General features: G+C 38.6%; 1 protein-coding gene across 4 annotated transcripts; it reads right to left on the bottom strand.

Moving 5' to 3' along the window:
- Positions 1–9,155: 9,155 nt before the first annotated feature.
- On the bottom strand, positions 9,156–41,804 carry LOC101413778 (zinc finger protein 596-like). 4 transcript variants are annotated; one of them, XM_071212893.1, is made up of 8 exons: positions 41,670–41,764; positions 38,958–39,035; positions 36,519–36,690; positions 18,332–18,417; positions 16,169–16,295; positions 15,340–15,417; positions 14,731–14,822; positions 9,156–14,280 (listed from the first exon to the last, which is right to left on the bottom strand). In XM_071212893.1, exons 4-8 carry the CDS (start codon positions 18,362–18,364, stop codon positions 12,919–12,921), a joined length of 1,692 nt encoding a protein of 563 aa, XP_071068994.1. In that variant the 5' UTR covers positions 18,365–18,417; positions 36,519–36,690; positions 38,958–39,035; positions 41,670–41,764; the 3' UTR covers positions 9,156–12,918. The 4 variants fall into 4 exon arrangements, with proteins under 4 accessions (XP_071068994.1, XP_058146736.1, XP_058146737.1 ...); XM_058290753.2 differs by lacking the exon at positions 38,958–39,035 and having other exon boundaries at positions 41,670–41,804; XM_058290754.1 differs by lacking the exon at positions 18,332–18,417.
- Between the last annotated feature and the right edge of the window lie 30,285 nt (positions 41,805–72,089).

A 72,089-nucleotide genomic window follows, 5' to 3' on the forward strand; every position in this document is an offset into this window, starting at 1 on the left:
CCAAGTCTAAGTTCCCTTAAGTTTTGGCATTACCACCATCAGAGTTTCCCTGGACTGACTGGTATTTATGGGGTTTGCATTGCTAAATTGCCTCCTGGGATTGGAGTCATTGCCATGGTCACCAAGAGCAGGACTGCAGCCTCTTACCATTCCACGCCCACAAGTCAGGACAGACATTTTGGGTAAGATTATCTCTGAAGAGACAAAGAGCCTCCCACCCATAGCCCACATCAACCCCATGTGAGCAAAAAGAGTCATGGGGCAAAGGGAGACCATGCCTATACTCAGGGCAGCTGGGTGCTCTGCTGAACACACCAGTTATGGAATCCCCTGTCCTAAAATCAGGAATCACTCCAGTCATAGAGAATAGTACTAGGTGTCTATGAACAAATTTTGGTTTTTACTACTCGGCTGTGCTATTACATAACAGGGAGTCAGTTCAGGAACCACTTAATTATAAAACTTCCTGCAAGTCGGGCATGAAGTTGTACTTAAGCTGGCAAAGTTTATACATCATGGTGGAATTACATGCTAGCTTCTGGTGTAGGAGTCTGTGGGTCCTTCATTCATGGACACCTGATCAATGAGCCCTGTGTCAAGGTGACCCTGATCCTTAGTTCTTGGTGCATTTAAAAGACCTGGGAGAAACAGATTTAGTTAAACCAACAGAGCATCTGCCTACCACATAGGAGGTCCAGGGTTTGAACAGAGGGCCTCCTTTCCCATGTGCTGTGCTGATGCATGGAGGAAGAGCTGTGCCACACAGGGCTGTCCCCTGTGGAGGGGAGCTCCATGCATGGGGGGTGCACCACACAAGGAGAGCTGTCCTGCATGAGAAGGGTGCAGCTGGCCAGGAGTTCTGCCACACATATGGAGAGCTGACACAGCGTGATGACAGAACAAAAAGAGACACAGATTCCCGGTGCCACTGACAAGAATGCAAGTGGAAACAGAAGAACACATAAGAGAACGGGTACAGAGAGCAGACAGTGGGGGGGGGGGCAGAAGGGGAGAATAATAATACATAAAAATAAATAAATAAACCTTTAAAAAAAGAGAGACACCTGGAAGTCCAGAATTCAACATATGGCTATTGACAACCTACTTAATATAAGGTCTACACAAATCTTTGCCCTCTGAAATGTACCCATTTACTTTCTGGAGAATGAATTTCTGAACTGACACATCAGTGTTTCCATCTGTTCCAGATGCCTTCCTGCTCCTTCTGCCTCCACTTCTCAGAGGGTCCTCTGCCTGGCTCTATTTTTTTTTGGAATTTTTAAAATTTTATTATTTCTTAAAGATATATTGATGATGCAAAATGTTACATTAAAAATATAAGAGGTTCCCATATACCCACTCCCCACCCCACCCCACCCCAATTTCTCCCACATCAACAACCTCTTTCATCAGTGTGGCACATTCATTGCATTCAGTGAATACGTTTTGGAGTACTGCTACACTGCATAGATTATAGTTTAAATTTTAGATTACACTGTCCCACATTCCACTCAATGGCTTATGGCAGGATATATAATGTTCTGCATCTGTCCCTGCGATATCATTCAGGACAACTCCAAGTCCCAAAAATGCCCCCATATCACACCTGTTCTTCCCTCTTCCTGATCTCAGCAACTCCTGTGTGTCTATGAACACACTTTGTGCATCGGAAGGATAAAGCACATGGCACACATCACACAGAGGAAGGTACAGCTTGCTCAGAGGCTGAGTCCACAGACTGCTGGGGGCCCCTCTGCTGACACCCTTCCCTGTACATGGCTGGCATCATTGTTTCCCTCCCACCTTGACACTGCCTGGTTATTTGAGACTGCCAACTCTTAGAGTCCAGTCTTGCCTTCCTGATTTTGACCCAGTTCTGCCCTTTTTCACTCCAAGGACAACCTGACCAAGAGCCAGAGGGAAGCTGTGAGTAGGAAGGGTGGAGTCACATTACAGGACCAGATGCTACCGAAACAGGGAAGAGACAGTGGGAGACATGGGAAAGGCATTGGTGGCCCAGCACCCCTGAAAAAGCAGAGATATCCTTGAAACTTCTTCCAGAGTCTTGGGAAGAGAAGCAGGGTTGGAGAGCCTGGTTTGGAGTTAAGGTTCTGTGAGGATGAGGGGCTGCTGTTCAAATAGAAGCCTTAGCAGCCACTTCCCCAGAGTGGATCCTAGACCCAACCCTCTCAACCCCTTGGAGCCTGCCTTGCAGCTATACTTCTCCTGTGTTTTCTGATTTTTTTTTAAGATTTATTTTTTATTTATTTCTCTCCCCTCCCCCCGTGTCTGCTTTCTGTGTCCATTTGCTGGGTGTGTTCTTCTTTGTCTGCTTGCATTCTTGTCAGCAGCACCAGGAATCTGTCTCTTTTTGTTGCATCATCTTGCTGTGTCAGCTCTCTGTGTATATGGCACCACTCCTGGGCAGGCTGTGCTTTTTTCACATGGGTTGGCTCTCCTTGAGGGGTGCATTCCTTGTGCATGGGGCTCCCCTATGTGGGGGACACCCCTGAATGGCATGGCACTCCTTGTGTACATCAGCACTGCATGAGGGCCAGCTCACCACCACACAGGTCAGGAGGCCCTAGGTTTGAACCCTGGACCTCTTATGTGGTAGGTGGATGCTCTATCAGTTGAGTTAAATCCACTTCCTTTCTGATATTCTTATTTCTTGGCACTTGTCCTTCTTGTGAATGTCCTTGGGGTCCTTGGAAAAACCATCAAAGTTCTTATTCTGGTGCTTAAGAACCATGGGAGCCAAGAAAGGTATGGCCATGGTTCCAGGGAGTGGGTGCAGACTGGAATCTAAAGGTGTTAGCTAACCACACATGTGGTGGGTGCACTATGTGCCTCTGTGATATCTTTTGAAGGGTGCACTGCTGATTCATGGCTCACCTTGCCCCTGAAGGTTCACACTTTGACCACATCAGAGCTTCCTTTTTGAGTTTCCAACCCTGCTCCTGAGAGTAGGAAGCCGTGCTTCCTGAAAATTTCTTTTTCTTTAGAATGCAGCATTTCCAAACTTTATTTGACCAAAGAACTCTATTTCATAAACCATCTATTAACAATTCTCATGACACTAGTGACCCCATCCTACATTTCCACTTCTACTTCCCATTAACTCCTTACATAAATCCTCTGCTTAGGCCAAACAACTCTGTCTACCTGAGAACTGCTCAGTCTTAAGTACAATCCAAGTCTTTATTGTGGCATGTCCTTTCCTTTCTCTTTTTTATTTTATTTTTTTAATTTTTGTCTATTTTTTCAATACTACATTCAAATAATATGAGGTCCCCATATATCCCCCACTACCCTCAATCTCCACCTCCCTCAATAACAACCTACTCCATCATCATGACACATTCATTGCATTTGGTGAATACATCTCTGAGCACCGCTAAACCTCATGGTCAACAGTCAACATCATAGACAACACTCTCCCACAGTCCACCCAGTGGGCCATGGGAAGATATACAATGTCTGGTAACTGTCCCTGCAGCACCAGCCAGGACAACTCCAAGTCCCAAAAATGCCCCCACATCTCATCTCTTCCTCCCACTCCCTACCCTCAGCAGCCACTATGGCCACTTTCTCCACGCCGATGCGACATTTTCTTCGATTACTAATCAAAATAGTTCATAAATAGAATATCAGTAAGTCCACTCTAATCCATATTCTACTCCTCCACCCTGTGGAATTTAGGATGGTTGTGTCCACTCCACATCTATATCAAGAGGGAGCTTAGATTCCACATGGATGCTGGATGCAATTCTCTTGCTTTCAGTTGTAGGCACTCTTGGCTCCCTGGTGTGGTGGCTGACCTTCTTCACCTCCATGTTAGCTGCGTGGGGTAAGTCCAATAAGCCAGAATGTAGGAGCTGAAGTCTGTTGAGGCTCAGGGCCTGGCTATCACATGGTCAGTCCAGGGATACAGATCCCCTTGGTATACATTAAACCCCAGCATCAACTACAGTTCTGGTAAAAGTAACAGGAGAGGCTTGTGAACAAAGATCATATCTGAGCCCAACTTCATCACACAAAAACACAAACTCCAAAGTAGGGTGAGCTGACAAGGCACTAAACTCCATCTGCCATGACCATAGAACCTGTGGGTCTCTGTATCCCTCAGAAGAACCAGTACGTGGGGTTGTATCTACTTTACCTGTCTCTGGGACTCTGCTCAGGTGTGCATAAGGGTAACACCTCTGATAACCTCCTGGCTCTTTTTGGAGACTCATAGCCATATAAGCTCATTTATCCTTTCCATTTCCCCCTTTTATTTAGGTCAAAAAGCATTTTTAACTCCTGGTATTATATGCCGACTGAGATATTCTGCTGGTCTGAGTTGACCCTTTTATTCAAGGTCATTTTCTAGTTACATCATCAGCTAGTACTTGGTAGTAATCCCTCGGTGCCAGGTAGGCTCATCCCTGGGAGTCATGTCCCATGCTGGGGGGAAGAGAACACATTTACCTGCTGAGTTTTGCTTTGAGACTGGCCATATTTGAGCAACACGGAGGCTCTCAGGAGGTAACTCTTAGGCACCCTGCAGCTCAAGGCCTTGTTCTTATTTCAGGTGCACAGGCTCACAAGCGTAGTCCTTAGTATCAAGGGCTGATTGTTGGACCTTCCTTCTTTTTTGGTCTTTGCCATTGCAATTGGGGGATTGTTGCTGTTCCTTTAGGGACTGTGATTGAGCTCTCCTGACTAGGAACTCAGCACTACCTCAGTTGTTCTTTTTAATTGTATCCACTATGAAAATATCCAAACATTTTTATGTACCCTGGATATATGCCCTGTAGAACTCCCTGCCAAACAGGAAATAACATCCCACACCAGTATTCCTCCCTACCATTGTTGAAACTCTTTGTGATCCAAAACTTCTTCAAAAGTGAAGCCCAATATATTGCCAGGTTCCATTTATACTAAAATGCAATATAGTGATGAGTTTAAAGGTTAGATATAGAATACATATTAATTTAGAAAAATTAGGGTAAAAATAAAATGGGGTATCAAAAAATTTTAAATGGAAAAGCTTTTTAATGTTCTGCCTTACATCACTGCAATAAGTGTTGCCCTGTATGTAAATTGGCAAGGCAACAGCTTCCATCATCCCCTCAGTGTCTATGCCCTTTCCTGTTCTTTTTTTCTAATTATTAAGCTTATCTTCACAAAATATTTAGATCACAGTAATTCATATATACAATATACAGTACTCCCACATATCCAGCATAAAATCCTTTTCCCTTCCAAAGCAATAATCTTTTTACATATTTATACTATAGTTACTGAAACTGATGTACAGATATTGAGACAATAGCTTTCAAACAAGGTAACATTTGTGTTTACATTGTGGTTTATATTTTAGACTATATAATTTTCTAAATTTTTAGTTATCTTATGTTTTAAATTATGATTTACATTTCAGCCTATCAGCCCCTATATATTTTTGGTGTAATTTTACATGTCATATCCATCCTTGCATAATCTTGTCCAACACTTCTATTGCCCACACAGTTACATTGGTTTCACCTATTCAATACCTCTTTCCCCCTCCTCTTAGGGCCCACAGTGACAGTCAATCTTCATTACTTAAGGGCCATGTTCAGAGATACTTCTAACAGTGTTGAGGGCTTGATATGCTCAACTGCCCTAATGCACTGGGAGCCAAAATTTCTCTCGAGAGATACAATTCCCTCTATTTGAGAGCATCGGTCCTCCCCAGGGTGTGGGTATACCTTCACTCTCACTATATGGGTCTATATCCAATGATATAATCCACTATGGCAAAACGAGCATTCACATATTCCCTAGGAGCCTGTCCTGCATCGGATTATGCCCTTTAAGCATCTTAAACAGGCAACTTTCCTTATTATATTTTTGAAATGGTTTTCTCAGCATTATACTCACAAACAAATACCTGACAATTTCCTATGTTCTTATGTTGCCCCACCCTCCCCCCAATATCTTGTATATTACCCCTCCTATTCCTAGCCCCCCTCAAACCTGCAAAGCCCCACACAAAGTAACCCTCTTCCCCCATTTTATCCCTTCCTTGTACAAATACTTACCTCCAGCTTATCATAGATTTCACCCACGTAGGTGTCAGCTTACATCCTTCCTCTGCCCCCCAATTTCCTTTAAGTCTATCATCCAGTCTCTAGCTCTCTGAGGCAGCTTGGTTTACGTATTTCATATCATTGAGATCATGTAGTATTTGCCCTTCAAAGCCTGGGTTGCTTCACTCAACATAAGGTTCTCAAGATTCATCCATGTTATCACGTGTGCTTTTACTGTATTCGTTCTTAAAGCTGAGTAGTATTCCACTGTATGTATATACCACATTTTATTTATCCATTCATCTGTTGATGGGCATTTGGGTTGATTCCAACTTTTGGCAATAGTGAACAATGCTGCTATGAACATTGGTGTGCATATGTTGGTGTGTGTCTTTGTTTTCAGTTCTCCTGGGTATATACCCACAGTGGAATTGCTGGGTCATATGGCAAATGTATGGCTAGTTTTCTGAGAAACCACAAAACTGTCCTCCAGAATGGCTGGATCCTTCTGCCTTCCCACCCACAGTGGATGAGTGTTCCCATTCCTCCACATCCTCTCCAGCATTTGTAGACTTCTGTTTTTTTCATAGCTGCCAATCTTATGGGAGTGAGATGGTATCTTATTGTAGTTTTCATTTGCATTTCCCTAATAGCTAGAGATTTGGAGCATTTTTTTTCATGTGCTTTTTAGCCATTTATATTTCTTCTTTGGAGAAGTGTCTATTTAAATCTTTTTCCCATTTTTTAAATGGGTTGTTTGCCTTTTTATTTTCAAGATATGAATTCTTTATATATGCAGGTATCAGGTATATGGTTACCAAATATTTTCTTCCATTGTGTAGGCTCTCTTTTCACTTTCTTGACAAACTCCTTTGAGGTGCAAAAGGATTTAATTTTGAGGAAGTCCCATTTATCTACTTGTTCTTTTGCTGCTTGTGCTTTTGGTGTGAAGTTCATGAAGACATTTCCTATTACAAGGTCTTGTATATGCTTCCCTACACTGCTTTCCAAAGTCTTTATGGTCTTCACTCTTATCCTTAGGACTTTGATCAATCTTGAGTTGATTTTTGTATGAGGTGTGAGCTGGTAATCCTCTTTCATTCTTTTACAGGCACCATTTGTTGTTCTCCAGGCACCATTTCTTGAATAGGCCATTCTCTCCCAGTTGAGAAGGTTTTGTGGCTTTATCGAATATTATATGACTATATATATGAGGATCTACATGAGCACTCTCAATTCGGTTGAGACACACACTGATCTGTGTGTCTCTCCTTGTGCCAATAGCATGCTGTTTTCATTACTGTAGCTTTGTAGTATGTTTTGAAGTCAGGTAGTGTGATTCCTCCAATTTCGTTTTCCTGTTTCAATATGTCTTTGGTTATTTGGGGCCTCTTTCCTTTCCAAATAAATTTCATAGGTAGATTTTCTAGTATCTTAAAGAATCCTGTGTTGATTTTTTATTGGGATTGCACTGAATGTGTAGATTAGTTTTGGTAGGATAGACATCTTAATAATATTTAGTCTTCCTACCCATGAAAAGGGAATAACCTTCCATTTATTTAGGTCTTCTTTGATTCCCTTGAACAGTGTTGTGTAGTTCTCTAAGTTTTTTACATCTTTAGTTAAATTTATTCCTAGGTATTTGATTTTTTATTGACTATTGTAAATGGTATTTGTTTCTTGATTTCCTCCTGAGCTTGCTCATTATTGGTGTACAGAAATGCTACTGATTTTTGTGCATTGACCTTATAACCTGTGACTTTACTAAACTCATTGATGAGTTCTAGAAACTTTGTTGTAGACCTCTCAGGGTTTTCTATGTATGGGATCATGTCATCTGCAAATAATGAAATTATGGCTTCTTCCTTTCCATTTTGAATGCCTTTTATATCTGGTTCTTGCCTCAGTGCTCAAGCAAGTACTTCTAAGACAATGTTAAATAGAAGGGGTGATAGTGGGCATCCTTGTCTTGTTTCTGATCTTAGAGGGAAAGATTTTAGGATTTCATCTTTCTAAATGATGTTGGCTGTGGGTTTTTCATATATACTCTTTGTCATGTTCAGAAAATTTCCTTGTATTCCAATCATTTGTGGTGTTCTTGTCAAGAAAGGGTGCTGTATTTTGTCAAATGCTATTTCTGCATATATAATCAGGTGATTTTTTTTTCCTCCAATCTGTTTATATGGTGTATTACATTCAGTTTTTTTAGTATATTCATTTTTTTGTCTTTATTCATTTTTTAATATTACATTAAAAAAAATGAAGTCCCCCTATACCCCCACCCCCCTCACCCCACTACTCACCCATAGCAACATTCCCCTCCATCATCATGAGACATTCATTGCATTTGTTGAATATATCTCTGAGCATGGCTGCACCTCATGGTCAATGGTCCACATCATAGCCCACACTCTCCCATGTTCCATCCAGTGGGCCATGGGAGGACATACAATGTCCAGTAATTGTCCCTGCAGCACCACCCAGGACAACTCCAAGTCCCAAAAAGGCCTCCACATCCCATCATTTTTTTAAAAATTGATTTTCTTATGTTGAACTATCCTTCCATAGCCGTAATGAATCCCACTTGGTCATGGTGTACAATTCATTTAAAGTGTTGTTGAATATGGTTAGCAAGTATTTTGTTGAGGATTTTTGCATCTAGGTTCATTAGAGAAACACATCTGTAATTTTCTTTTTGTAGTATCTTTGTTTGGCTTTGGTACTACGGTGATGTTGGCATCATAGAATGAATGAGTTAGGTAATGTTCCTTCTGTTTTGATTTTTTGCAAGTTTCAGCAAGATTGGTGTTAGTTCTTCCTGGAATGTTTTGTAAAATTCATCTGTGAAGCCATCTGGCCCAGGGCTCTTCTTAGTTGGGAATTTTTTAATGACCGATTCTATTTCTTGACTTGTGATTCGTTTGTTGAGATCATCAATCTCTTCTTTCATCAATATAGGCTATTTCTGTGTTTATAGGAATTTATCCATTCCCTCTGAATTGTCATTTTTGTTGGAATATAGTTTTTCAAAGGATGTTCTTAAGATAGTCTTTATTTCTGTGGGTTCAGTGGTGATATCTCCTTTCTCATTTCTCATTTTGTGTTTTTGCATCTTCTCTCTTCTTTTCTTTATGAGTCTCGCTAAGGGTTTATCCATTTTATTGACCTTCTCAAAGAATCAGCTCTTGGTTTTGTTTATCTTTTCAAGTGCTTTCTTATATTCTGTTTCATTTAGTTCTGCTCTTGTCTTTGTTCTTTCTTTCTTCTTCCTGTGGGGTTACTTTGTTGTTTTTTTAACTAATTCCTCCAAATGTGCAGTTATTTCTTCAATTTTTGCTGTTTCTTCTTTTTTGATGTATGAATTTATGGCTGTAAATTTCCCTCTCAGTACTTCTTTTGGTGCAGCCCATAAGTTTTGGTATATTGTGTTATCATTTTCATTAGTTTCAAGGTAGTTATTAGTTTCTTTTGAGATTTCCTTTTTGACCCACTCTTTCTCTAAGAGTGTGCTGTTTAATTTCCATATCTTGGTGTGAACTCTGGGCCTCTGGCCTTTGCAGATTTCCAGTTTCACTCCACTGTGGTCAGAGATATTATTTTGTACAATTTTGATCTTTCTGAATGCATTGAACAATTCTTTGTGGACTAGCATATGGTCTATCTTGGAGAATGATCCATGTGCACTTGAGAAAAATGTATATCCTGCAGTATTCCAGTGTAATGATCTGTACATCTCTATTAGGTCCACCTCCTCTAATATAGTGTTCAAAGTTTTTGTTTCTTTATTGATTCTCTTTTGAGATGTTCTGTCCAAAGTTGATAGTGGAGAATTAAAGTCTCCCAGTATAATTGTAGAGGCTTCTATTCTTTCACTTAGCTTTTCCAGTGTTTGTCTCACGTATTTGGAGGCACCTTTGTCAGGAGCATAAATATTTAATGATTGCTCATTCTTCTTGAAAGATTATCACTTTCACTAATATGTAGTATCCATCTTTGTCTCTCACAATTTTTTTTTGCATTTAAAGTCTATTTCTCTGATATTAATATAGCTACTCAGCCTTATTTTGGTTATTGTGTGCTTGTAAGATTGTTTTGCAGCCATTCACTTTCAACCTCCTTGAATCCCTGGGTCTAAGATGTGTTTCCTGTAGACAGAATATAGATGGGTCATATTTCCTTATCCAATCTTCTAGTCGGAAGGTGAGTTTAATCCATTGACATTCAGTGTTATTCCTTTCAAGAAGTTATTGATATTAGCCATATTTTGATTGGACTTGTGTTTGTTATATTTTGTTTTGTTTTTTTCCTTCTCTTTTTGTCTTTTTTTGTTGTTCTTACACTCTCCTCCAATTCTGTCTCTCCTTTTTTTTCTCTCTTCCTGTGAACTACCTTTAGTATTTCTTGAATGGCAGGGTTCTTGTTGGCATATTCTTTTAATTTCTGTTTATCTGTGAATAATTTAAACTCTCCATTATTTTTGAATGCCAGCCCAGCTGGGTATTCTTGGTTGGACATGTTTTTCCTTTAATACCTTGACTATATCATACCACTGTTTTCTTGCCTCCATGGTTTCAGGAGAGAAATCAGCACTTAATCTTATGGGGCCTCCCTTGTATGTGATGGTTCTCTTTTCTCTTGCTCCTTTTAGAATTTTCTATTTTTCTTTAGCATTGGATAATTTGACAAGTATATTTTGGGGTTGGCCTGTTGGATTTTATGGTGTTTGGGCTGTATTGTGCTTCCTGGACATGTACATCCAACTCTCTCAGTAGATTTAGGAAGTTTTCAGTCATTATTTCCTACAACACCCTTTCTGTCCCCTTTTCCTTCTCTTCTTCTTCTGGGATGCCTATAATATGTATGTTTGTGTATTTTCAATTGTCATCCAGGCCCCTAAGTCCCAGCTGGATTTTCTCTATCTTTTTATCGATCAATTCTACTATCTGTTTGATTTCAAATGTACTGTCTTTCACGTTGCTATTTCTCTTCTCTGCCTCTTCTAATCTGCTGCTATTTGCTTAGAGTGTATTTTTGATTCCTTGAACAGTGATGTTCATCACCATCATATCTGTTATCTTTCTGCGTATGTCTGCAATTTCCTTTCCAAGTGTTTTCTTCATATTATCTCTTCCTTTACTTCAGTAAGTTGGTGTCTAATATATCTTTTGAGATCCTTAATTACTTGTCCAATGTTCTGCTCCCCTTCCTGGTTTTTCATTTGTTCATTGGATTTGGCCATGTTTTCCTGATTATTGGTTGGGTTTGTAGTTTTTTGTTCCTGTCTGGTCATCATTTTATCTTGACGGGTTTAATCAGTTCCTTAGCTTCTTTGTCTAGTCTTAGGAATTAATTACTTATTGTTTGTGTGTGTTATGTCTTTTCTTTGTCACTTTATTCTTCTTACTCTATTTTCTTGTTGCTGGCTAAGTTCACTTTGAAGTAAAATATTAGGGCCTGGGAAAGCAAAATGAGTAAGAAAAGAAAATGTATAAAGTAGTATTGGTAATAAATGTTAACAGAGCAACAATGTGAGATCTAGGAGAATGGATATTAGACTCATGTAAGTTGTGTAGAGTTATAGCAGTAAGTAGAGTACCTATAATGAGATAGTCGACTGAATATGGGAAAGAATACAGTATGAATTAAAAGGCCAGTGTTTTCATGAGAGAGGGAAAGAGAAAAGAAAGACAATAATATCACGAGTGGATAAAAGACAGAAAACAGAACAAAGTTATTAGAAATAAAAAGTCAGACAATTTGGGGGCCAAAGAAAGGGAGATGGAATGTAAGAGAAACAGTAGATGATGGAGGATAGCAAGATGTGGGGGAGAGGGGATAGTGTAGGTCACCAACGTCAATACACACAGAAAAGAGGAAACGGAGTATGAGGAAACACAGTCAATGTAAAGTGCTCCCTGCATCACCTATTATATAAAGAAAAGAAAATAAGAAAGAAGAAAGAGAAAAGAAAAAAAAACAAAGAGAAAAGGGGGGGTCAAAAAGGGGTGGAAACAAGCAAGAAAAAGAGAAAGAGAAAAAAACCTAAATAAATGAAAAAGGACTTTGGGGTATAAAATGGGAGAAAAGACCAGGAGACAATGCAATATTACCAACCAAGTAAAAAAAAAAAGTTTCAAGCTAGGAATCCTCTTTGCAGTTAAATAATACACTTAGGGATCTGACCTTCCCCTTTCTCCTTTCCTCACTTCTCTCTCTCCCAGGGCAGCAGGAAAGCTGCCTGAGAAGTCCGGTAGTACATTCAAGTAGGCCCTTGTTGAACCAACTCAAAACAGAAGACTATGACTCTTTATTTTGAGCATGAGATAACCTATACCTCACCAGAAACCCCAAATATGCTACTGAAAGCTTGGATAGCACCTTCTACAGTCCCTCCCCCTTAGGTGTGCTAGGAGAGGTCTAATTGATTTTCTGACTCCACTTACTCAAAGACCAAGTTTCCTATGCCTGGACGTTTAGGTACATTGGGCTTTCTCAGCAGATTCACCTCTTCTTTCTTCCTAGACTATCCCCAAGTCAGCTGGTACAGTCCTCCAAGTTGAAGGAGAGAGAGAAACAAACAAAAAAACAACACTAACGCCGAGGGATAGGGTAATCAAGGACCTCAGATGGATCTCAAATTATGGAGGATTCAGGAATGGGAAGTCTGATATTGCAGACTCAAGTTGTGTGAGTCTCTGGAGTTCTTTCATGTCATTTTAGGGTAGATTTTAGAAGGACAGCTTTCCCACAAAGATGACATTCATGGGGTTTTTCTCCTGTGTGTGTTCTCATATATTTTTGAAGATTACTATACACCCTGAAGGCTTTCCCACAAAGATGACACTCACGGGGTTTCTCCCTAGTGTTGAGTTCTCTCATGTTGTTGAAGAGACCTATGATGTCTGAAAGCTTTCCCACATACAAGACATTCATGGGGTTTCTCTCCAGTGTGAGTTATTTCATGTTGTTTTAGGTTAGATAGTTGAATGAAGGCTTTCCCACAAAACTGACATTCATGGGGTTTCTCTCCAGTGTGAATTCTTTCATGTTGTTTCAGGCTAGATGGTTGAATGAAAGCTTTCCCACAAAACTGACATTCATGGGGTTTCTCTCCAGTGTGAATTCTTTCATGTTGTTTCAGGCTAGATAGTTGAACGAAGGCTTTCCCACAAAAATTACATTCATGGGGTTTCTCTCCAGTGTGAGTTCTTTCATGTTGTTTTAGGGAAAATTTTCGAGGGAAGGCTTTCCCACAAAGATGACACTCATGGGGTTTCTCTCCAGTGTGAGTTCTTTCATGTCGTGTTAGGGTAGATTTTCGCTGGAAGGCTTTCCCACAATGATGACACTCATGGGGTTTCTCCCCAGTGTGAGTTCTTTCATGTTGTTGAAGAGACCTATGATGACTGAAAGCTTTCCCACACACAAGACATTCATGGGGCTTCTCTCCAGTGTGAGTTATTTCATGTCGTTTTAGGTTAGATAGTTGAATGAAGCCTTTCCCACAAAAATGACATTTATAGGGTTTCTCTCCAGTGTGAGTTCTTTCATGTAGTTTCAGGTTAGTTTGTTGCATGAAGGCTTTCCCACAAAGATGACATTCATGGGGTTTCTCTCCAGTGTGATTTCTTCCATGTCGTTTTAGGGCAGATTTTCGAAGGAAGGCTTTCCCACAAAGAGGACATTCATGGGGTTTCTCTCCAGTGTGAATTCTTTCATGTCGTTTTAGGTCAGATTTTTGAAGGAAGGCTTTCCCACAAAGATGACATTCATGGGGTTTTTCTCTAGTGTGAGTTCTCTCATGATATTTAAGGGAAATATAATGACTATAGGTTTTCCCACACAGATGACATTTTTGCAGTTTTTCTCCAGTGTGACATCTCTCATGATGTTTAAGGGAAGAGGATGTAGTGAAGGCTTTCCCACCTAGGTGACATTCATGGGTTTTCTCTCCAATGGGAGTTACATTGTATTGCATGACTTCAGAGCATTGGATACAATTTTCATCATTTTGGTAGTATTCATATGATTGACTTGTATGGTGAAGATACTTATGTTGTTTAAAATATGAGTAGTCACTGAGGACTGCTGGAGGTGGTTTCCTGAAATAGGATTTCTTTGTTAAGTGAATCAATGCATATTGGTTGACTATGGATGTGAGAGGGGAATCTTCTTGCAAAGAAATACATTTAAAGGAATTCTTCTGGGTGTGAGATCTGTGCTGTGGGGAATCAGATGAGAGACTGTAAAACTTCTGAACATTTCAATGAATTCCTGCATTCCCCTATATAGGAAACCTAGACTAATCCACAAGTGGTAGTCTCCAATTAAAATATCTGCCATGTTGGTTTCATATAAAAAGTATTCTAATCCATACACACAGATTTTCTCTATTATAAAAATTTAATTGCAGAGTTATCTGATCAATTTTGAACTTCATGATGTTTTAAAGATTACATTCATAAAACCTGCTTATGCAATTTGATTTTTAGGTGAACTCAAGTTAGAGTTTCTGTTTAGGTTTTTACTGAAAATTGAAACTATCACAAATTTTTGCTGGATTAGCACTTAATTCTAACATTAATTATAATTTCATGATTTACTGAATTCCTAATTTATTCCATTCTTTGGTATCTATTTAGAACACTGGGGTTTACAAAATTGAACTTACCAATGACATGATTTTAGAAGTGTCTTTCCTATAGGTAGGTTTATTGAATACCATTTCTATCATTTTCCATGTTTTAAAGGCACATTTCCTCCCTGTAGTGATTGCAAAAAGCAGAATAAAATTTTAGAATAGTATCAGGGGAAGAAAAATTTTAAAAGTTCCAATTATCCTTTTCAGTATGTTTCCCACATTCACAATTAACTGGGAAAGAATATCAAAGTCATAAATAATTCTAGGACATCACAGTCAGAAAGGATTTTGAGACATGGAATGTGAGAAAAAACCTGGGATGTCAGTGAGGTAAAAAAGAGGAAAATATCTTCCAAGGATAGGAACAGGAAAAGGATTATTATGTGAGAGTTTAATTACAATAACAAATGAATATCCCTTTCCCAATGCCAATGACACTCAATAAAGCTTGAGAAAGGTATGGAACAAACACATGTCACTAAAATTTCCCCATACCTTGAGGTACATTTTAGAAATCATAACTCATACAAAGAAAACTGAAGAAATCATTACACACTTAAGGAATCCTGAAGTTAAAATATTCAAGCACATACTTTATCATGAGACCCCTCTTCTAATGCAGAGGTCTTCACAGCTCACCTGGACAAACTACTCCTTCTCTTGACACTTCTTCCTGTTCCACCTGGGAAAGCACATCCCTTTTGCAGACTTGATATCCTGTTTGTATGGAAAATAAGTTACTGGATTTTGAATTATGACAGTAACAGGGCATGATCGTGATGTACATCACAAGTTACCAAAGAATAGGGTAAGCACTGATGGTCAGCAATGTAGCAATAACTTGAACTTAATATCAGTGACAATATTTCAAAAGAAATTGTAACTCCTGACCTTTTGCCCATTTCAATGAGGACCACTGTTTGTTGTTACCCATGTACTAGTAAAAAGAGAGACTGCAGAATTGTCTATATTCTAAATGGTGAGAAGTCTATGTTTTCAAAGTGATTGAATATTATGTTAAAAAACAATCCAATTAACATAAATTCCCCAGAAATGATCTAATTCTATAAGGAAAAATTATATGCAATGTTTCTACTACTGTGTTCTGAAGCCTCAGCATAGCACTTGGAGGAGAATACTTATTTCAGCACAGCCCTGATTGTTGGAAATTGAAATTCAAGAAAGACATTAAATTGTGGTCAAGATGATTAAATTCTATTGGGGTGAACTCGCTGTAAATAAAAAATGAAGAAAGAAATTCATTTAGGGATTGTTAGCACAACATAAATGTATTAAAATTATAAAATATAAAAACATAATGTAAGAAAGATTATACAATTTGGAGAAGCTGATTTAGATATCTGAATTAAAAAATGAAAGATGATTTATGATGAATATATAGGTAGATTAGATAGATGTTAAATAGAAAAAAGATAGATATAGGTGGTAGATAAATTTTCAGTCTCACCTACTGAGACCAGGTTATTGATATTCTCCAGCATCACTTCTCTGAACAGCTTTCTTTGGGTTGTGTCTAACAGGTCCCACTCTTCCTGGGTGAAGTCTACTGTCACATCCTTGAAGGTCACTAATGTCTAAAAAATCGCAGAAATTTGTGTTCACACAGGGCTATCCTTACCAATGTCTTGAGTGAGATGTAAAAAATAACAGCACTAAAGAAGCAGAAACTGTGTATATAAAACTCAAAAGAGGTTGGGGTTCCAGAAACATCATTATCAATGCTGAACTTCCACTTGCCTTTCAGATGCACTCACAGGCACATATATACTTTGAACCCACAATACCCCATTGTAAAAGAAAATCACATGATATAGGGTATGACATACATCTGGAAATTTTTCAATAAATTTGTCATTATGCCTCTTTCTGCTAATTGTTCAGTTTTCCTTTGAGTATTAATAACTAAATCAATATTTGTCAACAATTTTAAGTAAATTTACAGATATTATAAGGCAAGCAATATTGATTATATGTATCATTTTAAAAAATGGATATGGTTAGGTTACTCCCCTGTATAGATGAGCTCACTTTCCTCTCATTTATAAAATCATTTAAGAATACGTTATGCATTTTGGCAAATGCAAGTTAATGTATCAATTGCTTTCTATCTAAATTCACTTCACAGGTCTATTATTCATTAAAATGGCAGGGATCCTTGAAAACATAACCAGAATTCTGCAAAACTAAATAAGTTTCAAATCAGTAAGTCCTGATTTCCTCAGTGCTACATAGCTCAGGTATACATGGTAATGTATAAATACAGATGGTTCAGTGTCACAAGACAGGGACACCTGAGAGAGTGTACTGATACATGGCCTTAGACTGATTAGTCCTGTAGTTGGAGACCTCTGAATCTCAACTTTCTGGGGTGTACAAAGACCAGCTTCATTGTCTCACTTTTATCTTCATGTCATCTAAGATTAAAACATTTCCTGTTCATTGCTTTAAAAATTTTCACTGAAACATAAATTGTATTCTATTATACAGCTTCTGAAACCACAGCCACAATGAAGAAAAAAATAATTCTATAATGACACCCATTTATAAAATTTGAATAAATTTAATTTAGAAAATTGAAGTTGGGAAATTTGAGCAAGAGTGGTAAGGAAAATTGTAGTTTTTAAAAAATTATTTCAAGAAAAGTGTATGTGTCTCAAATCGTTGGGTTCCTGCCTACAATATGGGAGGCCCTGTGTTTGGTTCCTGGTGTCCCCCTAAAGAAGATGAGCAAGACAACAAGCTGTCATTATGGGCTGGCAGAGTGTGCTGACACAAGATGATGCAATGAAGAGACAATATGATGGCCTGGCATGGCAATCTGATGCAACAAGATGATGCAAAGAAGAGACACAAATAGGAAACACAGTGAGAGACACAACCAGCAGAAGAGTTGGCTCAAGTCATCGGTTGCCTCCCTCCCACATGGGAGGTCCTGGGTTCAGTTCCTGGTCCCTTTTAAATAACAGATGAGCATGCAATGAAGAGACACAGAGAACAGACAGTGTGTGCGAACAATGAGGGGGATTTAATAAATCTTTTTTGAAAATATTTCAAAATGTACAAATATATTCCATTGAAAGTTTAAGAAAATTAAAATTGAAGGAAACAAATACATTATTTCTAATTTCATTTAATTTACAAAACTTCTCATGTGCTTCTGACTAATATATCTACCCCTACACCCTAGTACCTGTAATGTTTAGCTGACTGCATGCACAGCTGAAAATTCAGCATCCCTTCTGACTGTAAACACCTCTTCTTACTCACCTCTGTCACCATTATTCATCATATGGCCAGGCCAATCTCAAGCACTAACATGATCCATGACTTCATTATTTATTCATTGAGGCCATGCATGAGTGAGAAAAAGAAAACCGTAATCTTCTCAGAGAATACACAGCCTTAATGGTAGCTTTAACCAACTCTTCTAATTACCTTGGAAGATTACTCATAGATCCATACCTAACTTACCATAATTAATAAAGAGTCATATATAAACTTAAGATAAGATCCTTGAATAACTTCTGAATACACTTGGAATATTCACACCAATAGGAGAAATCTTCCCATCTGCTGGCAACAGAGGTGCAAAAAAGAATTACCTACTCACATGTGATTGCATTGCCAAAACCTTGGCTGGCATCTATCTTCCTCTGGATTTTCACTTGCAACCAGATAAGCAGAAGGAAAACAAAGCTGAGAATGCAGAAAGAAGTCTTAAGATTCAAGTCTTGACCACAATTTACTAGGGCCCCCCCCCCCCATTATGAATGCCAAAACTCTCATCTAGGAGTATCTCCTGCCCAAATGAAATGGAACATACGGTATGCTCAAAAGAAATAAGGAAGGACGCTCCTTTCCCAAGGTCAAGATGTTGGAGATCTTGTCTTCTCTGGCTACTAAAGATATGATTATCTTCATATTATAGATAAAAAGATAAAAATCCATGAATTGCATGTATTAATTAGCCCTTGATGTTCAGAGACTTTTTTTGAAAATATAATACCAGTTGTACTCCTTTTTTGTTTGTAACAGCTTTTTATAAAGATATTTAGATCACATAAAAGGTTACAGTAAAAATATGAGGTTCCTAAATACTCCCACTCCCCACTACTCACATTCCACCAATATCAACAACCTTTTTCATCAGTGTGACACATTCATTGCATTTGATGAATCTACTTTGAAACACCGCTAAACAGCATGGGTTATTTAATTGTAGTTTACACTCTCTCAGTCCATTCAGTGGGTTATGGCAGGATACATAATGTCCTGCATCTGTCCTTGTAATATCATTCAGCACAACTCCAAGTCCTGAAAATGTTCCCTTATCACACCTCTTCTTCCCTCTCCCTGCCCTTACCAACTCCCATAGCCAATGTCACCATATCAATGATAGTTTCTTTCATTGCTAGAGTCACAATTCTATAGTACAATATAGTAAGTACACTCTAACCCATATTTTATTCTTCCATCCTGATGTCCACTCCATCTCTAAATCAAGAGGGTGCTTAGATCCCACATGGTTGTTGGAAGGGATTCTCCTGCTTGTAGTTGTAGACACTCTCAGTTCCCTGGTGTGCTGGTTGACCATTCTCATCTCCCTGTTAGCTGACCTGGGTAAGTCCAATGAACCAGAGAGCAGGTGTTACAACTTTGCTGAGGTCAAAATCAGCATGTAAATGCATTACCTTCCCCCAGCATGGGACATGACTCCCAGGATGGGCCTCCCTAATGCCAAGTGATTACTACCAAACACCAGCTGGTGATGCAACTAGAAAAAGACTTGATTAAAAGAGGGAAATGGTGAAGACAAATGAGTTTATATGGTTAAGGGACTTTGAAATGAGTCAGAGGGTCATCAGAGGATCACATTTATGCACATCTCAGCAGGATCTCAGAGAAAGCCAAAGTAGATACAACTCCAAATAGTGGTGCTCCTGAGAGCTACAGAGACACCCAGGTTCTACAGTCATGACAGATCATGTTCAGTGCCTTGTCAGTGGGTCCTACTTTGGAACTTATGCTCCTGTGATGGAGTTGGGCTCAGATGTGGCCTCTTTCCACATGCCTCTTCTGTCACTTACTGAACCTGTGGTAGGTGCTGGGGTTAGTGTATGCTCAGGAGACTTGACTCTCTGGACTGTCCATGTGACAGTTGGGCCCTGAGCCTCAACAAAATTGCAACACATGCTGTCTGGTTCACTGGAGACTTTCAATTCATTTTTTATTCTAAAACATAGGTATCCCTTACCAAAATCACATCTGGAATTGGGTCCTCACCATAAGAGGGAGCAGACTGGAATCTCTCATTATAAATATTACTGGGTTTTTTTGTGATAGCATTGGTTCTCTCAAATGCATTTCTGATTTTTGGATTTTCCCTCTCTGCTCTACCATGAACCTGACCTTCTGGATACATTTGTCCTAAAACATCTTTATTCTTCCATATGTATAATGCAGCCCACTCAACACTGAGTTCTACATCCCAGACAAATATATTTGGAAATCAAGTAAGAAACTTAATATGTGTTATTAAAAGAAAAAAAGAAAATTTTATATATATATATATATATATATATATAATTATTATGAGGTTGATCAGAACCAAGATTAACTTAATCATTTGTATCTCCATTCCAGGAAGAAAGTGCTTATATTCAACATGTTTGGAGAATTACATATCTTAAAAATTTAATCTTCTCAGTACCCAAACTGATAAAGGCTAATTTGCTCCTTTAACAAATGTCCTATATTAAGGTTCAGAGAGGTGAAGTAAAATGACAAATTTATATAACCACTGAAAGACACAGCTAGAGTTTGAATTTTTTCTTCCTGTATCCCAATTTTGAGTATCTTAAGGGTTACATAACAACACACCTAGGTATTACATGGAATGTCACCTCTCATTTCAGTATTCAGATCTTCACTGTTGTCAAAACTTCTTCTTCATAGAGTTTGTTAGTTACGTACATGAACAGCAAACCTGTTCAAGGAAATCTCCTTTTCACTGAACCCGTCAGATTTTCTCTATGTTCTTGGCTAAGCTATAAGAAATTAATTTCAAGAGAAAACTGGGTTAGTTAGGCTAGTAACTTATTGGGGAATGGTCAGAAGAGAAATGGGAGAAAATAACAGATCATGGAGCCCAATAAAGAGGAAGGGGCTGGAGAGTGATAAAGAGGGTTGACAGACTACAATTCCCCATTACAGATTATAAATTCCCAGGTTTACTTGTGTATTGATCTAGGTGAGGGGTGAAGAAGACCAGAACAGTGGGCAGAAGGCAAGAACAGGGGTCAAAAGGTAAGAGAGGGTCAGTTGGCCTTTGCACTTCCATTTAGAAACATTATCACACCCTTTTGCTAATGACAGGGTTAGTCCCAGCTGTTTGCTGTTTTGACTGACTCCCCCACCAATCAATCCCCCAGGAGGGACCTATGATAAGGTCCCTGGAGAATATCCAGGGATTCTCCTGGATATTCAGATTTCAAAGGAAATCTCGTTCAGAATGGGATTCTTGCACGTTTTTCCAGCAGCCATCTTGGGAGTACCAATTTCCTCATGTTAAATGGTGGTGGTTTTTCTGCCAGGTTCCAGATCTGTCTATTGATTCCTTAACTTGTCTGCTTCAAACATACTTCCCAAACATTATCTCCCAACTTATGTAATATTTACTGCCAGATGTATTCCAAACATGCATATTTCAGCATATGTTTCATGAGAATATTTTTTTTAATTTTTAATTTTGTAAAAGATACTTAGATCATATAAATGTTACATAAAAAATGTAGGAGAGGGAAGCAGATTTGGCTCAACTGATAGAGTGTCTACCTACCACATGGGAGGTCCAGGGTTCAAACCCAGGGCCTCCTGACCCATGTGGTGGGCTGGCCCGCACACAGTGCTGATGTGCGCAAGGGGTGCCGTGCCATGCAGGGATGTCCCCAGTGAAAGGGAGCCCCATGCACAATGAGTGCACCCTGTAAGGAGAGCCATGCCATGTGAAAAAAAGTGCAGCCTACCCAGGAGTGGCACCACACACACAGAGAGCTGACACAGCAAGACGATACAGCAAAAAGAGACAAAGATTCCTGGTGCCACTGACAAGAATACAAACAGACACAGAAGAACACAAAGAAATGGATACAGAGAGCAGACAACTGGGGTGGGGGAAGGGGAGAGAAATAAAATTAAAAATAAATCTTAAAAAAAAGTAGGAGATTCCCATATGCTCCACTCCCTCCTCTCCCGCAATTTCCGACAATAACAGCATCCTTCATTAGTGTGGTACATTTGTTGCAATTGATGAACACATATTGGAATATTGTCACTAAGTGTGGATTATAGTTTACATTATAGTTTAAACTTTTTCCCATGCATTTTTGTAAGTTATCACAGTTATATAATGGCCTGTATCCATCACTGAAACATCATTTAGAACAATTCCAGTGTCCCCAAAATGCCAACATATTGCACCTAATTTTTTTTTCAGATATTTTGATTACATAAACATTACATAAAAAAATGGGTGATTCCCATATGCCCTAATCCCCACACATCCCACATCTTCCCACATTAGCAAGTCCTTCATTAATGTGGTACATTCACTGCAATTGAGGAACACATTTTGTAGCACTGCCAATACGCATGAATTAAAGTTTACATTCTAGTTTATTTACACTCTCACCCACACAATTCTGTAGGTTATGGCAAGATATACACTAGCTTGCTCTGTCATTACAAAGTCATTCAGGACAATTCCCAAGTTTCAAAAATGCCCCTTTATTACTCCTGTTTTCCCTCTCCCATCCCTCAGAACCTCCAGTGGCCACTGCCTCCACATCAATGGTATAATTCCTTCCACTGCTAGGATCACAATAGGTCTAAGCAGAAACCAGTAAGTCTACTTTAGTCCATAGTTCATTCCCCAATCCTGAGGATTCTGGGATGGTGATGTTCATTCCACTTCAAGTTAACAGAGGGCTGTGGGTGGGGCAAGATGGCATCTGAGTGAGTGCACCTCATAATCTCTCCTGCAAAGAAGTGGCTGAATAGTGTCGGAGTCCTGCTGGACAAGGCTGTTTCGGGTGCTTGCAGGGCAGGAGGTGTCTGGATGTTGATTTGGTGAGACAGTGACAGAAGAGTTTCTTGCAAGAGGTAGAATTTTGGGTCTCTTACATGGAGGTCAGAAGTTGTGGGTGGGACCCTTCCCCCTAGGGCTGGCAGCCTGGCTGTGGCAATTCCTAAAGTCTTTGCTGTGCTGAGGTGTTCCCCAAACCATGAGAAGGCTGTTTCAGGGGCTTGCAAGGCAGGAGGTGTCTGGATGTTCATTTGGTGAGACAGTGACAGAAGAGATTCTTGTGGGAGGTGGAATTTTGGGTTTCTGACATGAAGGTCAGAAGTTGTGGGTGGGACCCCTCCCCTTAGGGTTGGCACCTGGCTGCGACAATCCCTGAAAACTCTGTTGTGCTGCAGTGTTGCCAATCCCTGTGGTAACCAGATGAGTGGTTCCCAGGTCTGTATTCTCTAAACCCTGGTTGACCACACTCCAGAGACTCACACACCTTGAGTCTGCAATATCATGGACTTCCCATTCCTGAATCCACCATGCCCTGAAATCCACCTGAGGCCCTTGATTACCCTAACCCTCTGCATTTTTTTGTTGTTGTTCTTTTTTCTGTCCTTGAGATTGGAGGAGTGTACCAGCTGACCTGGGGAGAGTCTGGGAAGAAAGGAGAGGTGAATCTGCTGAGGACCCCAATTTACCTAAACGTCCTGGGATAGGAAACTTGGTCTGTGACAAGGTGGAGTCAGAAAATCAATTAGACCTTCCCTAGCACACTGAAGGGGGAGGGACTATAGGAGGTGTTATCCAAGCTTCCAATTGCATGTTGGGAGTTTCTGGTGAGGTGCAGGTGCTCTCACACTGGAAATAAAGAGTCATAGTCTTCTGTGTTGAGTTGGTTCAACAATGGCCCACTTGTGTCTCTACCAGACCTCTCAGGCAGCTTTCCTGCAGCCCTGGGAGACAGAGAAGTGAGGAAGGGATAAAGGGGAAGATTAGATCCCTAAGTGTTTTATTTAACTGCAAAGAGGATTCCTAGCTTGAAACGTTGGTTCTTTTTTTTTTTTTTTTTGTCATGGTTGCTAATATTGCATTCTCTCCTGGTGTTTCTCCCATTTAAGCCCCCAAGGTTCTTTTTCATTTATTTAGTTTTTTTTCTCTTTTTCATTTTCTTGCGTATTTCCTTCCCTTTTCTTTGCTCCCCCTTTTACTCTTCTCTTTTTTTCTTTTCTCTCTTTTTCTCCTTTCTTCTTTTATTTTTTTATATAATAGGTGCTGTAGAGAGCACTTCACATTTGCTCTGTTTCCTCATCCTCCATTTCCTCTTTTCAGTGTGTATTGATTTTGGCCACCTACACTATCCCCTCGCTCCCACATCTTGCTATCCTCCATCATCTACTGTTTCTCTTATATTCCACCTCCCTTTCATTGGCCCCCAAATGGTCTGACCTTTTATTTCTAATACCTTTGTTCTGTTTTCTGTCTTTTATCCACTCTTGATATTATTGTCTTTCTTTTCTATTTCCCTCTCTCATGAAAACACTGGCCTTTTAATTCATAATATATTCCTTCCCATATTTGGCTGACTGTCTCATTATAGGTATTCTACTTACTGTTATAACTCTACACAACTTACATGAGTCTACTGTACATTCTCCAAGATCTCACATTGTTGCTCTTTATTACCAATACTACTTTATACATTTTCTTTTCTTATTCATTTTGTTTTCCTAGCTGTAATATTTTCCTTCAAAGTGAACTTAGGCAGCAATAAGAAAATATAGTAAGAAGAGCAAAACGACAAAGAGAAGTCATAACACCTATGCATGAACAACAACTAATTGATCCCCAAGACTAGACAAAGAAGCTAAGGAACTGATTAAACCTGTCAAGATAAAATGATGACCAGACAGCAACAAAAACTACAAACCATACCAATAATCAGGAAAACATGGCCGAATCCAATGAACAAAAAAAAACCAGGAAGGGGAGCAGAACATTGGACAAGTAAATAAAGATCTGAAAAGATATATCAGAGACCAACTAAATGAAGAAGAGGAAGAGATTAACAATATGAAGAAAACACTTGGAAAGGAAATAGCAGAAATACGAAAAAAGATAAGATATGATGGTGATGAACATCACAGTTGAAAGAATCAAAAATACACTCTAAGCAAATAGCAGCAGATTAGAAGAGGCAGAGGAGAGAAATAGCAGCGTGAAAGACAGTACATTTGAAATCAAACAGTTAGTAGAATTGAGCGATAAAAAGAGAAAAAATCCAGCTGGGATTTAGGGACCTGGATGACAATGTGAAAAACAAAAACATACGTATTATAGGCATCACAGAAGAAGAGAAGGGAAAGGGGTCAGAAGGGGTGTTGGCAGAAATAATGGGTGAAACTTCCCAAATCTACTGAGGGAGATTGGTGTACATGTCCAGGAAGCATAACACAGCCCAAACACCACAATTCCCAACAGGCCTAACCTAAGACATATACTTGTCAAATTATCCTATGTTCAAGACAAAGAGAAAATTCTAAAAGCAGCAAGAGAAAAAAGAACCATCACAAACAAGGGAGGCTCCATACAATTAAGTACTGATTTCTCACCTGAAACCATGGAGGCAAAAAGGCAGTCATATGATATAGTCAAGGTACTAAAAGAAAATAGCTTCAAACCAAGGATACTCTACCCAGCTAAGCTAGCATTCAAAAATGATGGAGAGTTCAAAATATTCACAGATAAACAGAAACTGAAAGAGTATGCCAACAAGAACCCGGCCCTTCGAGAAATACTAAAGGGAGTTCTATAGGAAGAAAGGAAAAAACAGGAGAGGCAGAGTTGGAGGAGAGTGTAAGAGCAACAAAAAAGACAAAAAGAGCAGGAAAAACAAAACAAAAAAATATGACAAACACAAGTTCAAAGAAAATATGGCTAACATCAAAAATTCCTTGAAAATAATAACACTGAATGTCAATGGATTAAACTCACCTGTCAAAAGATTCAGACTGGAAGATTGGATAAGGAAATATGACCCATGTATATGCTGTCTACAAGAAACACATCTTAGACCCAGGCATTCAAGGAGGTTGAAAGTGAATGGCTGGAAAACAATCTTACAAGCAAACAATAACCAAAAAAAGGCAGGAGCAGCTATATTAATATCAGACAAAATAGACTTTAAATATGAAACGATTATGAGAGACAAAGATGGAAACTACATATTAGTGAAAGGGATAATCTTTCAAGAGAATGAAAAATCATAAATATTTAAAATGGGGGAATAGGGTTACCTCTGGGTGGGGCTTTGTGGGCTTGAGGGAGGCTTGGAATGGGAGGATGCATAATATTGCCCAAGAAATTGGGGGAAGGGTGGGGCAACATATGAACATAGGAGATTGTCAGGTGTTCATTGAAAGTATAAGGCTGAGAAAACCTTTTCAAAAATATAATAAGGAAGGTTACCAGTTTAAGATGCTTAAAGGAGATAATCTGATGCAGGACAGGCTCCTAGGGAGTGTGTGAGTGCTCATTTTGCCATAGTGGGTTATATCATTGGATAGAGACCTATATAATGAGAGTGAAGGTATACCCACATCCTGGGAAGGACTGATGTTCTCAAATAGAGAGAATTGTATCTCTCAAGAGAAATGCTGGCTCCCAATGCATTAGGGCAGTTGAACATGTCAAGCCCTCAATGCTGTTGTAAGTATCTCTGAACATGGCTCTTCAAGCAATGAAGATTGACTGTCACTGTGGGCCCTAAGGGGAGGGGAAAAGAGGTATTTTTTTTTAATTGACTTTGTAATAATATTACATTAAAAAATATATATATATGAGGTCCCATTCAACCCCACACCCCCACCCCACCTCTCCCCCCCCCCCCCCCCCCCCAGCAACACTCATTCCCATCATCATGACACATCCATTGCATTTGGTAAGTACATCTTTGGGCACCTCTGCACCTCATGGTCAATGGTCCACATCATGGCCCATACTCTCCCCCATTCCATCCAGTGGGCCCTGTGAGGATTTACAATGTCCAGTGATTGCCCCTGAAGCACCATCCAGGGCAGCTCCATGTCCCAAAGACGCCTCCACCTCTCATCTCTTCCTGCCTTTCCCCATACCCATCAGCCACCATGTCAACTTTTCCCAATCCAATGCCACCTCTTCTATGTGGACATTGGATTGGTTGTGTCCATTGCACCTCCATGTCAAGAGGAGGCTCAGATTCCACGTGGATGCTGAATGCAATCCTCCCACTTTCAGTTGTAATCACTCTAGGCTCCATGGTGTGGTGGTTGTCCTTCTTCAACTCCATCTTAGCTGAGTGAGGTGAGTCCAATAAATCAGATTGTAGGTGCTGGAGTCTGTTGAGGCTCAGGACCTGGCTATCGCATTATCAGTCCAGAGATTCAAATCCCCTAAATATATCTTAGACCCCAACACTAACTGCAACTCCAGCACATTAGCATGAAAGTCTTATGAAGAGAGATCCCATCTGAGTCCAGATTCATCACACATAAACACCAGTTCCAAAGAGGGGCCATCTGACCTGGTAGTTAACCCCATCTGCCATGACCATAACTCCCATGGGTCTCTCTAGCCCTGAAAGGAACCAATACCTGGGGGTTGTATCTGCTTTATCTGTCTCTCAGACTCTGCTCAGTTGTGCATAAGGGAAATCCTTCTGACAGCCTCCAGACTCTTTTTTAGAGACTCATAGCCATACAAACTCATTTCTCCTTTCCTTTTCCCCCTTACATTAGGTCAAACAGCCTTTTAAAGTCATGTTATTTTATGTAGACAGGGATATTCTGCTGATCTGCATTGAACCTTCTGTATAAGGTCATTTTCCCGTTGCATCATCAGTTGGTAGTTGATAGTGGTCCCTCGGTGCCAGGGAGGCTCATCCCCGGGTGTCATGTCCCACGCTGGGGGGAAGGCATTGCATTTACATGCTGAGTTTGGCTTCAAGACTGGCCACATTTGAGTAACATGAAGGCTGACAGGAGGAAATTCCCAGGTACAATGCTGCTCTAGGCCTTGTTCTTATTTTAGGCTTATCAGCTCACAAGCATAGTCATTAGCGTCAGGAGCTCACTGTTGAACCCTCCCTCCCTCCCAGTCCCCGCCGCTGCACCTGGGAGACTGTCGCTGCTCCCCTAGGGACCATGACAGAGCACCACTGGCCAGGAACCCAGTAACCCCCTGCTGTGGTTTTTAATTGTTGCCACTATGAGTATATCCAAACATTACCATGCACCCTGGACATATGTTCTGTACAGCTCCCTGTCAGCCATATATCACCTGTCAATGGTATCCTATACCAGTATTCCTCCGTTGCCATTATTGAACCACTCTGAGATCCAGAACTCCCTGAAATTTGAAGCCCAATATAATGTCAGGGTCCCTTACTAGGAAATGGCATATAGCGATGGGTTTAAAGGTTAAAGAATATGTGTTGACTTGGAAAAAATTCTACATCCTATCTTTTTCTTTTTTCTTTTTTTTCCTCTAATTATTGAACTTCTCTTCACAGGAGCCCTAGACCACAGCAGTGCATATATATAATATACAGCACTCCCACACATCCACCACAAAACCTTTTCCCTTCCACAGCGATACTCTTACACCCTATTCACATCATATTTACTTAACATGATATACAGAGTCTGAGACAATAGCTTTCAAACAAGGTGACATCTGTGCTTACATTGTGGTGCATACTTTAGGATACACAGTTTTTTAAATTCTTAGTTATCCTATGTTTTACATTATGGTTTACATTATCAGTCTGTCATCTCCTATATGTTATGATGTAATATTACATGTTTTATATCCATCCTTGTGTACTCTCACGAAACTCCTCTTTTACCCCCCATTTACCTTGGTTCCACACATTTAACGTCCATTTTCCCTTCCACCTTGGTGCCCACAGTGACAGCCAACCTCCGTTTCCCGAGGAGCCACTTCCAGAGACAGATGGAATAGTGTTCAGGGCCTAACTTGCTCAACTGCCCCAATGCCCTGGGAGCCACCCTTTCTCTCAAGGGATACAGTTCCCTCTATTTGATGGCATTAGTCCTCCCCAGGATGTGGGTCCACCCCCACTCTCACTACTTGGGTTTCTACCCCATGGTGTCACCCACTCTGGCAGAATGAGCATTTAGACATTCCCCAGGAGCCCATCCTGCATCAGACCCTCCCCTCCGAGCATTCTAAACAGGTAACCCTCTTTATTATATTTTGATATGATTTTCTTGGCATTTTACTCTCTACCAACACCCGACACTCTCCTGTGTTCGTATGCTACCCCTCCTTCCCCCCACTTTTGGGCAATATTACCCAGCCGCCCATCCCCAGCCACCCTCAAACCCGCAAAGCCCCAAACAAAGGCAACCCCTTACCCCCATTTTATCTCTTCTTTGTGTTCATACTTACCACCATCTCGTCTTAAATTCCACCCCTGCAGACATCGGCTCACATCCTTCCTCCACCCTCCGATTTCCTGTAAGCCTATCATTCAGTCTCTTGCTATCTAGGGCAGCTTGGTTATTTCATATCATTGAGGTCATGTAGTATTTGTCCTTCAATGTCTGGGTTGCTTCACTCAACATAAGGTTCTCAAGATTCATCCATGTTATCACATGTGTTTGTAGTGTGTTTGTTCTTACAGCCGAGTAGTATTCCATTGTGTGTATATACCACATTTTATTGATCCACTCATCTGTTGATGGGCATTTGGGTTGATTCCAACTTTTGGCAATAGTGAATGATGCTGCTATGAACATTGGTGTACATATATCGGTTTGTGTCCTTGTTTTCAGTTCTGCTGGGTATATACCCAGCAGTGGTATTGCTGGGTCATATGGCAAATCTATGGCTAGTTTTTTGAGAAACCGCCATACTGTCCTCCAGAATGGTTGGATCCTTCTGCATTCCCACCAGCAGTGGATGAGTGTTCCCCTTTCTTCACATCCTCTCCAGCACTTGTATTCTTCTGTTTTTTTCATAGCTGCCAATCTTATGGGTGTAAGATGGTATCTCATTGTGGTTTTGATTTGCATTTCCCTGATAGCTAGAGATTTGGAACATTTTTTCATGTGCTTTTTAGCCATTTGTATTTCTTCTTTGGAGAAGTGTCTGTTTAAGAGTTTTTCCCATTTTTTAAATGGGTTGTTTATCTTTTTATTTTCAAGATATAGGAGTTCTTTGTATATGCAAGTTATAAGTTTCTTATCAGATATATGGTTGCCAAATATTTTCTCCCACTGTGTGGGCTCCCTTTTTACTTTAATGACAAACTCCTTTGAGGAGCAGAAGGCTTTAATTTTGAGGAAGTCCCATTTATCTATTAGTTCTTTTGCTGCTCGTGCTTTTGGTGAGATATTCATAAATCCATTTCCTATTACAAGGTCCTGTAGATGTTTCCCTACACTGCTTTCTAAGGTTTTTATGGTCTTGGCTCTTATATTTAGGTCTTTGATCCATCTTGAGTTGATCTTTGTATAAGGTGTGAGATGGTAATCCTCTTTCATTCTTCTACATATGGCTATCCAGTTCTCCAGACACCATTTGTTGAATAGGCCACTCTCTCCCAGTTGAGAGGGTTTGGTGGCTTTATCGAATATTATGTGGCTATATATGTGAGGTTCTATATCAGAGCTTTCAATTCAATTCCATTGGTCTGTGTGTCTCTCCTTATGCCAATAACATGCTGTTTTCACCACCGTAGCTTTGTAGTATGTTTTGAAGTCAGGTAGTGTGATTCCTCCAATTTTGTTTTTCTTTTTCAGTATGTCTTTGGCTATTCGGGGTCTCTTTCCTTTCCAAATAAATTTGATAGTTAGTTTTTCTCGTTCCTTAAAGAAGGCTGTGTTGATTTTTATTGGGATTGCATTGAAGGTGTAGATCAGTTTTGGTAGGATAGACATCTTAATAATATTCAGTCTTCCTATCCATGAACAAGGAATAGACTTCCATTTATTTAGGTCTTCTTTGATTTCCTTGAACAATCTTGTATAGTTCTCAGTGTATAAGTTCTTTACCTCTTTAGTTAAATTTATTCCTAAGTATTTGATTTTTTTATTTACTATTGTGAATGGTATTTGTTTCTTGATTTCCTCCTGATCCTGCTCATTATTGGTGTACAGAAATGCTACTGATTTTTGCGCACTGATCTTATAACCTGCGACTTTAGGAAAGAGGTATTGAATAGATGGAATCCATGTAAGTGTGTGGGTAATAGAAGTGTTGAACAAGATTATGCAAGGATGGATATAAGACATGTTAAATTACACCAAATATATATAGGGGCTGAATGGCTAAAATGTAAATCATAATGTAAAACTTAAGATAACTAAAAATTAAGAATATTGTATAGTCTAAAATATAAACCACAATGTAAGCCCAAATGTTACCTTGTTTGAAAGCTATTGTCTCAATATCTGTACATCAGTTTCAGTAAATATAATATGAATATGTGAAAAGATTATTGCTGTGGAAGGGAAAAGGGTTTTGTGTTGGATATGTGGGAGTACTGTATATTGTATACATGAATTACTATGATCTAAAACATTTGTGGGAAATGGACTTGGCCCAGTGGTTAGGGCGTCCGTCTACCACATGGGAGGTCCGCGGTTCGAACCCTGGGCCTCCTTGACCTGTGTGGAGCTGGCCCATGCGCAGTGCTGATGTGCACAAGGAGTGCCCTGCCACGCAGGGGTGTCCCCCGCGTGGGGGAGCCCCACGAGCAAGGAGTGCACCCGTAAGGAGAGCCGCCCAGCACGAAAGAAAGTGCAGCCTGCCCAGGAATGGCGCCGCCCACACTTCCCGTGCTGCTGACGACAACAGAAGCAGACAAAGAAACAAGACGCAGCAAATAGACACAGAGAACAGACCCCCGGGGGAGGGGAGAGAATTAAATAAATAAATAAATCTTTTTTAAAAAATTAAAAAAATAAAACATTTGTGAAGATAAGCTTAATAATTATGTAAAAAAGGGAAACAAGAGGATGTAGACACTGAGGAAAAGACAGAAATTGCCTTGTCAATTTGCACACAGGGTAACACTTACTGCAGTGATGGAAGGCCAAACATCAACAACAAAGCTTTTGCATTTTAAAACTTTTTGATACCCCAATTAATTTTTACCTTAATTTTTCTAAATTAATATGTATTCTATATCTAACCTTTAAACTCACCACTATATTCCATTTTACTATTAATGGAACCTGGCAATATATTGTGCTTCATCTTTGAAGAAGTTTAGGATCATAGAGAGGTTCAACAATGGCAGGGGAGGAAACTGGTTTGGGATGTTATTGACAGGGGACACATGGTTGGCAGGGAGTTCTCCAGGACATATATCCAGGGTACATAAAAATGTTTGGATATTTTCATAGTGATTACACTAAAAACAACAACTGAGGGAGTGCTGAGTTCCTAGCCAGGGGAGCTCTATCACAGTCCCTAAAGGAACAGCAACAATCCCCCAAGTGCAATGGCAAAGACCAAAAGAGAAGGAAGGGCCAACAATCAGCCCTTGATACTAATGACTATGCTTGTGAGCTTGTACACCTGATATAAGAACAAGGCCTAGAGCTGCAGTGTGCCTAAGAGTTACCTCCTGAGAGCCTCCATGTTGCTCAAATGTGGCCAGTCTCAAAGCCAAACTCAGCATGTAAATGTGTTGCCTTCCCCTCAGAGTGGGACATGACTCCTGGGGATGAGCCTCCCTGGTGCAGAGGGATTACTACCAAGTACCAGCTGATGATGCAACTAGAAAATGACCTTGAATAAAAGGGTCAACTCGGACCAGCAGAATATCTCAGTCTACATATAATACCAGGAGTTATAAATGCTTTTTGACCTGAAGAAAAGGGGGAAATGGAAAGGACAAATGAGTTTATATGGCTATGTGTCTCCAAAAAGAGGCAGGAGGTTATCAGATGGGTTGCCCTTATGCACACCTCAGCAGAGTCCCAGAGACAGGTAAAGTAGATACAACCCCAGGTATTGGTTCTTCTGAGGGCTACAGAGACCCACAGGTTCTATGGTCATGGCAGATGGAGTTCAGTGCCATGTCAGTCGGCCCTACTTTGGAGTTTGTGTTTCTGTGTGATGGAGCTGGACTCAGATGTGATCTTTTTCCATAAGGCTCTCCTGTTACTTTTACCGGATCTGTAGTTGGTGCTGGGGTTTAGTGTATACCCAGGGGACCCAAATCTCTGGACTGACCATGAGACAGCCAGGCCCTGAGCCTCAGCAGATTTGCAACTCCTACTCTCTGGTTTATAGGACTTACCACACTCAGCTACATGGAGTTGAAGAATGTCAACCACCACACCAGGGAGCCAAGAGTGCCAACAACTGAAAGCAGGAGAATTGCATCCAGCATCCATGTGGAATCTAAGCCCCCTCTTGATATAGATGTCAAGTGGACACAACCATTCCAAGGTCCACAGGATGGAGGAATAGAGTATGGATTAGATGGACTTACTGATATTCTATTCATGAAGTAATGTGATTAGTAATCAAAGAAAACATGGAATTGGTGTGGAGAAATTGGCCACAGTGGCTGCGGGGGGAAGGGAATGGGAGGAAGAGATGTGATATGGGGGCATTTTTGGGTGTTGGAGTTGGCCTGGGTGGTGCTGCAGGGACAGTTACTGGACATTGTATGTCCTCCCATGGTCCACTGGGTGGGCTGTGTGCTATGGTGTGGACCATTGACCATGAGGTGCAGCACTGCTCAGATGTATTCACCAAGTGCAATGAATGTCTCATGATGATGGAGGAGGTTGTTGTTATGGGGGGAGGAGTGGGATGAAGGGGGTGGAAGGTGTGTGGGGACCTCATATTTTTTAAATGTAACGTTAGAAAAAAAGACAAAAAAAGAGAGGGCTATGATACATTAGGGCTGATGAATGGAAATCTCTTGCTCGTAGCTATAAACTTTCTTGGTTCTTTGATATGGAAATTGTCCATTCTCACCTCCTTGTTAGTTGTCCTAGGTGGGTCCAATGAACTGGAGAGTAAATGTTGCAACTCCATTGAGATTCAGGGCCCAGCTGGCACAAAGACAGCCCAAAGATTTAAGTCTCTTGGATGTACACCTACCAACTCTAATACTAATTATAGGTTCAAATTCAAGAACAGAAGAACCATGTGTAGGGAAATCACAACTAAGTCCAACTCTATCACCTTGGGGAGCATAAATTCCAAAGTAGGGCACATTGGCAAGGCACCAAACTCCTGATCTATCTGACCTGACTATAGTGTCTGGATGTCTTCAGAGACCCAAGGAGCCCTGCTAGTTGGAAAAGTAGCTATTTTGACAGTAATTGAGATCCTGCTGAGACATGCATAATCATAACCTCTGCAATGACCTCCCAACCCACTTTGAAGTCTCTTGGCCATATAAACTCATTTGTCTTTTACATTTTCCCCCTTTTGGTCAAGTTCTTTTTCCAAGAACATTTCTGATGTCATTGTATTTACCCAATGTGTCAATAGATAACTTACTATTGTCCATATCTGCCCACATAGGAAGTGACTTTAATTTTCTGTCATGTTTATTACTGCATGTGACACAGCACATTACTAAGCTCTCACTTATGACTAATACACAATCACAACTCTTAGTGCTTTCAAATATATCTGGGAAAAAGACTATATCTTGATAATTGAGTCATTCTTCCATCTCCCATAATCACTTCAAGTCCCATAGCTTGAATCCATATATTCTCACATTTCATATTACTTTTACCAGAGGAGATTAACCCCATAATAACTAGGTGAATGATGTCATTTTTAAAAATCACCTCAACTTGGCACCATGATGTCTACAGTTATTCCTGCATTCATACCCATTAGTTACTCCTCTCTCACTGAAGAACCTTGTCACCTCTTTTAAGTTGAATATCACCAAGAGAATTACAGGCTTCCCTGTTCCTTTTTGAAGACATTACTAGCAACTGCTCTCCCTTATCACACTCAGTCACCTCATCATTTAACCTTATTGTTTCTTTTATGAACCAAAATGCCCCTTGTGTCTATTTCATCTCTTGTGCCTGATCTCATTTTCCTTCTTTCATAGTCAATCTACATAAGCACTTTTATGCTTTACTCACACACCTTAAAGAATGAGTTAGGGGAAGCAGACTTGGCCCAGTGGTTAGGGCATCCACCTACCACATGGGAGGTCCGCGGTTCAAACCCCAGGCCTCCTTGACCTGTGTGCAGTTGGCCCATGTGCAGTGCTGATGAATGCAAGGAGTGCCCTGCCACGAAGGGGTGTCCCCCAAGTAGGGGAGCCCCATGTGCAAGGAGTGTGCCCCATAAGAGAGCTGCCCAGTGCGAAAGAAAGTGCAGCCTGCCCAGGAATGGCACCGCACACACAGAGAGCTGACACAAGATGACAGAACAAAAAGAGACACAGATTCCCATGCCGCTGACAACAACAGAAGCAGACAAAGAAGATGCAGCAAATAGACACAGAGAACAGACAACCAAGGTGGAGGGTTGGAAGGGGAGATGAAGGAGGGAGGGAGGGAGGGAGGAAGGAAGGAAGGAAGGAAGGAAGGAAGGAAATCTTAAAAAAAAAAAAAGTTAGTAGCATGACAGGCTTCCTCTTAAGTAAATCATGCTACCATCTCCAATAAGTTCCCCATGAATAAATCCAGTGTGTGTGCTTTAGTCTATAACTTGGAAGTAAAGAATTGGACCTTTTGGGAACTTTCTTTTTCCTAGACTTCTCTGACAGTTCAGTCCCAAGTGTATTCCTTCTTGTGTTCTACATGGCCATACTCAAACGGCATTATTAGACCATCTCAAGGCTGAATTGTACGTAGCCCCCTTTCTCTCCCACTTCTGTACACTATCATGACAATCACACATCTATTCAACTGCTTTAATTTACTCCACTGTTGGCTCAAAACTGAGTGCACATCTCTATTTTCATAGGTAAAGACAAAAAATCCAACATAACTCAAAACAATAATACCACCAGGAGCCCACAAATCTAAAATAAATTCTTTTTCTAGAGCTAACTCTCCGATTAACCTAGATGTCACCCAAGGTGAATATAATCAAGATATGCCACTTTAACAAAGTATTTCCTTCAAATTAAGTAATTTTAAGTTAGGACTTCTCCAGACACCCAAGGATTGAATAAGAATTCATTTCTCAGGAACATTCAAATACATTTATATTAGTTATTATTTCAGCACTGAACACTATAACCACCCTTCATTTCTGTGGAAATCTCTAAAAACTTCCCACATCATCCTCATGTTCTTTTAGTCTTTGTTTTGTCATTTCCTGAGAGATCTCATCACTGAACCCCAACCAAAAGTATCCTTTGCCCTTCCTATAGCCTATATTAAAATTCTACTATTCCTTCAGGTCACTCATATAATTTTTCACTGTACTATTATTCATTTGTTTGTTCATATTTTGGTCACTCCCCTGGTCTAAATGCATAAAATCCTTCCTTGAGTGGTAATATATTAAAAAAGTCTCCCTTTGGAAATAAGCAAATAATTATAAATCCAGAAATATTAGATATCCACAATAACTTTACCTGACCTCAAATTGCCTTTATCCAACTGCCTGTAAATAACACATTCTGATTAAAAAGTAAATCATTTACAAAAAGTAAATAACACATTCTGATTAAAAGGTACATCATTTACAAAATAAATGAGTACTCTCCCACCTGGTTAAAATCCTCTCCCTTATTCATGAGAATCCAAATGAACTGAGAATGCAAGGAAACGAAGTCTTAATGAGGCTTTCATCACAAGTGTAGTTCAGAGCTTCTTTCTCTCTAGAAAAACCAGCACTTTGTTGGCAAACTCTCTTTTAATGTAGTTGTAACAGCATCAGTCCTGTAATTCAAAAGACAAAATTAGATTAACACAGATGTTAGTTAAGATAAATCTACTCAATGCACACCTTATGTCATTCACTTCCTTCTAAAACTCTGAAAACCAACCTTTCTGCTTTTTCAAAGATATGTCACACTTTTATGGATTTTGGTTGTCCTGGGCAAGTACTCTAAAGCACCTATAGCAAAAAGTTTCTTATTAATCTGTATATCTAAGAGGAATGGAAATCTACCAATATTTTCTGAGTCACCATTGTGACTATATTTGTGCCGAAGAAACAAGAAAAAATTTTATTGTTCTAGAGTGTGTATACTTTACTATCAAGCACACACTGACTGCATAAGGCAGCCATCCACAATTTTCTTCCACCAAAAAGGATGAACTCTGTACCCTTACCCAACCCTGCTTTCCATCAGAAGAAAATTCAGTGAACAGGTATAACAGGGGTTCTTAACCATTTTTGTTCCAAGGACGCCTTTGCCAGTCAGGTGAACAATATGGACCCCTACTCAGAATGTAGCGGCACATAATTTTATGACACAACATCAGCATGTCTTTAAATTATAATTTTTAATTCAAACTCACAGAGCCCCTGAAAACCTGCTCCTGAAATCTCCACAGACCCTGGTTTAGAGCCCCTGGTCTACAGTGATTTCATCATGCTCTGGAAGCAAAGAGGGTTCCTCACATCTGGTATGCCAGTTGAAAATTGTGGACAAGTAAGTTATCTCCTTTCTGTCATTTTATTTCCATATGCAGTTACTATTATTAAGATAAAGGTTTACACAAAAAGGACTGAGCGTGAATATTTTAAAAATGCACTTGCATATTTTCATGCAAAAACTGCCATTAGTAAAACAGGCATAATTATAAACTTAAATTAATGCTGTTTAAATTAACTGAAGAACCTAGCCTTTACAGGCCCAAAATTTTACCTTAGGCCCTCTGTTTATTCATAGCATTTATTTTAGGAAATTCAAATTCTCCCCATATGAAGTTTTCCCTGGCAGACCTATCTCTGGGAATAAATTGAGAACACTGTTGCACAATGACATGACCCAATTCGTAAATCCTTAATGCATTATGCCAAAGATTACCTTCAACAAATGAAGGACACTTTTCCTATCCCACATGACAGACACTCCATTAATCATAATCTGACACCAGGATAATGGATCTACTGGAAATGACACATACAAATACAGCCCTAGATCCTGATTAAAAGGAACTCTGCCAAGTATTCCTAACTTCTGGTAATGCAAATGTATTACAGGGTGTTGAGCCATGGGTCCACTTTACTCAACAAAAAAAAAATGTTCTATCAGACTCCTGGACTAATTTTGGAGAGTTAAAAATCCAACTAGCCAGAATGGGAACTAGACAATGTGACACAATAGACTACTTAATCCCAAGGTAACAGATCAAATGCTAGCATAAACAAGAACTCACATAGACTCTACCTTTGGAAAGACAATGTCATTGTCTGTTTCTACAAGGACTTTTCAAAGGAATGTAACATTATAGACTGTTTGAATTGTCACCATAAACCCTGATATATGCACATTGCAAGGGACCCCACAGTTCTACCCATAACAAATTTCTTTTTTATCCCAAATGGTTCAGTCTCTTCAGATCAAATTGCACAATTTGGTTCATATCAAATGTGAATACTAGACCCAAGCCTTCTTTATTCTGCTTTAAAATTTCTTGGACCTGGAATCTTGTTACCAAGAATTAAGAACTAGCTTAAATTTATGATTATTGAATCATTATGCAGATGTTTTTTCCCCTTATTTTTTCACTATATTATAGAATAGTCCAAAGCTAATACCTGAAATTACTGAAACTGGCTAGGTCAACCTCACCCTTCTTTATGGTTATTTCAAATAAGGCACACCCTTGTGTACACATACTATTGTGATGATTATGACAGTCTGATCTTACTTTTGTTTATGGTTATTTGAAAACTAGGTTTGTGTATATTTACTATTGTGATTACAACCACTCCAAACCTCCCCTGTTTGAAACCATAAAAACCCTAAACTCCTCAAAATCAAGGAGGCAGATTTTTGGGCCCTTGCTAGACCAATGATCTCTTTGCTTGCCTAGCAAATAAACTCTCTCACTTGGACACCCAGTGTCTCAAGAATTGGTCTTTAAAGTGCATTGGAAGGAAAGTACCTGTTTTTGCTCAGTGTAAACCACATAATAAACACAACTGATTGAGAGAATTATAAAGATATCACAGAAGAATCTGGAAAACTTGCCGTAATAGTCCACATACTTCCACAAACTACAAGTTATATTAACAATGCATGTCCACTTTCAGGTTTAGGTTACTGGATCTGCAAAATATTCACAATACAAATAAATTCTGGTAAGCTTTTCATTCATAGTCTCAATAAGACAGACCCTTGGATACTAAGGACAAATGATAGTATTCCTACTAATAAATCTACAAACAACATCACATTGGCTGTATTTACATTGTTCTGCCAGACAATAATTTTAAAAAATTTTTTTCTAAGATTTATTTCATCTATTCATTTCCCTCCCACCCCATTGCCTTGTATTCACTGTCTGCTCTCTGTGTGTTCTTCTATGTCTGCTTGTCTTCTCTTTAGGTGGCACTGGGAATTGATCCTGGGACCTTCCAGAAGAGAGATGTGCTCAAACTCTTGTGCAACCTTAGCTCCCTGGTCTGCTGCATCTCTTATCGTCTCTCCTCTGTGCCTTTTCTGTTGCATCATCTTGCTGGGCCAGCTCTCTGTATGGGCCAGCTCTCAGCACTCCACTCATGCCAGCTCACCATTATGGCCAGCTTGCCTTTCAACAGGCAGCCCTGGGAATCAAACCCTGGACCTCCTATATGGTAGATGGGAGCCTGATCACTTCAGCCACATCCATTTCCCCAGGCAATATTTTTATTTTGGAAATGTTATCAGATAGTTGACTGGGTTGTAAGTTACCTTTATAGTAGATAAAATGCCGGGGCAATAAGCCTTTGGTCACCTCACAGTCCTTTAGGAATTTATAATAAATCTGAAACTTCTCATTGGACTACTCCCCTCAAGCTACAGTCTCAGGGGAAAGAGAACTTACCCAAGGAGGTAATGATTCTGGGTTTGCTTCTTTGGGCAGATTGCTGCTATCTTGGATTAGGGCTAACACAAATGAGAACAGGAGTAGACTTACAATAGGAGAAATTACTGAATCTACTGCTAAAGCTATAGCTGCACAACAAGTCATTAGATTTGTTACTTATTACTTGTTATTTATTAGCTGCACAAGGAGGCATTTTTGTCATTGCCAACACCACCTGTTGTATTTGGGTACATACTTCTGTGGAGGTTAAGGTAAAAGTGAATGAAATAATTAAATGCACTACATGATTTAAACAGGTAAGGCCTTCCTTTTGATCACTTTGATTTCATTTGGGTCAAAACATGGGAACTCAGCTTAGGCATATACTATGAGGTGGACATTTGGACCTTTTATCACTCATAGTATTCGTTATAATCTCCCTGGTGGACTGTTTTTCCCAAAGATTTGAATGTGTGTCACCAACCACTTGTGACCCAGCAAATGATTTATGTCTGGGATGACCTAAAAATTATGATCATGTTAAAACTGACATCATGACCATCTATGAGCCCAACATGAAAACAACTAGCAAATATTACCCCAAGGCTTTAGGTGTAAATGAAAACGGGTTCAACACCTTAAATTTTTATCACAACTCTCAATGGCTGACAGCCAGATCAAACTGAGGTGAGGTAAATAAATTACGCAGACCCTAGATGGAGACCTTTATGCTAAGCCCTACATCAGCAAACTGAAACTTAACTTAATTCCTATCTCTTATAAGCACTCCTTTCCCCAATACAAGAAACATAACAGCCTGCCGTAACTTGTCAGTTTTTCCTCTCTTCTTTCTTCAGGAATCTTCATCTGTTCTCTTTGTTTCTGTATAGAATTTTGTCCCCTGCTCCTATGATTTGTTTAAAGTCTCTTCCTCACTCGGTTCCCCTGTTACAGACTAGCAATATCACCCAGACTCAGACTCTGAATACAGTTCCAATTGAGAGCTTTATTAGCCATGTGGTGACTGCCTTGTCCTACACAGAAGGGAGAGCAGCCCCGAGTCATGGGGGGAGTTTGCTTATATAGGCTTTTAGGTCCAGGGTGGGGGGAATAGCTCAGCAAGCAAACACATACAGAAGCAGGTGTTTGCGGTTAATCAAGCGCTGGGAATTCTATCAGGGGAGACAAGCCATCAGGGAGTTCTTGTTATTTACAAGGGTCTGGGTCAGGTTGGTCTTTTGGCAGGGGCTGACAACACTTTCTTACAGGAGGAGGCCTTGAGATGAGGTTTACAGTCGAGCAAGCTTGTTACAGAAGCGAGATATAGGCGGTTAGGGGGCTGTGGAATTTTCCTCTCGAGTGGGGGTGGTCACAGGCTCCTACTTCTCCACACCCCATTTTCCTTACACTTTTCATTTCTGGAACTCTGCAGTCCAGCAGGTGTTCAGTTTAATCCTCCCTCTCCATTTTTCTCTGTGAGGCTTTTCTGCCTAAAGCTTCTTCCCCGCTAGGTTATCCTGCCTCGGAGAGTCATTGGGGAAAGGTGGGACCCTCAGAAAGGTCCATTCTGCATTTAGGGAATTCAACCCGCACAAACTGGATGTAGTGACTGCACCGCTCGACCACAGCCAATCTGAGATTTTATTCCCTACCCCCCCCCCCCCCCCAAATGAGGGCCCTTTTGCTTCCAGCACCCCACAGCAAATTGTTTTCAGCACTGGGTCTCTGTGCCTGGATACGCACGGGGCCCCAACTCACTGCTGTTAGTTCCTCGAAAACCTCTTTCCCCGGTGAGAGGCTTCCAGGCGGCTTGCTGCAGAACCCAGAAGCTTTGCAGGGCCCCCACTGGGAGGGAAGCGAAGAGGACCGGTTAGTCCCGGATAGAACTTTCCTACCTGATACTTTTCTCTTTCTTCAATTCGGCATTCGTGGAGCCCCTCTCCAGTCTCCACCGTCCTCCAGAGTATCTGCGGAGGTGTTTTCAGGGTATGGCTTCCGGCGCTGGCTGATGACGTCACCCCGCCACCACTGATTTTTTTTTTTCCCAAGAGTTATCAGAGATTGAACTCAGGACACCTTATATGGGAAGCAAGACCTCACCCACTGAGTTACATCCACTCTCCAATGAGAGTTGGTTTATTTCAGTTTTTTATTTTGTTTTTAGAAGGTAACAGGGATTGAATCCAGGACCTCATACATAGGAAGCAGGAAACCAACCACTTGAGCTACATCTACTCCCTCATTGATTTCTTCTAACTTTATCTCTACTTCAAAAAATAAAATAAAATACAAAGGCGGCTTAACAAATTATGGAAGCAATAATCTAAAAATTTTCTGCCCGGTCACATTTATCATATTTAATCCTAAAAGCAAACTCAATTATTTCTTCAGTGTTCAGAAGGATACATAAATGAGCAGAGATTGGTTAAATGACATGACCTACATCTCCTTCTTAATGAAGGAGATGAAGAAAAAGCTGTTTAATCATATTCACCTCTCATAAAACTAAACTCTTTTTTTTTACCTTTAGCATTGATATAGTACCTTCTTTGCCTTTCCTACAAAAACATTACAATATTGTTCATTAGTATAGTCTATATTAGTTGTATTTTTCTTATTTATCACCAAATTCTTAACCTCTTGTAGTTGAAGAATATTCTTGTATTTATATTATTAAAAAGAATCGTCATCTACCACCAAAATGACCGAGTAGACTATCGTATAGCTGTCTTTCACTTAGCATTAACCTCCCTAGACTACATCTTTCATCTACGATCACAGGTTATAAATAAGCAGTGTATGTAATAGTCATTATAATGTGCTACTTTCAACTGTCTCCATTGCAACATATTTACAACTGACTTTATTAAACTTTTAGCATACATTCCATATCACCTCCCCCTTCTTAGCTAGCATTTTATCTCTTACTAACCTGTACTCTATAGTGTAATTGCATAAGCTTACTAATAATAGTCCATATCAGTGAGAACATACAATATTCATCCTTTTGTTTCTGCCTTATTTCACTTAACATAGTATCCTCAAGGTTAATCCTTTTTGTCACATGCATCCTGATTTCATTTCTTCTTACAAGTGAAGAGTATTATCTTGAAGTTTATACCACGTTTTGTTTATCCATTCATTGTTTGATGGGCATTTAAGCTTTTTGCATCTTTTAGCAAATGTGAGTAATGTCACTATGAACACGGATGTGCAAATATCTGTTAGCATTCTTTCTTTCAGTTCTTCTGTATATATTCCTAGTTGTAGGATTGCTGGATCATAGAGTAGTTCTATATTTAGCTTCCTGAGGGACCACAAAATCATCCTCCACAGAGCCAACACCATTTACATTCCCATCAACAGTGAAGGAGTGTTCATATTTCTCCACATCCTATCAAACACTTGTAATTCTCTATCTTTTTAATAATGGCCATTCTGTCCGGCATGAAGCATTATTACATTGCAGTTTTATCATTTCCCTAATAGCTAGTGATGCTGAACATCTTTTCCTGTGCTCTTTTGGCCATCTGTATTTCCTCTTTGGAAAAAATGTCTATTCAATTCTTTTGCCCATTTTTAAATTTGGTTGTTTTTTTGGTCATTGACTTATGTGATCTATTTACAAAACATGGCAATAAAACCCTTGTTGGTTTTTCTCCCATTGAATATGCTGCCTTTTAACTTCTTTGAGAAATTGTTTGAAATGCAAAAATGTTTAATTTTGAGGAAGTCTTAAGTCCTTTTAATCTGCTTTTTATTTCATTGCCTGTGTTTTGGGTGGAAGGGCCAAGAAACCACCACTTAACACAAGATCTAAAAGTTGTTTCCCTACATTTTCTTCTAGGAGATTTATGATTCTAGTTTTTAGTTTGACCTATTTTGAGTTATTTTTGTGTAAGGTGTAAGATAGGATCCTTTCCTTTCTTTGAGATATGATTATCCAGTTTCCCCAGCTCAATTTGTTAAATAGGCTGTTCTGATTCATCTGGGTTTGTTTCACAGCCTTGTCAAAAATCACTTGACCATAGATATGAGGATCTATTTTGGAACTCTTGATTTGACCCCATCAATCTATCTTTATACCAGTACACACTTTTTTTTTTTTTTTAACCACTGTAGGTAAAAAATATGCTTCAAAAGTCACGATGTGAGAGTCCTTCAACTTCATTCTTTTAGTTTAAGACAGTTTTGGTTATTCAGGGGCCCATGTTCTTCCAGATAAATTTGATAATTGATTTTTGCAATTATGCTAAGAAGGTTTTTTTTTTTTTTAGGACACTGGTTGTTTTCTTTTTTATTTCTCTCCCCTTCCCTCCCCCAGTTGTCTCTTCTCTGTGTCTATTTTGCTGTGTGTTCTTCTTTATCCACTTTTGTTGTTGTCAGCAGCATTGGAATCTGTGTTTCTCTTTGTTGCATCATCTTGTTGTTGTGGCAGCTCTCCGTGTGTGCAGTGCCATTCCTGGGCAGGCTGAACTCTCTTTCATGCTGGGTGGCTCTCCTTATGGAGAGCACTCCTTGTGAATGGGGCTCCCTTATACAGCACAGCACTCCTTGCGCATCAGCACTGCGTATGGGCCAGTTCCATATAGGTAAAGGAGGCCCGGGGTTTGAACCACGGACCTCCCATGTGGTAGAGGGACACCCTGACCACTGGGCCAAGTCAGCTTCCCTAAAAAGGTTTTTAGGCTTGCATCAGCACTGCATTAAATCTATAGTTCAGTTGGTATAAAATTGACATCTAAGTGATGTTTAGTCTTCCAACACATGAACGTGGAATGTTCTTCAATTTATTGAAGACTTCCTTGGTTTCTTTTAAAAATGTTTTGTAGTTCTTTGAATACAGGCCCTTTATATTTTTGGTTGGTTAGTCCTAAATGTTTGATTCTTTTAGTCACTCTTGTAAATGGAATTTTTTTCCTACCTTCCTCCTCAGTTTGCTCTTTGGTAGTATATAGAAACTGTATTGACTTTTTGCATATTAATCTTTTATTCTGCCACTTTGCTAAAAATGTCTATTAGTTCTAGTAATTTGGTGGTGGATTTCTCAGGATATTCTAAGATAGGACCATATCATCAGGGAATAGTGAACATTTTAGTTCTTCCTTTCCTATTTGGGTGCCTTTTGTATGTTTTCTTGCATAATTGCTCTAGTTGGAACATCTAGCACAATACTATTTTTCCCAATGAGATTGGGAAAAAAATGATCTTCCACCATTCACTACCATGTTTGTCTTGGGTTTTTTAACATAGGGCCATTATCCTATTGATAAAGATTCCTTCTACTGCTATGTTTCAGAGACTTTTTTATCAAGAAGTGATGTGTTTTGTGAAAAGTCTTTTCAGCTCAATTGCAATAATCAAGTGCTTTTTATCTTCAATTTATTAATGAGGTGTAATACACTGATTTTCTTACATTGAATCATCCTTGCATACCTGCTATAAAACCCATATGATCAGGGAATGGATGTTGGTCAAATGGTTGAGTCTCTGCTTCCCACATGTTTACTTCCCAGTCCTCCTAAAATTAATACAAACAAGCAAACAAATGGAAAAAAAAAAAAAAACTAACTCAGGGAAGCCAATATGACTAAGTGGTTAAGTACTGGTTTCCCACATACAGGGTGCTACATTCAATCCCTGGCACCAGTACCTCACACACAAAAAACAACATATTATCATGATGCATAATTTTAATGTGCTTTTAAACTTGGTCAGGAAGATTTTTTTTTTGAAGATTTTTGCATCTATATTCATTAGAGATATTTGTCTATAATTTTTTTTTCATAATATCTCTATCTGGCTTTAGTATTGAGGTGATGGCTTCAGTGACAGAGTTTGGTAATGTTCCTTCCTGCTCAACTTTTGGAAGAGGTTGAGAAAGATCAGTATGTAGATCATCTTTGAATGATTAGCAGGATTCACTGTGAAGCCAACTGGCCTTGGGCCTTTCATTTTGGGGGGTTTCTGATGACTGTTAAATTTGTTTTACTTCTGATTGGCTTGTTGAGGTCTTTGATTTCCTCTAGGGTCAGTGTGTGTTGTTCACGGATTTCTAGGAACTCATCCAATTCATGAACATTGTCAGGTTTGTTTGCATACAGTTAATATTATCTTTTTTTGATATTTTAATTTCTGCTCAGGTAGCTTTAATGCCCCCTTCTCATTGCTAATTTTATTTACTTACATCGTCTGCCTTTTTCCTTTGTTTAAACTAGCTAATCTTCTCCAAGAACCATCTTTTGATTCTGTCGATTCTCTCTTTTGTATATTTTTATTAGCCATTTTATTTAGTCATGCTCTAATCTTATTTTTTCTTTTCTTCTACTTGTTTTTGGGTTAGTTTGCAGCTCGTTTTCTAGTTCCTCCAAATGTACAGTTATGTCTTTAATTTTAGCTCTTTCTTCTTTTTTAAAGTAAACATTGAAGGATATAAATTTCATTGTGAACAGTGCCATAATTGTTTTAGGAGGTACAGGAGATTGAACTCAGGGCCTCATACATGGGAAGCAGATACTCAAACAATTGGGCTGTATCTGCTCCCCTATTATAAGTTTTATTAAGATTTACTTTATTTATGTATTTCTCCCCACCCCCTGTTGTTTTTCACTTACTGTGCCCATTCATCATCCTTGATTCTATAGGAGGCACTGGGAGCTAAACCCCAGATCTCTGATGTGGGAGGGAGGTGCTTAATTGCTAGAGCCACCTCTGCTCCCTGCTTGGTTGTGTCTCTTATTCTGCTTTTCCTCCCCACATTTCATGTTGCATCATCTTGTTGCATCAGCTCACCATGCCTTCCCATCACATCAGCTCACTGTGTTCTTTAGGAGACACCAGGAACCTCTGCTCACACTTTTTTGTGTCTCTCAACATGTTTTATCTTCTTGTGTCTCTTGTTATGTCAGCTTGCCATGCCCACCTGTCATGCCAGGTTGCTGTCTTCTTAGGAAGCATGGGGATCTGAAACAATGACCTCCCATGTAGTAGGCAGGAACCCAGTTGTATGAGCCACATCTGCTTCCCTGTCATAAATTTTTATATGCTATGTCTCTGTTTTAACTCATCTTGAGATATTTACTGACTTTGCTTGCAATTTCTCCTTTGAATCACTGATTATTTAAGAGTGTATTGTTTCATCTAAATGCATTAGTGAATTTTCCTTTTTTTAACTTGTTATTAATTTCCAACTTAATTCCATTATGATCAGAGACAGTCTTTTCTTTAATTTCAATCTTTGTAAATTTATTCAGATCTGATTCATGTCCCAACAAAAAGTCTATCCTGGAGAAAGGTTAATGAGCACTTGAGAAGAATGTATATCACGTTGCTTCGGGATGTAATGTTCTATAAATACACATTAGATCTATTTGATTTAGCATATTATTCAAGCTCTCTTTTTCCTTATTTATTCTCTATCCAGGTATTTTATTCAATTCTTAAAGTAGAAACACCAATTTCTCCCTCCAGGTTTGCCAGTGTTTGCCTCATATACTTTGGGGAACTAAGTTAGGTGCATAAATATTTATTAATGTTATTTCTTCTTGTTTACTTTTCCCATTTATTAATATATAATTACCTTCTCCATTCATTGTAACAGCTTTGCACTTAGAATCTATTTTGTCTGATATTAATGTCGTTACTCCAGATCTTTTTTGATTACTACTTGCATGGAATAGCTCCTTCCGAACTTTCACTTCCAGGCTGATTGTGTCCTTGTGTCTAAAGTGAGTCTTTGGGGGAGTGGGTGTAGATCAGTGGATGAGTGCCTGTTTCATATGTATAAGGTTATGGGTCCAATCCCCAGTTTCCTTAAAAAACTAAAAAATAATAATAATAATAAAGTGAACCATTGCAGTCAAAAAGCAGATGGCTCATATTTTTAATCCATTCTGTCATTCTATGACTTTTGATTGAGAAGTTCAGTACATTAACATTCAATATTACTATAAAGCTTTACTTATCTTGTCCATTTTATCCCTTGGATTTCTGTTGCCATATCTTACTATTTTCTGTCTTTTAACCCTTCCAGAACCCTTATTTACTATCTTCATTACTAAACTCTTCTCCAAGTCTCTCACCCTTGTTGTTTCCTTTCAGCCTGTAACATACACTGTAGTATGTTTTGTAGAACCAGTCTCTTGGTGACATACTCTCAGATTTTCTTTGTGTGTGAAGGCTTTCAATATTTCTTAAGGATAGTTTTGCTGGAGACAGAATTCTTGGCTGGAAACTTTTTCTTTCAGTACCTTAAAAATATCATGTCACTGTTTCCTTATCTCCATTGTTTCTGTGGAGACATCAGCCCTTAGACTTAATAAGGCTTCCGTGTAAGTGATAAATTGCTTTTCTCTTGCTGCTCTATGAAACCTCTTTATTTCTTGCATTTTAAATTCTAAATAGAATATGTCTCAGATTAAATATATTCAGATTTATTCTGTTTAAGGTATGTTTTAATTCTGGAATATTGATATTTATGTCTTGCATAAGGTTTGGAAATTTTTCAGCCATTATTTCCATAAAAAGTCTTTCTCCATTCTCTGTTCTCTTCTTCTTGGAATCCTATAATGTGTTTGTTTGTGTGTTTCATGCTATTGTACAGTTCCTGGAAACCATGTTCAATCTTCTCAATTCTTTTCACTTTCTGTTCTGTCTTTTTAAGTTCAGATGCTCTGCCATCTATTTCACTAATTCTGTCCTCAGCCAAATCAAATCTTTTATTATATGACATTGATGTATTTTTAATCTATTCTATTTTGTCCTTCATTTCTATACAATATGTCCTTTTCTTTACAGCCTTTCAAATTGTTCTTTATGCTCACACTGTATCATCTTTTTTTTTTGGTTCAAAATTCTTTCTTTTTTATTGAATTTTTTAAAAAGATACTCATATCACACAAAATGTTACATTAAAAATGTGAGTTTTCCATATACCTGACTCTCCACCCCCCACTCCTCCCATGTCAACAACCTCTTTCATCAGTGTGCAACATTCTTTGCATTTGATGAATACATTTTGGAGCACTGCTACACCACATGGATTATAGTTTACATTGTAGTTTATACTCTCCCCAGTCCATTCATTGGGTTATGGAAGGATATATAATGTCCTGCAACTGATCCAGCAATATCATTCAAGACAACTCCAAGTCCCAGAAATCCCCTCATATCACACCTTTTCTTCCCTCTCCCTGCCCCCAGCAACTCCCATGGCCACTGTCTCCATATCAATGGTGTAATTTCTTCCATTGCTAGAGTCACAATAGTTCTATAATAGAATACCAGGAAGTCCACTCTAATCCATATTTTCTTCCTCCATCCTGAGGACCCTGGGATGGTGATGTCCACTCCACCTATAAATCAAGAGGGAGCTTAGGTCCCATATGGCTGATGGATGTGATTCTCTTGCTTGGAGTTGTGGGCACTCTCAGTTCCCTGGTGTCATGGTTGACTATCCTCACCTCCCTGTCAGCAAACCTGGGTAATTCCATTGAATAAGAGAGTAGGTGTTGCAACTCTGCTGAGCCTCAGGGCCCAGTGGCACATGCACAGGCCAGAGATTCAAGTCTCCTGAGCATACACCAACTCCAGTGACAACCACAAGTTCAGTAAATGTGACAGAAGAGGCATGTGTAGAGAAGTCTCACCTGAGTCCAACTCATTCCCACTGAGGAGAACAAATTCCATAGTAGGGCCCACTGGCAAGGCACTGAACTCCAGAGTCATCTGCCATGACTGTAGAACCTGTGTATCTCTGTAGCCCACAAAAGCAGCATTACCCTGGATTGTATTTATTTGGCTGCTTCTGGGATCCTGCTGAGACATAAATGTAACCCCTCTGATAACCTTCTGACACATTTTGAAGTCTCTTGACCAAATCAACTCATTTTTCTTTACTCTCTTACTCAAGGTCTTTTTCTCATTGCATTACCAGCTGGGATTGGTAGTAATCTCTCAGTGACAGGGAGGTCTTCCCTGGGAGTCATATCATATGCAGGTGGGAAGGTAATGTGTTTATATGCTGAGTTTGACTTAGAAAGTGGCCACATTTGAGCTACATAGAGGCTCTCAGGAGGTAAATCATAGGCACACAGCAGCTCTGGGACACATAGAAATTTTAAGTACACAGGCTCATAAGGATAGACTCATCAGCATGAAGGGACCATCATTGGACCATCCTTCTTCACTTCACTTTGCCCTTGTACTTGGAGGATTCTTGCTCTTCCTTTGGGGAATGCAAAAAGTTTCCTGGATGGGAATTCAACACTCCCTCAATTTTCTGTGTGTACTGATTTTGGCTACCAAAACTATCTCCTTTCCTTTACATTTTTCTATCTTCCATCTTCTGTTGTTGCTCTTATATTCCACCTCTCTTTGTTTAGCCACCAAATTTTCTGGCATTTTATTTCTAACTCTTCTATTCTGTTTTCTATCTTTTATTCACTCTTTATGTTATTGTCCTTTCTTTTTTCTTTCCCTCTCTCCTGATCACACTGCTCTTTTAATTCACACTGTATTCTTCTCCATATTCAGTTTCCATTCTCATTGTAGGAACTCCACTTTTTATTATTGTACCTCTACAGAACTTACATGAGTTTATTTATTTTTTTACATTAAAAATATAAGAGGTTTCCTTATGATTAACACTGCAATTAGTGTGGTACCTGTGTTATAATTGATGAAAATAATTATACTATTAACCATAGTCCATAGTTTACATTAGGGTTCACACTTTGTGTTGCACATGAGTTTAATATTCATTCACTTAAGTCTTATATGGTTCTTCAGCTGGCATTTACAATCAATACTATTATTATACTATTTCTTTTCTTATCTCTTTTGCTTTCTCTGGCCCTAATCTTTTTCCTTCAGTCTAAGGAACTTAGACAACAACAAGGAAATAGAAAATAAAGAACAAAGTATCAAAAGGAAGACTTAACACATGCACAGAAACAGCAACTAAATGAAACCTGAGACTAGAGAGAGAAGATAATCAACCAAACAAACCATCAACATAAAACGATGACCAGATAGCAGCTGAAAAACACAAACCATACTAATAATCAGGAAGACATGGGCCAATACAATGAACAAGCTAAAAACCAGGATGTGGAGCAAAACATTGAACAACTGATCAAAATTCTCCCAACAAATATAATGGTCCAAATTAATGAAGTGAAGGGACAGATTAGGATATCAAAAAAATACTTGGAAAGCATACTAAAGAAATTGTAAACATATACAAAAAGATAATGGATATGATGGTGATGAATGGCACAATCAAAGAAATAAAAAATGCACTCCCAGCAAATAACATCGGATTTGAAGAGGCAGAGGAAAGAATTAGTGATATGGAAACACAATACATCTGAAATCAAACAGATAATAGAATTGATAGATAAAATGATAGAAAAAATACACAGGGACTTGGAGATTTGAATGACAACACAAAATGCACAAACATACACATTTTAGGCATCCCAGAAGAAAAAGAGAAGGGAAAGGGGACTGAAAGGGTGTTGGAGGAAATAATGGCTGTAACCTTCCCAAACCTATTGAGGGAGATGGATGTACATGTCTAGGAAACACAGCACACCCCAAACAGCATAAATCCCAACATCACTAACCAAAGACATATGCTTGTCAAATTATCCAATGCTCAAGGCAAAGAAAAAATACTGAAGGCAGCAAAAGAAAAGAGAACCATCATGTACAAGGGAAGCTCAATAAAATTGAGTGCTGATTTCTCATCTGAAACCATGGAGGCAAGAAAGCAGTGGTGTGGCATAGTCAAGGTACTAAAAGAAGAAATTTCCAGCCAAGAATACTCTATCCAGCAAAGCTGTCGTTCAAAAATATTGGAGATTTCAAAACATTCACAGAGAAACAGAAACTAATAGAGTAAGCCAATTAGAAACCTGTCCTTCAAGAATTACTAAAGGGAGTTCTGCAGGAGGAAGGAATAAAACAGGAGAGACAGAGTTGGAGGAGAGTGTAAAAAACAACTAAAAAGACAAAAAGAGAAATAAAATCAAAATATGACATAAACAAATCCAAAGAAAATATGGCTAATATAAGTAATTCCTTGGAAGTAATAACACTGAATGTCACTGGATTAAACTCACCTGTCAAGAGACACAGATTAGCACAATGGATAAGGAAATATGACCCATCTATATGCTGCCTACAAGAAACCCACCTTAGACCCAGGGATTCAAGGAGGTTGAAAGTGAATGGCTGGAAAACAATCTTACAAGCAAACAATAAACAAAAAATGTTAATAATAGACAAAATAGACTTAATATACAAAGCTATTGTGAGAGACAAAGATGGACACTACATATTAGTAAAAGGGATAATCTTTCAAGAAGAAAAAACAATCATAAACATTTATGCACCTAACAGTGTCATCTTAATATCTTTATCTCATTAGTCATATCTTTCTTCAACTTCTGGAATTGGTTAAGAAGATTTTTGTTAACATCGCTGATTGGTTATCTTTACTCCTCTGTCTCATCTGGATTCTTAGTTTGTTTCCATGCTTGGCCATATGTTTCTCTTTTTATGTTTTGTTATTTTGTTGCTGTTGATATCTGGGCATCTAATTATGTTGGTATCTTACTCTGTTCATCAACTTGTTTCTCTTGCCTAGTGTTTTTTTTTTTTTCTATAGCTCTTTTTTTGATTTCTGGTACAATTTTTTCTAAAACTTTAACTTTTCCCAGTTTAAGTTATCAAAACAGGGTCAGGGATCCAATAATGTGGCATAGAATAGATCAAATTGACTGGGAAAGAATCAGGGGCAACAAAGTCTGTCTTTCTTCACTTTCCTGGCTGGACATCAGATGGTGCTCTTTGTCAAATCTTTCCACTAATGAATCCTTCAGTGTCCTTTGACTTCTGAACCATAGACTCAAAACCAAATTATATTGGTTAAACTCCCTTAACACAAACCACAGTCAGGCCTCTGCCACACTCTCTCTTTCCCTGGGAGGAATATGCCCTTTTCCCTCTCTGTTGGCTACTTAGCTGCAGGTTTTATGGAGCTTGTTCTCCTTGAGAGTGGGGGATGGGTGCCATTCCCTGCTATGGTGTCAGCTGCTCACAGTTTTCCTTTTGGGCCATTACTTTTTCCATCTCCAGTTCTCTTCAATGATGAATGTGGCACTCTTCTTTCCTGCAGGTCCCCAAACTAGCTCCATGGGATGATGTCTATGCTTTCTCCCTGTTTTTATTTATTTAATTTTTTTTATGAGAGGTGCACCCTGTATGAGCTACTCTGGTGCCATTTTCCCAGGAATCTCATCATTGATTCTTCTTGCCTGGGTTTCACTTTTGCCTAAAATTTTATTTCTCTTAATTCTAGACCTTTGGGAAGACTTACATCACTTAATAATTTTTATAAACATTTCCACTGCTCTTTTATATACTTAAAAGGGGCATGTCTCATTTTCATGTTTATGAGGATTCTGTATACATGAGACCATTTCATATCTTTCCTCATGAATATGGATTTCCTATTTTGCCTTCAACCCATCAGGACTGGAGGACACACTGAGACAGATACTCTCCTAGCCCATTAATGCGAGATTATTTTACAGTCCAGAATCTATTATGGGACTATTTGTTATAGGGCACATATAAACCTAAATTCATACCACCTGGGAATGTTCCACTTTTTCAGTATATGTTAGATGAATGATTACTCTTTCCCTATGAATATCCTTCAGTAAATTTAAATTAGTGCTCCAGGACTATTTACATAAAGTATGTGCCACCAAGAAAGGGGATTAGAAATTCCATTTAGTAAACGATAATCATGTTAGAAAATAATGTGGAGCAAAAACGCTCTCCTATCATGATGAAACCAGACAATATTAGCAATATTTTTGTTTGTATTATTATTATTGGTAATAATTCATGCCAAGAAGGGAAGCAGGATAAACCAAGTAAAAGCCTATTGAATGGAGACCTATACCATTTTGTTGGCTTTTTTGTTGTTGTTGCTATTGTGCTTGGTGCTTTCCTTGATTTGTAGTCCAGAGGCCCAAATCCTCCAAATAAGTCATTCTTTCAAACAAAAATATCAAATGCTGAGAGCCATGTGCCATAAAATTTGGCTAATACAAGCTCTGCTGTACAAATACCTTGCTGGCTTGACTATGTCCAGTTGAACAAACAATTGAGGCAAATAGCCCATAGGAATTGGATAAATTGAAGGAGCTGACTACAGGCAACTTCTGGAGCTCCAATATCAGGCACACATATTTTAATTACTAAACAAACTGACACGTTATTAGCTATATGCTCCCAAATTTGGCCATATGATTTAAAACCGTTTTGCAAGAGTCCTCCTCATCACATATCTGATCAAAACCTTGGACTGTTAGTAGATTTTACTTTCAATTGCCATTAGTTGGGGTTTGAATTCTACTAATTGGGTTCTGGCTCTTTGGTCAAATTACAGTAGCAACAAATTTGCTAGCTCTGCACTGACAATGCCACAGATTTAATTGATATTTGCATATCAGAAACTTTCCCAATGTTGTCTTCAAATTTTACAATCAGTTAGAATTCCTGAGATGCAGGTCACAGTCCCTGTGTGTGCAGTCTCTTGTGGTAGAGTGGTGGGCCCCTTCTAGTAGTGGGCCCCTGCATAAGCAAAAGCTTTCTTCTGTACCCTGCTCCTTACTTGGGCAGTTGCTTCTTCATGCCTGACCTGTCAATTTGCCCAGCCTTCCTCCAGGCAGGCCTAGGACTTCAGGAGCTGGAGCCCAATGCCCAGAGGTGTCTGGAGATGTTGTGTGGCCTCAGTGCTGCCACTGGTAATGCCAGATCCAAGAAGAATAGGTGGGGGTAGCAAGTTCTCCTTCAAGCTGCCCAGACCCACATTCAGATCCTATGTCCTGCTGCTGACCCAGGCTGATGATAAATTTAATTTGGAACCAAATATTAAAAAACTGAAGCCAGTTCTTTTGCCAGGAGAATTGTCATGAATGACGTCAATTTTGAACAAAGATGCATTGCAACAGATACAAGCCAATATAATTTGTGGGGATAGCGGACATGCAGTAATTTTAAAGTTTCCTTTATTAATACTTTTTTAAGTAACTGTTTTATTGAGTTAGCATTCATATACCATACGTCATTCTTTTAAAGTTTACAATTAAGTGGATTTTTTAGCATATTCATAATTTTACAAACATCACCATTATATAATTAAAAACGTTTTCATCACTTCAAAAAGAAACCCCATTAGCATGCACTCTCCATTCTCCCCCCCCCCCAAGCCCTTGACAATCACTGATTTACTTTTTGTTTGTGAGTTTGACTATTCTGAGTATTTAATTTCATTGCAAGTATACAATGTATGGCTTTTTGTGTCCGGCTCCTTTCACTTAGTATGTTTTCAAAGTTTATCAGTGTTGAATGTAAAGAATATTCTTATACTATTAGCCACAATCTTCATGCATCACCAAAATCACTATATTATACAGTCCCTCATTATCTTTTACCTTCCTTTCAATTAAAATATTGCATCCACAGACTACCCCCTTCAGTCACAATAACATTTATAAAAAAGCAGTGTTAGTTTTACTCACTGTAATGTAAATTACCACCAAATCTATTCATTTCCACACATTTACAATAAACATTATTAAAAATACTATATACATTAAGAATCATCTCCCATTCTCAACCCATATTCTATTTTCCGGGGGGTTGAAGGGGTTATGGGATTTTTCTTTTTGGAGTAAGGAAAATTGGGATGATGACCGCACAACTCTGTGATGAATATGAGAGCCACTTAGTTTACACTCTGAATGGATTTTTAAAATCATGGGACTATATAACACAATGAATCATTTGGTGGAAGCTGGACTGTGGTTATCTGAACAAATATGAGAACATTTCCCTATGAATTATAACAACTTTATAATGCTAATATAGGGTGTCTGTAACCAGGTGGGTTGTGGGAAAAATACACTTAATGTAAGATACTGGCTATAGGTAGTAGTAAAGTTTTGATGATCCTTTTCATAGTTTGCAACAATTGTTTCACAACAGTGCAAGGTGTTGGTGTTGGGGTAATATATGGGAGCCCTGAATGATGATGTACATGGTTTTTTTCTGCAAGTTCAAAACATTTTCTATACACTTATTGTTTGTTGATGATCATTTATGAATGATAAAATTCAATTTTAAAAAAGTTCAAAAAATTTCCTTTATTCCAGATGATCGAGTGCCATTTTAAGAAATTACACAACAAAACTTTCTTCTTGGTAAATGTGATGTTCCTTTGAAGTGTATTGAACAAATTGCACAATAAATGAACTCAAAAAGAAGCAGAAAGTCCTAGACCCAAAGCAAAAATCTAATTTGATGCAACAGAGTTTAGTTATTTATTGTAACATTCCAGGAATGTCAGATTTTGCTTTAAAAAATCATGTCCTAAAACTGCTAAAAAGGTATACCTTGGAAACACCTCACTATTCCCAGCCAACAGACCTGCAGCTAATCTTTAGATTTGAATATGTTGAGAAAAATACTACAATTCAGTCAAAAAAATAAATGGACTACCCTCAGGAGGTTGAGGAGGAGGTGTTAGAGCCGGTGGTTTGAAGTTACTCAGAATGGGACAGAGGTATCAATAGGATGGGTGTTTCTGTGTGGAGAGTTTTTTCCATTAACAAGGGTTACATGATATCCACTTGCTTTCCAGAATACTTTGTACTGCCAAGTTCTTTAGCAAACAAAGACCTAAAATAGTGTCCCCCTTATTTATTGGAAGAAGATTGCCACTCCTGTGCTGGAACCACCCTGATGGCAGATCTTGGTGAGAATGGCCCTCACAAAAGATGAGTTGCAGCAGAGAAAAATTGATCTAAATATCTGTAAGGCAATAACTAGAAATCACCCACAGAGGTGTGATGATTACAAATTGGATTTGCATAAGACCTTGTCTAATATCCAAGAAATACAGAAGATATTTATAAAACTTAAGCAACTATGTGTTAATGTGCCTTTTGAAGAAACTTAACTGAAATAACTATCTTCATTGCAATGTACTAGGTGGTTAAAATATGTAAAGGCATTCCTTAAACATTCATTACCACTTATGGACAGGCTGGAAAGCAAACATACCTCTGTAATCCTACCATAGGAGGACTAGTAGATTTGAGTTACTTCATATTTTCTCCTATTCAAGTGATGTTGGATGCCTCCATTAGGACAATTTCTGTATTTCCATGTCTGATACAGAAGGAGTGGATCATGGCTAGCTATCAGTTCCTGGACAGATGCAACCAATTAATGAGATCAGAAAACGAATCTCCCTTAGTTTTGCAATTCTTGGATGCCACAAGGCAACTGTTAATATCCAGCCATGTTCAAGTTGTAATGAAACTAATTTAGTGATCCTGTACAACAGTACCCATATCTCACTGTTAGGCATGTTCCTATTCAACTGTCCTCACCAGTGGGTTAACAAACCACATAATTTGTTATAAGTGAAAAAAGTCAATTGGGGGATTAAAAGGGCTTAAAATTCAAATTGGTTTGGGCTTGGTCTTTTCAGTTTACCGAGAAGTATCACACTATTTTCTATAGTGCCTTGTATATTGGTAAGTGCATACCTTATATACAGAATTGCTCAATGAAATTTTTTAAATGGGCAAAGAAAAGCTACAGTTCCACAATAATAAAACAGCTGTCCTCCTTCAAGAATGGACCTATCAGTGACCAATTGCTTCATCAAAGGAGAAGCCCCTTAATATTACAACTGAAACCAGAATTATGGGAAGATGACATCACATGAGGCAAAAACAATGGAGAAAGAACCAAAAGCTTTCCAAAGGGCCTGATTTTGGGGTCAGCAGAACAGGGCATTGCTTCACAATTCCCAGAAGGGTCAGGGCCAGAGAGATGACCTTAAAATTATAAATATAAGTTACCAAACCCTTGTGGCATCCTGGAAGAGCTCCATTCCCCCACCCCAAGACATTAAGCTTGGGTAAAACCCCTAGCTTACTGCAGATGACTGAAAGAGGAACATATTCCTACCTGTCATCTCTTACAAGGAAAAGAAAAGGGATTGGGGGGAATTTCTTCCATGACTTCAGTCAGCAGTCTGATTTCAGTCCCATCTTTGGCCAGACCAAAACACAGGAAAACAGATATTGAAATAAATACCTCCATGCAAAGGTGCTCTGGCAGGTGTCATCTATAGGCAGGTATGGAAATTGCATGGACAAAATTGCATTGGGATCTCTCTGTACCCTAATTTCTAGGAGGAAATCTGCACTTAAGCTGGGCACTTTTAAAAACATAGAACAAGTTGAACCAAATAGCAAATAAGATATGTGAAAAAAATCATAGGCCAGAGAGTAAATCCACCATATTCAGATACCTGGATATTCGCAAAAAATTACATATCATATCAGGAAACAGGGAGAGTTGGTATAAGCAAATGAACAAACCAAATATCCAGAAGAGATATGGAGTTTAAGGCAAGACATGATAATCACACAACTCTCCTAAATCAATTCAAGGAATTGAAAGAAAGTATGACTAAAAGGCTAAAAGATATTAAGAAGACTCTGGGTGAGCATAAAGAACTATGTGAAAGCCTGTAAATAAAAGTAACAGGCCTTATGGGAGTGAAAGTTATGATGGATGAGGTTAAAAATACATTAGAGACACGTAAGAGCAGAGTTGAATTGCTCAAAGACAGAATTAGTGATTTAAAGATAGAACATCTGAACTGGAAAAGACAGGAAAACAGAAAGAGAATGGAAAAAAATGGAAGAGGGCTTCAGGGAATTAAATGACAATGTGAAAGACACAAACATTCACATTATTGGTTTCCCAGAAGGAGAAGGGAATGGAAAAGACACATAAAGTATATTTGAGAAAATAATGACCAAAACTTCTCACTCCTTATGAAAGACATAAATATCAATAGCCAAGAAGGACAACATACTCCACACAGAATAAATCTGAATAGACATACCCCCAACAGTTACTATTCAGAGGACAAATATCAGAGATAAACAAAGTCTTTTGAAATCAGCAAGAGAAGAGCAAACATCACTTACAAGGGAACGTCAATAAGATTATGTGCCAATTTCTCATCAGAAACCATGGAGGAAATAAGAAAGTGATATGATGTTTCTAAGGTACTGAAGGAGGAAAATATGTCAGTCAAGAATTCTGTATTCAGAAAAACTGCCCTTAAAAAATGAGGGTGAGTTCAAAGACTAAACAGACAAACAAAAACTGATAGAATATTTTACCTAAACATCACAATTGCAAGAGCTAATGAAGGCAGTGCTACATCCTGAAAGAAAAAAGCAAAGGCAAAAGATTTGGAGAAGAATGTAGAAATGAAGATTATTAGGAAGGATAAATTTAAGTGTAAATAGACAGATAGTAGTATGACATGAAAACATAAAGCCAAAGGACAAAATACATTAATAATGCCTTTAAACTAATAACTTTGAATGTTAATGTCTTGAAACCCCCAATCAAAAGACATAGACTGATAGAATGGACTTTAAAAATGAAACAAATATGTATGTTGTCTACAAGAGATTCACCTCAGACATAAGGACAAATACTGATAAAAAGTGAAATGTTATTTCATGCAAATAATAACCAAAAAACCTATTGTAGTGATACTAATATTGGACAAAAGAGATTTTAAATGCAAAACTGTTTTAAGGGGTGAAGAAGGTCATTATATATTAATAAAGGGGTCAAGTCACCAAGGAAAAATATCTAACCCAAGTGCTCCAAGATACATGAAGTATATACTGGCAAAGCTGAAGGGATAAATATGTCTCTACGATAAGAATTAGAAACATCAATATATCACTCTTAGTATTAGATAGAACATGGACAGAGGATTAAGAAACAGATAACTTGAATAATATGATAAATGAACCAGACCTAACAGACATGTATAGAGCATTGCATCCCAAAACAGCAGGATATACTTTCTTTTCAATCATACTCATGTATCCTTCTCCAAGGTAAACCATATGTTGGGTGGCAAGAAAAGCCTCAATAAATTTAAAAAGATTGAAATTAAACAAAACACTTTCTCTTATCATAACAGAATGAAGATGGAAATTCATAGTGTTGGAAAAAGGAAAATTGAAAAAAACATATGGAGATTAAAAAATACACTCAAATAATCAGTGGGTCAAAGCAGAAATTAAAAGAGAATTTAGCATTGAGATGAAAGAAAATGAGGACACAGCATATCAAAACCTATGGGAAACTGCAAAGGCAGTGCCGGGAGAGAAATTTACAGACCTCAATGCTCACAGTAAAAAAGAAGAAAGAACTAAAATTGGAGAGCTTACTGCTACCTGGAAAACCCAGAAAAGAACAGCAAACTAATCCCAAACCATGCTGAAGGAAAGAAATATAAAGTTCAGAGTAGAGATAAAAGAAATTGAGAAAAAAGTAGGGTGAATCAACAAAACCAAAGTTGGTTTTTTTATAAGATCAACAAACCTGACAACTCCTTAGTTACAATGATAAAGAAAAAGAGAGAAGACAGAAATAAATGAAATAAATGGTAGGGAGGACATGACTACTGAACCCACAGAAATAACTGTGATCATTAGAGGATTCTATGGGCAACTCAATGCCAAAAAGCTAGACAATGTAGACAAGATGGACAATTTCCTAGAAACACAGGACCCACCAACATTGACCCTAGAAGACATAGAAGATATCAACAAACCAATCACAATTGAAGAGATAGAAACAATATCAAAAAACTCTCAAAGATGAAATGCTAGGGTCCAGATGGGTCCACAATGAATTCTACCAGTTATTCAAAGACAATTTTATACCAATCTTGCTCAAACTCTTCCAAAAAATCGAACAAGTAAGAACACTACCAAACTCATTATATGAAGCCAACATCACCCTAGTACCAAAACCCAATACAGATACTATAAAGAATTACAATCCAATATCTCTAAAGGATATAGATGCAAAAATCCTCAACAAATAATTGCAAACTGAATCCAAAAGCACATGAAAAGAATTATATATCAACATCAAGTGGGTTTAACTCAGGTATACAAGGGTTGTTCAACACATGCACAATAATAGTGTAGTAAATTGATAAATTGCAGAAGAAATATCACATGATCCTCTAAATACATGCAGAAAATGCATTTGACAAAATAGACCATCACTTCTTGATTTAAAAAAAATACTCCAAGAAATTGGAATAGAAGGAAGCATTCTGTCTATAGTAATGTGCATGTATGGAAAACCTACTGCTGGGGAAGTGGACTTGGTCCAATGGATAGGGCATCCACCTACCACATGAGAGGTCCACAGTTCAAACCCCGGGCCTCCTTGACCCATGTGGAGCTGGCCCATGTGCAGTGCTGATGCGCACAAGGAGTGTTGTGCCATGCAGGGGTGTCCTTCTTTTAGGGGAGCCTCACACACAAGGAGTGTGCCCCATAAGGAGAGCTGCCCAGCACAAAAGAAAGTGCAGCCTGTCCAAGAATGGCACCGCACACATGGAGAGCTGACACAACAAGACAAAGCAACAAAAAAAGAAACAGTTTCCCGGTGCTGCTGATAAAGATAGAAGCAGTCACTGAGGAACACACACACAGCAAATGGACACAGATAGCAGACAACTGGGAGCAGGGGGGGGGGGAGGAGAGAGAAATAAATAAATAAATAACATCTTTAAAAAAGAACAAAAACCTACTGCTAGTATTGTACTCAATGGTGAAAGACTGAAATCTTTAATGCTGAGATGAGGAACAAGACAAGGATGCCCCCATCACAATTATTACTCAGTATTGTGCTAGAATTACTAGCTAGAGCAATTAGGTTAGATAAAGAAATAAGAGGCACTCAAGTAGGAAAGGAAAAAGCATAACTTCACAATGTGCTGATAGTATGAAACTATATCTAGAACATCCTGAAACATCCACAACAAAGTTACCAAAATTAATAGACAAGTTCAGCAAAATGACAAGATGCAAGATTAATATACAAAGATCAATAGATTTATTGTACACTACTGGTGTGCAATCTGAGGAGAATATTAGGGAAAATTCATTTAAAATAGCAATTAAAATAAGAAAGTATTTAGGAATAAGCATAGCCAAGGACATAAAGGACCAGCATTCAGAAAAGTACAAAATATTTTTAATAGAAAATGAAGAAATTTACATAAATGGAAAAACATTCCATGTTCATGGATTGGAAAACTAAATATCATTAAGATGTTAATCTTACCTAAACTGATTTACAGATTCAATGCAATCTCAATGAAATTCCCAGCAGCCTTTTTGAAGAAACCAAAAAGCCAATTTACAAATTTATTTTGAAGGGCAAGTGGCCCAAAATAGGCAAAAATGTCTTTAAAAAAGAAACATGTCATTGGAAGACTCTCACTTCCAGGAGTAAAAGCATATTACCTATAGTGGCAAAAACAGCATGATATTGGCATAAAGATAGACCTGTTTGAAAATAGAACTGAATCAAGAACTCAGAAATAGATCCTCACATCTGTAGTCAAGTGATTTTTCGACAAGGTTGCTAAGCCCACACATTTGACCAGAACACTGTATTCAACAAATGGTCCTGGCAGAATGGGATATCCATATCCCAAAGAAAGTCTATCCTGATCCCACAAATTAGACAAAAATTAACTCAAAATGGATCAAGGACCTAAATATAAAAGGTGACAACCTTAAAGCTCCTAGATAAAATTGTAGGAAAACATCTTCATGATATTTTAGTAGATGGCAGTTTCTTAAAACTTGCACCCAAAGCATGAGCAACAACAACAAAAAATACACAAAATTAAACACTTTTGCTCCTCTAAGATCTTTGTCAAATGAGTGAAAGGCAGTTGACTCAATGGGAGAAAATATTTGGTAATCGCATATCTGATAAAGGTTTAATACCCATGTTAGAGAAAGAGATGATGTAATTTAACAATAAAAAGACAAACTATGCAGTTAAAAGTGGGCAAAAGACTAGAAAAAGCAATTGTCCAAAGAAGAAATGTAAATGGTGAAGAAACACATGAAAAAACGTTTGACATCACTTAGGGAAATTCAAATCAAAATTCAAATCATTTCACATCTATCAGATTGGCCACTATTAAAAAGGAGAAGTGGAGACAGAGGAATGCTTATTCACTTTGGTGGGAATGTAGAATTGTACAACCACTGTGGAGGATGTTGGAAAGTTCATAAGGAACTTAAATATCAACTTTCCATGTGGACTTTTCCAGGTATATAACCAGAAGAAATGAGAGCAGTAACATGAACAGACATCTGCACACTTCATTATTCACAATTGCCAAAAGCTGGAAATAACACAGGTGTCCATAAACTGATGAATGGATAAGTAAATTGTGCTCTATACATTTGATGGGATATTATGCTGTGGTAAGAAGAAATGAAATCATGAAGCATGTGACAACATGAATGAACCAAGAGGCTATTAAATTGAGTGAAGCAAGCAGACATAAATATGACAAATGCTGTATGATTGTGCTATTATGAACTAATATTGTGTAAAATCAAGGAATTAATAATCAGAACATAATGACCAGAAAATAGGATGATGGTAGAGAATGTAAAGCTGAGAGTTTATTTGTGAAGAATTGGTAAAAACTTTAAAGTTTTGAAAATGAATGTAAATTGTGAGAGCACATCATGCTGTTCATGAGCAGCAGAGCTTTTTATGGGTTTGACAATGGTTAAAAGGGAAATCCTAGGGACATTTACTAGAAGGAAACATAAAAAGTGTAACATTGCATATATAAAACTATTTTTACAAAATATAAATGCAAATAAACTAGAGAGATGGAAAATAATAGCAGTTAGGTACAGCAGGATAAGCAGAGAGAGATTGAATGGTGATGAGCTGTGTTTGTTTCATTGTTTTTTTGCTGTTTTTTGTTTCATTGCTGTTACTACTGGAATAATGAAAATGCTCTAAAACTGAATTGAATGTGCAACTGAGTGGTTACATTGAATACCATGATTGTGTACTTTGGGTGGATTTATTCTTTACTAATATGTATCAATAAATTCAATATGTTAAAAAATGAAACACAGCTCTCTTGGGTTCTCAAATTATTAACATATTCAAATTGCCTTTCTCAGTTGTGTTAAGGTAAAACAATGAAATTTTCTTTACTTAATAAAGAGGAAAGGGGCAGATGCTTCCCATTATCCCTCCTTATATAATCCTGTAAACATAATAAGCCCAATAAGAACACTGAACTTTTGACTTTATGCTGCAACATCTCAGACTATCTAACCATTGGAACTGTAAAGACATGCTTCCAAAATTAGTTCTTGCATCATTCACTGAATGACTTAGTGTACCAGGGCTTCTATGACAAATAACACATAATGATGGGTTTAAACAACAGGCATTTATTATCTTACAGCTTTGAAGGATAGAATCCCAACATCCTAGTATCCATATGCCATGCTTTCTGCCAGAATTTGTAGTGTTCTGGTGCTAGTTTGCCGGTAATCCTTGGGGTTCTTTAACTTGTAGTTGCCTCTCTGCATTCATCACATGGAAAACTCTCCTTCTCTTGCTTCTCCTCTGGTTTCCATTTTTGCTTATAAGGGCTTGAATCTTATTAGATTAGGGCCTGATCTCGACATATACTTGTCAAATTGTCCAATGCTCATGACAAAGAGAGAATACTGAATGCAGCAAGGGAAAGGAGGCCAATGATATTCAAGGGAAGCTTGTTAAGATTAAGTGCTAATTTCTCATCTGAAACCATGGAGGCAAGAAGGCAGTGGCATGGCATAGTTAAGGTGCTAAAGAAGAAATCTTCCAGACATGAATCTCTATCCAGGAAAGCTGGAATTCAAAACTGAAGGAGAGTTTAATATATTCACACACACACACACACAAAACAAACAGAAATTAAGAGAGTCTGTAAAAAAGAAGTCCGCCCTTCAAAAAATTGTAAGGGAAGTTCTGCATGTTGAAAGGAAAACACAAGACAGAGAGAACTGGAGGAGAGTGTAAGAATTCCTTAAATATTAAAAAGAGAAATAAAAACAATATATGGCATACATAAACCTAAAGAAAACATGGCTAATGTAAGTAATTCCTTGAAAGTAATAAAACTGAATGTTAATGGATTAAACTCTCCAATCAAGAGACACAGATTGGCAGACTGGGTAAGGAAATATGACCCATCTATATGCTGTCTGTAAGAAACTCACCTTAGACCCAAGGACACAAGGAGGCTGAAAGTGAATGGTTGTAAAACAATTTTACATGCAAACAATAACCAAACAAGAGGTGGGATTAGATATACTAATATCAGACAAAATTGACTTTTTATTTATTTATTTTTAATGTTACATTTTAAAAAATATGAGATCCCCATATACCTCCACACGCCTCTTCCCATATCAACAACCTCTTTCATCATCATGGTACATTCATTGCATTTGGTGAGTACATTTTTGAGCACTGCTTCATCACATGGATAATGATTTACATTATAGTTTACACTTTCTCACGGTCCACCTAGTGGGCCAGGGCAGGACATACAATGTCCAGCATCTGTCCCTGCAGTACCATCCAGGACAACTCCAAGTCCTTAAAATGCCCCCACATCATATCTCTTCTTCCCTCTCCTTACCCTCAGCAGCTACCATGACCACCCTCTCCACATCAATGCTACATTTTCTACCATTACTAATCACAATAGTTCCAGAAGAAAATATCAGTACATCCACTGTAATCCATACTCCATTCCTCCATCCTGTGGACCCTGGGATGGCTATGTCCACTCCACCTCTATGTCAAGAGGGGGCTTAGATTCCACATGGTTGATAGATGCAATTCTCCTGCTTGCAGTTGTAGGGACTCTTGGATCCCTGGTGTGGTGGTTCACCTTCTTCACCTCCATGTTAGATGGCTGGGGTAAGTCCAATAAACCAGAGGGTAGGACTTGCAAGTCTGTTGATGGTCAGGGTCTGGCTATCACATGGACAGTCCAGAGATTCAAGTTTGGTATACTACCAAACTCCAGCACCAAACACAGTTCCAGTAAAAGTAACAGGAGAGGCTTGTGAAAAAGATCACATCTGAGTCCAACTCCATCACACTCAGGAACACAAACTCCAAAGTAGGGCAACTGACATGACACTGTACTTCATCTGTCATGACCATATAACATGTGGGTCTCTGTAGCCCTCAGAAGAACCAATACCTGGGCTTGTGTCTACTTTGGCTGTCTCTGGAACCCTGCTGAGGCATGGGTAAGGGCAATCCCTCTGATGACCTCCTGACTCTTTTTTGGAGACTTATAGCCATATAAACTCATTTGTCCTTTCCATTTCCCTCTTTTATTCAAGGTCAAAAAGCATTTTTAATGCCTGAAATTACATGTAGGCTGAGATATTCTGCTGGTCTGAGTTGACCCTTTTATTCAAGGTCATTTTCTAGTTACATCATCAGCTGGTGCTTGGTAGTAATCCCTCAGCACCAAGGGGACTAATCTCCGGAGTCATGTCCCACACTGGGGGGAAGGCAATGTATCTACATGCTGCATTTGGCTTTGTGAGTGGCCAAATTTGAGCATTGAGGAAGCTCTCAGGAAGTAACTCTTAGGCGCCCTGCAGCTGTAGGCCTTGTTCATATTTCAGGCACACAGGCTCATAATTGGAGCCATAAGTATGAAGGGATCATTGTTGGATGATCCAATTTGTTGGTCTTTGCCATTACACTTGGGATATTGTTGCTGTTCCATTCGGGAATGTGATAGAGGTACCAGGGCCAGGAACTCAGCATCTCTCATCTGTTTTTCCCAACTGAAACCACTATGAAAATATCCAAATGTTGCTATGTACCCTGTATACATGCCCTGGAGAACTCCCTCCCAACCATGAGCCCCCCACCAATAACACCCCACACAAGTGTTCCTCCCCCACCATAGTTAAACCTCTCTGTAGCCCAAAACTTCTTCAGAAAGGAAGCCCAATATATTACCAGGTTCCATTAATAGCAAAATGGAATATAGTGATGGGTTTAAAGGTTAGATATAGAATACATAGTAATTTAGAAAAATTAAATAAAGGAAGAATAAATTGGGCTATCAAAAATGAAACAATGAAAAAGCAGTGTTTTTGACATTTTGCCTTTCATCACTGCTATAGGGGTTGCCCTGTATGGACAGTGGCAAGGCAATTTCTTCCCTTTCTTCCTCAGTGTCTACCTCCTTTTTTTTTGTTTCTAATTATTAAGTTTGTCTTCACATAGCTTTTAGATCACAGTAATTCATATATACAATATTTGGTACTCCCACATATCCAACATCAAACCCTTTGTCCCTTCCCCAACAATGATCTTTTCACATGTTCATATTATATTTGCTGCAGCTAATGTACAGATATTGACACAATAGATTTCAAAAATGTTTCCATACGTGGGGCAAGATGGCTTCTGAGTGCACCTTATAATCTCTCCTGCAAAGAAGCAGCTGAGTAAGGTTGGAGTCCTGCTGGACTGGGTTCTTTTGGGTGTTTGCATGGCAGGAGGTGTCTGGACATTGATTTAGTGGGACGGTGACAGAGGAGAATCTTGTAAGAGGTAGAATTTTGGGTCTCTTTCACAAAGGTTGGGGCTGTGCGTGGGATGCTTCCCCCTGGGGCTGGCAGATGGGTGGCGGAAATTCCTGGAGTCTTTGCTATGCTGGGGAGTTCCCAAACCCTAAGCAGGCAGTTTTGGGGGATTGAAGGGTGGGAGATGTCTGGAAGTCGATTTGGTGAGACAGTGACAGAGGACTTTCTTGCAAGAGGTGGAACTTTTGGTTTCTAACATGGAGGTCAGAAGTTCTAGGAGGAATCCTTTCACCTAGGGCTGGTGGCCCATCTGTGGCGGTCCCTGAACTCTTTGTAGTGTAGCAGCACCCCCAGGAGGCTGTTTCGGGGGATTGCTGGGCACGAGATATCTGAATGTCTATTTGGTGAGACAGTGACAGAAGCAATTCTTGTGAGAGGTGGAATTTTGGGTTTCTGACATGGAGCTCAGAGTCTGTGGGCAGGACCCTTCCTCTAGGCCAGGCACCCAAGTGTGGGGATCCCTGAAGCCTGTGTTGCACTGCAGTGCTCCCAGGCCCCTGTTAACTGGATGCATGGTTCCCAGGTCTGTGTCCCCTAAACCGTGGTGGCCCACGCTCCAGAGACTCACACACCTTGAGTCTGCAAAATCACAGACTTCCCATCCCTGAATCCACTGCATCCTGAGGTCCATCCGCTTGATTATCCTAGCCCTTGGCATTTGTGTGTGTGTGTGTGTGTTTGTCTTGGCTGCTAATATTGCATTATCTCCTGGTCTTTTCTCCCATTTTATCTCCCAAGGTACTTTCTTGTTTATTTAGATTTTTTTCTCCTTTTCTTTTTCTTGCTTGTTTCCCTCCCTTTTCTTTGCCCACCCCCTTTTTTCTTCTCTTTTTTCTTTTCTCTCTTTTTCTTCTTATTTTATTTTATTTATATAATGGGTGCTGCAGGGAGTGCTTCACATTAACTGTGTTTCCTCAACCTCCATTTCCTCTTTTCTGTGTGAATTGATTTTGGCAACCTACACTATCTTCTTTCCCCCACATCTTGCTTTCCTCCATCATCTACTGTCTCTCTTACTTTCCACCTCCCTTTCTTTGGCCTCCAAATTGTCTAACTTTTAATTTCTAATACCTTTGTTCTGTTTTCTGTCTTTTATCCACTCGATATTATTGTCCTTCTTTTCTCTTTCCCTCTCTCATGAAAACACTGGCATTTTAATTCATAGTATATTCCTCCCCATAATCAGTTGACTATCTCATTATAGGTACTCTCTTACTACTATAACTCTACACAACTTACATGAGTCTAATATCCATTCTCCCAGGACTCACATTGTTGCTCTGTTAACATTTATTTCCAATACTACTTTAAACATTTTCTTTTCTTACTCATTTTGCTTCCCCTAACCCTAATATTTTCCTTCAAAGTGAACTTGACCAGCAACAAGAAAATAGAGTAAGAAGAACAAATTGACAAAGAGAAAACATCACAGTTACACAAGAACAACAATGAATTAATCCCCAAGAATACTCTTCCCAGCTAAACTAGAATTCAAAAATGATGGAGAGTTCAAAATATTCACAGATAAACAGAAATTGAAAGAGTGTGCCAACAAGAACCCTGCCTTTCAAGAAGTACTAAAGGGAGTTCTGCAGGAAGAAATGAAAAAACAGGAGAGGCAGAGTTGGAGGAGAGTGTAAGAGCAACAAAAAAGACAAAAAGAGAAGGAAAATAAACAAACAAAATATGACAAACACAAGTCCAATCAAATTATGGCTAACATAAATAATTCCTTGAAAGTAATAACACTGAATGTCAATGGATTAAACTCACCTATCAAAAGACTCAGACTGGAACACTGGATAAGGAAATATGACCCATCTATATGCTGTCTACAAGAAACACATCTTAGACCCAGAGATTCATGGAGGTTGAAAGTGAATGGTTGGAAAACAATCTTACAAGCAAACAATAACCAAAAAAAGGCAGGAGTAGCTATATTAATATAAGACAAAATATATTTTAAATGTGAAACAATTGTGACAGACAAAGAAGGATAGTACATATTAGTGAAAGGGACAATCTCTCAAGAAGAATGAACAATCATTGATATTTATGCTCCTAACAAGGACACCTCCAAATACATGAGACAAACACTGGAAAGACTAAGGGAAAGAATAGATGCCTCTACAATTATAGTGGGAAATTTTAATGTGCCACTATCAACTTTGGACAGAACTTCTCAAAGGGGAATCACTAAAGAAACAAAAACTTTGAACAGTATATTAGAGGAGCTGGATCTGATAGACATGTACAGATAATTACACCCAAATACAGCAGGATATACATTTTTCTCAAGTGCACATGGATCATTCTCCAAGATAGACTATTTGCTAGGCCACAAAGAACGGCTTAATGAATTCAGAAAGATCAAAATCATACAAAATAATACCTCTGACCACAGTGAAGTAAAGCTGGAAATCTACAAGGGCCAGAGGGCCAGATTTCACACCAAGATATGGAAATTAAACAGCACACTTAGAAAAACAGTGGGTCAAAAAGGCAATCTCAAAAGAAATTAATAACTACCTTGAAACTAATGAAAATGATAACACAACATACCAAAACTTAAGGGATGCAGCAAAAGCAGTACTGAGAGGGAAATTTATAGCCATAAATTCATACATCAGAAAAGAAGAAAGAGCAAAAATTGAAGAACTAACTGCACATTTGGAGAAAATAGTAAAAAAAACAACAAAGTAACCCCACAGCAAGAAGGAAGAAAGAAAGAGAGAGAGAAAGAGAGAAAGAAAGAAAGAAAGAAAGAAAGAAAGAAAGAAAGAAAGAAAGAAAGAAAGAAAGAAAGAAAGAAAGAAAGAAAGAAAGAAAGAAAACAAAGATAAGAGCAGAACTAAATGAAATAGAAAATAAGAAAACACTTGAAAAGATAAACAAGACCAAGAGCTGGATCTTTGAGAAGATAAATAAAATTGACAAACCCTTAGCTAGACTAACAAAGAAAAAAGAGAGAAGATGCAAATACACAAAATAAGAAATGAGAAAGGAAATATCACTACTGACCCCACAGAAATAAATCAATCATAAGAGGATACTTTGAAAAACTTTATTCCAACAAAAATGACAATTCAGAGAAAATGGACAAATTCCCAGAAACACACAGGCAGCCTCTATTGATGAAAGAAGAAATTGACGGTCTCAACAATCAATCACAAGGAAAGAGATAGAATCAGTCATTAAAACCTCCCAACTAAAAAGAGCCCAGAGCCGGATGGATTCACAGGTGAATTCTACAAAACATTCTAGAAAGAACTAACACCAATCCTGCTGAAACTCTTCCAAAAAATCGAAACAGAAGGAACATTACTAAATTCATTCTATGATGCCAACATTACCCTAGTACCAAAGCCAAACAAAGACACCACAAGAAAGGAAAATTATAGACCAATTTCTCTAATGAACCTAGATGCAAAAATCCTCAACAAAATACTTGCTAACCGTATTCAACAACACATTAAACAAATTATACACCATGACCAAGTGGGATTCATTCTGAGTATGCAAGGATGGTTCAACATAAGAAAATCATCAATGTAATATACCATATAAACATATTGAAGGCAAAGAAATCACGATTATATCTATAGATGCAGAAAAAAGCATTTGACAAAATACAGCATTCTTTCTTGATAAAAACACCGCAAAAGATTGGAATACAAGGAAATTTTTTGAACATGATAGATTATATATATATATATGAAAAACCCACAGCCAACATCATTTACAATGGTGAAATCCTAAAATCCTTCCCTCTAAGATCAGGAACAAGACAAGGATGCCCACTCTCACCCCTTCTATTTAACATTGTCTTAGAGTACTTGCTCGAGCACTGAGGCAAGAACCAGATATAAAAAGCATTCAAATTGGAAAGGAAGAAGTCAAAATTTCATTATTTGCAGAGGACATCATCCTATACATAGAAAATGCTGCGGGATCTACACCAAAGCTTCTAGAACTCATAAATGAGTTTAGTAAAGTCACAGGTTATAAGATCACTGTGCAAAAATCAGTAGCATTTCTGTACACCAATAATGAGCACTCTCAGGAGGAAATCAAGAAACAAATACCATTTACAATAGTATATTTAAAAAACCAAATACCTAGGAATAAATTTAACTGAAGATGTAAAAAACTTATACATGGAGAACTACACAAGACTGTTCAAGAAAATCAAAGAAGACCTAAATAAATGGAAGAATATTCCCTGTTCATTGATAGGAAAACTAAACCTTATTAAGATATCTATCCTACCAAAACGAATCTACACATTCAATGCAATCCGAATAAAAATCAACACAGCATTCACTAAGGAACTAGAAAAATTAACTATGAAATTTATTTGGAAAGGAAAGAGGCCCCAAATAGCCAAAGACATATTGAAAAAGAACAAATCTCTAGCTATCAGGGAAACGCAAATGAAAACTACAATGAGATACCATCTTACTCCTATAAGATTGGCAGCTATGACAAAAACAGAAGACTACAAATGCTGGAGAGGATGTGGAGGAATGGGAACACTCATCCACTGCTGGTGGGAATGCAAAAGGATCCAACCATTCTGGAGGACAGTTTGGCGGTTTCTCAAAAAACCAACCATAGATTTGTCATATGACCCAGCATTTC

Source organism: Dasypus novemcinctus, chromosome 31 (assembly GCF_030445035.2).
Source record: "Dasypus novemcinctus isolate mDasNov1 chromosome 31, mDasNov1.1.hap2, whole genome shotgun sequence".
NCBI classification, from domain to species: Eukaryota; Metazoa; Chordata; class Mammalia; order Cingulata; family Dasypodidae; genus Dasypus; species Dasypus novemcinctus.

Bases quoted from the DNA above. Each gene is read 5' to 3' on its own strand.
- LOC101413778 (XM_058290753.2), bottom strand. From the start codon at position 18,364: ATGCCAGCCAAGGTTTTGGCAATGCAATCACAT. The intron at 15,418-16,168 runs GTGAGACTGAAA...CCATACAAACAG, and splicing joins CAATAACCTGGTCTCAGTAG to GATATCAAGTCTGCAAAAGG. The intron at 14,281-14,730 runs GTAAGTTCAATT...GATTCCCCACAG, and splicing joins CTTCTAAAATCATGTCATTG to CACAGATCTCACACCCAGAA.